Source organism: Juglans regia, chromosome 15, assembly GCF_001411555.2.
Source record: "Juglans regia cultivar Chandler chromosome 15, Walnut 2.0, whole genome shotgun sequence".
In the NCBI taxonomy this organism is placed as follows: Eukaryota; Viridiplantae; Streptophyta; class Magnoliopsida; order Fagales; family Juglandaceae; genus Juglans; species Juglans regia.
In genome coordinates, this window is record NC_049915.1 from 8,654,812 (window position 1) to 8,726,900 (window position 72,089).

At 37.4% G+C, this 72,089-nt stretch overlaps 2 protein-coding genes and 1 pseudogene across 3 annotated transcripts; all 3 read right to left on the bottom strand.

The window, feature by feature from the left end:
- Positions 1–2,251: 2,251 nt before the first annotated feature.
- LOC108986749 (protein PSK SIMULATOR 1-like) lies at positions 2,252–27,296 on the bottom strand. Of its 2 annotated transcripts, XM_018959485.2 has the most exons (14): positions 26,836–27,296; positions 25,962–26,564; positions 14,662–14,987; positions 14,442–14,534; positions 14,251–14,341; positions 13,704–13,797; positions 10,352–10,449; positions 10,000–10,069; positions 9,291–9,394; positions 3,870–3,986; positions 3,575–3,651; positions 3,169–3,213; positions 3,023–3,090; positions 2,252–2,833 (listed from the first exon to the last, which is right to left on the bottom strand). In XM_018959485.2, the coding sequence occupies exons 2-14, from the start codon at positions 26,283–26,285 to the stop codon at positions 2,577–2,579; spliced, it is 1,764 nt and encodes a 587-aa protein (XP_018815030.1). In that variant the 5' UTR covers positions 26,286–26,564; positions 26,836–27,296; the 3' UTR covers positions 2,252–2,576. The 2 variants fall into 2 exon arrangements, with proteins under 2 accessions (XP_018815030.1, XP_018815028.1); XM_018959483.2 differs by having other exon boundaries at positions 2,252–3,090; positions 26,836–27,290.
- Positions 27,297–35,051: 7,755 nt separating this feature from the next.
- LOC108986738 lies at positions 35,052–35,564 on the bottom strand. The gene has a single exon (XM_018959456.1). The coding sequence runs from the start codon at positions 35,562–35,564 to the stop codon at positions 35,052–35,054; it is 513 nt and encodes a 170-aa protein (XP_018815001.1).
- Positions 35,565–66,816: 31,252 nt separating this feature from the next.
- LOC108986729 overlaps positions 66,817–72,089 on the bottom strand; it is a 9,271-nt pseudogene continuing 3,998 nt past the window's right edge.

The following is a 72,089-nucleotide window of genomic DNA, read 5'->3' on the forward strand; positions in this document are numbered from 1 at the left end:
ATGGGCAGTGTTTCGTTCTTCTTCCTCTTTCAATTAATGGGTTCAGATTCTTTCAACAATCTTTGGAACTCGAAGATTAGATTAATACAAAATCCCTTCGAGAAGCTTACCAATATGTATATGTTTCTTGCAATAGCATATAATACTCTATTGTTGTTTTCTTCCTCGATCTCAAAGGCCTCTGTAAATGCAAAAAATTCTTCTTCATCAGTTGGTTCCTTCATGATCATGTCATAGAAAGAAGAATTTCAAGTAAGAAGCCTTGCTGCCAAACCATTTGCAAGGTTAGTCAAGACTCGTTGCAATGAATTGCCGATTAAGGACATGTTTTGGTACAATTCACTTGATTCTCCAATGCTGATCAAGCTCACCCTCATTTTGATTGATTGTTGTGGATATTATGAGCAACAAATAGATCAGATGGAGGTCATTTCCAATCTTCAACTAGGGTTCTTATCTTGCGGTTATCTAGTCTTAGCATTTGTTCCCTCATTTGGGGAAGCCTGAATATCTTCCCTTCTTCACATCCTCTATATGGATCCGTTGGGAATAAATCATCATTTCTCTTCCTCTTCCTTGTCTTTGTAGCAATCGCAAGGCTAAGATTCAAAAGCTCCTCCTCGATCAATATATTCCATTATTTCCATGCATGCATGCATGAGAGAGAGAGAGAGAGAGAGAGAGAGAGAGAGAGAGAGAACTTGTGATTTTCTAGATTTGGGAGATAGGCGACAAGTTGGTCATGTTTGACTATTTATTGGAGGAACTGAGATGGGAATATTTGAAAGATATTCCATAATTTAACCACAAAATAAAGACAAGAGCAAGGTTGGATCTTGTTGTTTATGTAATGGTTCCTTCAATAAGATGGAGAATAAAGATAATCCTCCAATTGTCTTTCCAAATTGGATGGTCCGATTCTGAAAAGACATAGATACATCTTGTGGGTTCTACAATATTTAATGTCACATTTATAAAATTTTCGTGTAATGTGGACTCTAAATTAGAATTTAATGTTGTGTCTATATCTAGATCTTTGTATTGAACTGTTTAATTCAGTCACGCAAGCAGATAGAATCAGTTTTTGGACATTGTAAGCCCACATAAGCATTTAATATTCTGTCTCTCTCTTTTTCTACATTAGACCATTCGATTCAGTCAAACTATTCAATTGTAAGATGGATGATTTGATACTTCAAAATCATTTCTTAGGTCAAGAACCTAAGTGATTTCTTCATTATCACACCTAGCTGCTTTTGAGATGATCTATGAAAGGGTTTGTCATGAGGTTCCTTAATTTGGTAGAGTTCTTAAGGCTTATAAGATGCCATCCACATTCCACAAGATATAGCAAGAAAAGGGCTGAGTCAACCTACCCTCCTTAGAAGAATTGGCCTCATTCTCTCCTTTAGATGCCACAAAAAATACTTGTTTTCACTTCTCTTTTCTTCTCAACCTTGTATGTTTTCAAAGGGTATTGTTGAGTTTTTTAACATAGAGACAAAAGTCTATTGAATGAGGACAATATTTCAAAGGTACTAATTTCTTTTGAACTCTCTTTCGGCCTCTTTTGCTGTTTGCTTTGGAATTTACATTAAGTTGGCAAGCTGCCAAACGTTGAGATTCCAGTCTTAATAGGTCAATATAGGAGCATTAATCGAGCTTCAAACCTTACATAAAAAGAATAATTCTACATACAACTCTGAAGTGTATAAACGTCGCGTAATTGTTTTGAAAAAAAATGAGATCCACTATTACATATAATTTTTTTTCATGTGAGTCCTATGTTTTATTCACTTTTTTCAAAACAATTACGCGACAGTTGCACAATTCACGATTGTAAATATATTTTCTCCACATAAAATATGTGGAGCTATGAGGAACTTGGAAAAATCAGTGCCTTGAGAAGTCAATATGTAAACACATCACTTACCATGTAATTCATTACACAGTTATAAAAAATAAAATAAAATAATACTTGCAATCGTGAATATGCAAATGCCGTGCAGTCGCTTTGAAAAAAGTGAATAAATATGAAACCCACATAAAAAAATAATAATTTTTTAATAGTAGACCTCACTCTTTTTCAAAATAACTGCACGATGCTTGCACACTCCACGACTGTACATAGTATTACTCTAAAAAAAAAGTTCAAGACAACAGTTTAGTTTGCATCTGCAGTCCATTGAAAGTCGTGGCTGCTGAAAGAATAAAGAAACATTCAAGTATAAAACAAAAGGAAAAAGAAAAGAAACAGAACCATGAAATTTCAATTATTAAAATGCCTGTCTGTACATAACTAAATATAGAACTTGTCTGTTTACTTATAAAAAAAAACTAAATATAGAACTAATACCTTCCGATCTCTACAACAATCAAATTGCCAACTCATTATCACCCTAAATTTTCACATTCAAAAAAAGTGATGACTTGTATCACTCATGATCTAATTAGCAACTCACATGAGATTTCCCTTGCCACAAACTACTAGAGCACCCTACATGGAAAATGTAGCAGATGTACCAAGTTCAAACACAATGTCTCCTTTGAGAAGCATGTTGAAACGCCATATATAATTATAGACTTCGCATTGTATCAACTCGGTCAATGACATCCAAGGCTTTGACCCGGTCAATATTGAAGTCAATGACAGGAAGAGAAAATGGCCTCCTAATGGGAAATAGGTCCTTCTTATTTCCACTTGGGGAGTGGCTGATACTCTTACTCAGCCTATGGTGCTTGCTTAACCTGGTCTTTGCAGTATCAAATTCCTGACTCTTGCTTATTCCAGGAGTCAATTTCCGCTGACTCACATCCCGAAGCATTTCTTGGTCTTCAACAGTCAACATGGGGGATTGAGAATAGGGTGTGTAAGTTGATAACTGTGTGGTTTTCTCGCTGGGCGAGCGAATTGGGGATTTGCCAGGAGACCTGAATCCACCATTGCCAGCCCTAACTTGGCAGACCAAATGGTGAAGCCACATTACTAGTTCGAGAATATAAGTTTCGGTTTTCTCCTTACCTGCATGATGTAACGTTTCGATCTTAAGCAAGTCAGTCTGGCCAGCAGGTTTTCTGTTCACCTCAGACCTAAAAGTAAAAGGGAAGGCTTAGTGAAATATGACACAAAAGATAAGTGAAGGGAAAGTAAGTGCATTAAGAACTCACCCTGTATTTGCCCATTCTCCAACCCACCCAAAGCCATGATGAGCTCTAAGTGGACCAAAATGCCAAAAAGAAAACCATACTGTTAATTATTTGGAAAAAGAGTTAAAAGAAAACAATTAGAAAGACAACATGGTGAAATATTTAAAAATTAGCAAAAATAGCATCTTCTCGGCCATTTAAACTCATGCAACTCAAACCAGCCACATTACAGTGTGGAAGAGATCTCCTTTTTTCTTTTTCTTTTTTTACATATAATTAAGAAATAAAACAACTGCTATAGTACCCCCAATGCTCATGTGTGACACATATTTCCCACTGCAAGAAAGGGAATTGCACAAATGATAGAATGGGGGTATCAGATGCACTCATAGACCAAAGCATTTACTGCAAGGGCAAGCAGAATTACTTTGTTGTGTTGGTAGCAATAGGAACAAGCCACTGTAGAGTTTTCTCCATCTCAGCTTTAATTTGTGGGATGGTTAGCTGCAAGAACACCATTTCAAGAACGTTAGGGATAAGAAGATATAAATTAAAAGTCGGGAGTTTTGTCTGAAGTAAATTTTTCCCTCAGACAAATCGATAGTGTCTACAGCCGCATGTGCACATACAGAGATATACACGAGGCATATATACGCAAAGAACACAAAAAACTGCAATGACTCAGATTATTCTCCTTTGTATTAAGTGTATAAAATACATACCTCTTCCTTAACCTGAAATGACAGTAATTTTGAACGCAAAGATGCCTTTATACTAGGCGGCAGACCCTGATATAAAGCATCCCTCGTATTTGGAGGTACAGAACTTGACCGAGACACCTGATTATAACATGATGTTAAAAAAGATAACTTAACTTAAAGCATCATTTCCCATTTGTTTAGTCTAAACATAACCTCCAGATTGTGAGAGATTATTGTGCTATTGATACAACTTTTCTGCTTATAATCTGGATAATTTCCTTAAGAGCAAACTTTACACTGACTGTTAGAATCATCAAAATAACAAAAGGTTGGTAAAATAATAAAATAGGATGCCCATATCTCATTTGTTTATCACAGCTGTGACATGTGTTTTTCCGGTATGTACAGTACATAATTTTCCTTCAAACATAAAACTAGTTTTCCATATGCGCTTCTCATGACAAATGTGTCCTACAACTACCTAAGAGTACCCAAAAATTTGATACATTCTATAATACTCGAGTACCTCAGACTTATTGCAAGTCCAACAAATTCATAAAAAAGAAATCTCATGAGGTAAACTCAAGCAGGCCATCGATGTCCAGGCAGGTTTCGGCAAGCCCAAAACTGCTCAAAAGTGGGTGCAACATGCTTTTCAGGTACCAAAGACCCAAACCACCGATTTGGGTTGCTTCAGTTAGATTCTTAACTATAACAGTTCAATTTTGGTTCCAAAAATTTTAGAACCACAGCCAGAAAATGTCAGGTTAAGGGAGTGATTTAACAAGACAAATCCAAATTGAAAATTTTTTATCAATTAATTACGATATCACATTTTGATATTACATGATACCTTATGGAATAAAAAGTCTAAAAGACAAGCAATTGGTTTGAAAATACTTTTTAAGTTTTTTTTATAAACTAGTTGAGTTGCATTACCGATCCGGATGCATATGGACATACAATAATTAAGTCGTAGATATTGAACAACCTGTGTTTAGGATATAAACAAGCTGAAATTCCTCCAAAACTCCAACACCATTATAGACTTGCCGACATATGCTGACTACAGTCAATCTTGCCTAAAAACGTCATCGCTAGTCGGATCTTGTCCAAAAAGCCCAGGGAAGTGCTTTAATTCCACCACAAAACATCAAGGCCAGATTTGGGATACAAAATTGAGCAGGTTAGATTTTGACGGAAAACATAATCTAGCCCCCCCCCAAAAAAAAAAAGATCAATTCCGGTCAGACCTCGCCGCAAAACAACAAGGGCAGTAAAGACAACAAACACCAATGGCGATCACAATTCTGGTCATCAATATGCAATCAACAAACAACTCAACCAGAATTGAATGAGAAACCACTTGAAACAACCAAGAAACTGTATGAACCAGCTGAAACTCAACAAAATCACCCAAAAAGCCACTAGAACTGGCCAAACTAAGGAAAATCAGCCAAAAAGTAATCGAAACTGGCCAAAAAAGTACAGTTCAGCCGAAAAACTGACTGAACCAGCTGAGCTCTACATCCGGCCAAATATTCTACTAAACTGACTCATAGTCATTCAAAATGTGCCAAAACCAACTAAACCAGATGGAAAATGTGAAAATGCTGAAATTTTGACCCCGGTTGAGCCATTATTTTTAGGTCCATGTTGAACCATGGAGGTAGGCTGGGATTGACCCAATAGTTATAGGCAGGAGAGAAATGGCCCAAGAATCATGAAATGTAAGAAAGACCGGCAACCAAAAATACCAACATAATATCAGCATATAAACCGTGACTGATGCCTAAATAACCTAAGTCAAGCCCAAGACTGATGAAATAAAAAACCTGACTGTAGACAATCATGATAAAGAATAGAGAGCACCCGAAACCAACCATAGGTCATCATTCAATCAACAGCAGATCTGCCGACAATTTCTGCCAATGGAGAACTTATCAACCACCACAGATGATACCAGCAAACCCAGCGAGACCACACTTTCTTGGCATCAACATGAGCAATGGCCTCAAATCAACATCAAGAGATCTTACAACACAGCTGTGCATGCTGAAAAGAACCTCACAGCCAACCACCACCACAGACATGCCTGTCAATGCTCATAAACATTGGCAACCACCATGCTGATGAAAACAAATACCTCAGATGACCAAGAGGTGGTCAATAACACACGTATTCTATTTCAAAGCACTAAGACATTAAAACCCACTGGAGACCACAGCTAACCACCATGGAACCTTAAAAAACAACGCCAAGGACTGCCATGATGACTCTATGTAACACCCTATTCCCCATATAGAATATGAATAATCTACAGAGTGAATTCCAGGCTTCTCGGATACGTAGCAGACAGCTAGTAAGTTATAAAGGTAGTCATGGGTGCTAAATCCCACATTAAGGCCATGTTTGGGAAGTGAGATGAGTTGACATGAGATAGTTCTCATAATTTCTTTCCCAAACATCACTAAAATACAAAACATTTTTCAATTTCAAATCTTCAACTTTTTCATCTAATCATTACTTAATCATTACAACTTTCCCAAACTTCCAAACAAAATACAAAAAATCAATACAACTTTTACAAATTTCAAAACAAAAATAATATTAAAAAATTATATTCAAACAATTTTTTAACTTTAAAGCCAATAAAGCATCTTAACTCAAACCATTTCATTACTATTCACAAACAATTTCATTCACAGAATTCTCATCTTATTACCCAAACATGCCCTAACTATTTATTAGGTGAATTGGGCGTATAAGTGATTCTAGGGAAGCTTTATATTGACTAACCTTTTTGTGGTTATAGCAAATGTGGCTAGAGCCTTCCTTAGACCGTTACACACGGAATCAGAGCAAGGTTGTAACCTATGTGATATTGGAGTGGGTAGGTTATAAAGGTAGCAATGGCAGCTTAGCCCACATTAGCTACTTACTAGGTGAAACTAGGTTTTATAAGTAATTCTAGAAAGTTTCAAATTGACTAGTCTTTTTGGGGTTATACCTATCAGAGCATCAAACTCAACCAACAGAAATCTAACCAACACAAAACCACCAAATGAAAAACATTTGTTTTTTTTTTTCCTCTTACACCAAATACTCTAACAGGAACCACAATTTCAAACCCTACAATCCTGCTATAAGGCTGTTTTTCCCAGCCTCCAGATCGCTCATAATTTGGATGCTTCAGTGGCAGGTGTTTTGGACTACTCAAGTGGTTGCCCTCAATGGAATGTACATTTTACTTGCACAGCAAATGATTGGGAAATGGATGCAATTTCTGATCTGTTTAGTTTGTTGTATGATACAAGTATTGGCAGGGCTGAGACAGACAGAATGGTTTGGATTCATATCGGAAATAAGAAGTTCACAGATTGCTCTACAAGGCATTGTCTGGTCAGAATGTGGTACATTCTTTTTCTTGGAAGTGTATATGGAGTAGTAAGGTGCCTTCAAAGGCTGCTTTCTTTGGTTGGACTGCTTCCCTTGGGAAAATTGTGACCTAGGACAATCTTAGAAAGTGTGGATTAATTGTTGTGGTGAATCGGTGAATCTTTTGTTACTTCATTGTGAGATGGCAAGAGTATTATGGTATGAGATCTTCAATAGGATTGGAGTGGCATGGGTGATTGCCTAGGAGGGTGGTAGATCTTTTCACCTATTGGAGAGTTCTTAGGGGTAAATCTCAAATTGCTGCTATTCGGAACATGATCCCTTTATGTCTTACATGGTGTATTTGGTTTGAGAGGAATGACTGGTGTTTTGGAGATAAGGGATACTCAGTGGACGAACTTAGATGTTTCTCTTTTAACACCTTATTTCTTTGGGCTTCGGCCAATGTTTTCAATGAAACTAGTGTTCATGAGGTGGATCCAGAAAAAAGGGGCTTCTAGTTATAATCCAGAAATTATTCGTGTATATATTTCACACAAACATGAAATCAAAGTAGGTGATAAAGTAGCTGGAAGGCATGGAAATAAGGGTATCATTTCCAAAATTTTGCCTAGACAAGATATGCCTTATTTGCAAGACGAAAGACCTGTTGATATGGTTTTCAACCCATTAGGAGTACCTTCACGAATGAATGTAGGACAGATATTTGAATGTTCGCTTGGGTTAGCGGGGGATCTGCTAGGTAGACATTATCGAATAGCACCTTTTGATGAGAGATATGAACAAGAGGCTCATAACTATACTTAACAATAAAACACTAGGAAAAGCCCACATGAGGCAAAGATTTTTTGCTGCCTTCGGAAAAAGGAGAAGTCCCACCCCTATTAACATAGGAATTATAATTGGAATGAAAGGTATGATCCATGAATATTGGTTGTATATTCCATAAAAATAAATAAAATCTTTTATTCTTAGTTAACTGTTTCTAATTCATCAGCTCTTTTTTTTTTTAAAGGAGTCAATTAATAAAAAAACTAAGATAAGATATGTAAAACTAAAATAAATATTTTTTATTCTTAATTATTCTAAATCCAAAGTTTTATAAGTTGAATTAATCAAATTCAATTTTTCTCATTCTATATCAAAGTATCCATTCACTCGAAAATGATCTGCTTCCATTTCCACAAAAATGAAACCATTCATTTTGAACAACAAAGAGCGAGTAATCAAGTCCGACAACGGGTTTTCCTACAAGCCTTACAAGGAGCTCTAGGAACTCTGAATAGTTCTTTGAACAATGAGTTACATTTACGTACCATCAATGCTAATATTGAGATGTTTGGCACGCTGAAAGAAATAACTGATTAGTCCTTCTACTCTAGGCATTATTATTTTTTTCTTTCTTTTTCTAGTTCCTGACTTGTAACTAGGCTTGCACCTTTGTATACTTCCTGTGTACTTGGGCTATGCCTATTTACATGTCTCAATAAAAATTTTCTTACTCATAAAAAAAAAAAAAAAGAATATGAAAATGTAAGAGAAATGGGGGTGAATTTCTTTAGTGCCTTCATTTCATTCTTCCATATAGCAAGGGACATAAAAGGACAAACTACAATAGACACCTCACAATTAACTAATACCTTCTAGAATAGGGAATAGGCATCTAGGGACCCTTTTTCTCTAACACATAGAAAGTCATCTAGAGAAAATGTCCTACTTTCTATCTATTCTTCCACAAAATCATGCTTCAAAATAACTTTCTTTTTTCTTTTTATCGTTAAAAGAAACTTTATTGATCATAAGAATAGGCAAGAGCCCAAGTATATGGGCTTCAAAATAACTCAAAAAAGCAAAAAGGTACTTCAAACATATTGGATAATACTGGAGTACATAGAAGAAGTTTCTTTGCTATTATTACACTTGGGATATGTTTCATAGATTCATTGGGTATTTGAACACCTCTACTCTTACAGTTATCATGTAAACAGAACAAACAATGGGAAAGATGAAGACGTGTCAAGACTGGATTAATCATAAACTTACAATGGTATCAATGTGAGCAATAATACTTGCATAATGCAATGCTAGACCAGCAGACCCCAGTTTTTTATGATTGCTATGAGAACCTTTAATTGGCTTGTCATCATCTGCAAGGTTGAAGAGGTCAAAGCATGAGAATTTCACTAAATTAACATAAGCCTAAGAATAGCCTGTCCATAAACTTCTACATCTAGTGTTGTTTAAAGAGGCCATTTCAAGAAATAAATGACATGAATGAAAGCATCCTTATAGAAGAAAATAAGCGAACGATGTTACTCAATAACTTTTTAATAAGCTTAAAAAAAAAATTGAGAGTTTTATCCTCTCAGATAGATTTGCAATCCAATGCAGAAGAAATTGGGGCTTTCCCACAAGGTTCATAAATGAACAGATGTTCTATATTTTCAGGGAAGCTTCAATATTTCCAGTGACTTAGTTTGCTTGCTTTCTATGAAGCAAAAACTCCATTACTCTAGCAACTAATCTGTTCCCCAATCAATATGATGCATCTTTCCAATTCTTTAAGGTAGACTTGGATGTTGTCTTTAATAATCTCGGTTGAATACAAATACACCTTGGAAGTTTGCAAGTAAAAAGCAGGAACTAGAAATGCCCAGGGTCTAGCATTCCCATTTGTAAAGAGAAAATACAAGGATGAGCAAGACAAGCCCTGATATGGACATAATATCATTAATGTTTTCTCAATGCATACCAGCACTACCAAAGGCATCATGAATCTCCAAATGCAGGGAATGGACAATGTCTACAAGCTTCTCCATCACCTGCAAAAGAAGAGAGAAGAATGGTCTTTTTGTAAAGGAATAACAACAATGAGAAACAATTCGAGGATAAGATGCAAAGAGGTTCATTGTGCAAGTATCTATTAAGAACCATGGAATTATAATACTGCACACTGTGCATATGGCCACCAAATGCACAATGGTGATAGTGGCTGATGAGAAGAATTTTTCTTATTAATAATATCCAGGAACCCAAAATTCTCATGTCGCACATTATCTCCTTATGCACCTAGAAAGAGTTACATAAAGCAGCACTAACGTTACCTCTTCCAAGATCTTCGACCAGAGTGATTTTTTCTTCAAACTTTTTACATGCTTCTTTTGACTCTTTAACTCTCCCCTTAAAATTGCAAGGCTGTCCCCTACTTTTCAAAAATACAGAAATAAGCCAATATAAGTCAACACTAGGAAACAAGGTTACTAATAAATAACCATAATTGTAACAACGGCGAAAAAAAGACTTTCCATTTGTTTCTTCATTTTTTTACTTTTATAAAAGTAATCCCCCATAATCTATCAGGATTTAATACAGAACACCACAACTTTGAAACTAGGGCTGAATATTTCAATAAAAAAGAGCCCATAGGCTAACCCAGGCGAGAGAAAGCTTTGAAGATGAAAAATTAAAATGTGTCTTTTATGCGTAATTGAATATTTAAATAATATACGCAAACAGCTCTGCCCAAGGGCACAAGAATTAGACACAAGAACAACCCGCCCATTAAAAATAAAGAAAACTCAGCCCCCATTAAAATCTATAGAAGCTGCCCGTAGAAACAGAGTGATAAAAATAATTTAAGCTTCCCCAATGTCTGCTTGTGGTCCTCAAAATTCCTATCATTCATTTCCCTCTAAATACACCACACTAGACAGATAGGGACCATATTCCAAAGTGATCCATAGCATGGCTAGTGACAAGGCTCCAGGCCCTAACAGTTTTACCATTGGTTTCTTCTAAGTTTGTTGGGAAGTGATCAAGGATGATTTCATGAGGGTGTTTCAAGAGTTTCATGCTAATGAAAGGTTGGAAAAAAGTCTCAATCATACATTTTTAGCTCTCATTCCTAAAAAGAGAGGGTCTTTGGACGTTAGATATTACCACCTATCAGCCTTGTGAATAGGGTGTACAAGATCATTTCTAAAGTTTTGGCAAATAGATTGAATATGATGATGGAGAAGTTAATTTCAAAGCCTCAAAATGAATTCATCAAAGGTAGGCAAATTCTTGACTCAGCATTAATTACAAATGAAATCTTGGACGGACAACTCAAATCTAAAGAACCTGGATTACTTTGCAAAGTAGACATGGAGAAAGCTTACAATCATGTCAACTAGAACTTCTTGCTTTATCTACTTGTAAAAAGTGGTTTTGGGGTGAAAATGTGTATTTGGGTAGCATATCGCATTTTTACCATCCGCTTTTCTATCTTGGTGAATTGTTTGTCGGTGGATTTTTTTGCCAACTCCAATGGTTTGAGATAGGGGGATCCGCCTGCTCCATTACTTTTCATTATCGTCATGGAAGCTCTTGGTAAGATGATTTCGGACCTTGTGGAAGGTGGCGTTCTATATGGCTTCTCGATGGGGAATGGTGATTATGGCTCTATTGATATTTCTCATTTGCTTTTCGCCAATGATACTCTCATCTTTTACGGAGCAAATCATGGGCACATTCAATCTTTGAGGGCTCTCCTCCTTTGGTTTGAAGCTGTCTCCGGTTTGAAAGTGAATCCTTCAAAGTCTAAATTGGTGCCAATGGGGGTTGTCCCCAATGCGGTGAATCTAGCTCAGCTTGCCTCCTCTCCTAGGATGTACGGTATCTTCTCTACCTATGAAGTATATTGGCCCACCATTGGGTGCTTCCTTCACATCAGAGGTGATCTGGAACGCTGTGATTGAAAATGTGGAATGTAGATTGGCTTCTTGGAAGATGTTATACTTGTCTAGAGGAGGTAGGCTTACTGTAATCAAAAGTACCATTCTAACCTACCAACCTATTTTTTGTCCTTGTTTCCCGCTTCAAATAAAGGTAGCCAATCATATTGAGAAGTTATAATGGAATTTCTTGTGGAGTGGGATGGGGGATGAGTTCAAATTCCATCTGGTGAACTGGTCCATTGTTTGCACACCAATGTCTAGGGGGATTGAGGATCCGTAATTTGATGAAATTCAATCAAACTCTTTTGGGTAAATGGTTGTGGCGGCACCAACAATAAAGGGGGGACCTATGGAAGTCAACTATAGATTCAAAGTTTGGGAAGTCTTGGGGAGGATAGTGCTTGAATGAGGTATGTGGATCATATGGGGTGGGTTTGTGGAAACACATAAGAAAAGGATGTGAGACTTTCCTAAGCCATGCATGTATTGAGGTAGGTGATGGTTCTCGAGTCAAATTTTGGCACGACAAATGGTGCGGTGAACAAAGTTTCAAAGAAACATTCCCTGACATATTTTAGCTTTTATAGGTGAAGGATGCTTCAATAGCTGACCTCTTGGTCTTCTCTCGTGGTTCCCCTCAATGGAATGTAGATCTCATTAGGGTAGCACAAGATTGGGAGTTGGAGGTTATCACTGAACTCTTTGCCTTGGCATATTCCGCCAGGGTGACTGAGGGCACCATAAATAAAATCAGTTGAAGCCCCTCCAAGAAAGGTAGATTCACAATTAGATCATTCTACCAAATTCTAACTGGTCAGGGCATGACCACTTTGCCATGGAGGAATATATGGAAGACGAAAGCTCCTCCGAAAGTAGTTTTTTTTGTTTGGACAGCCTCCCTAGACAAGATTGTTACTTCAAACAATTTGAGGCAAACATCGTGTAATGTTGTTGGACTGTTGTTGCATGTGTAAAAAGAATGAGGAATCAGTAGATCACCTGCTTTTACAATGTGAAGTGGCCAGGACCATGTGGGATGATTTTTTTGCTGGAATAGAATTATCATGGGCCATGCTTCATAGGCTGGTAGATTTTCTAGCAAGCTAGAGAGGACTCCAAGGCAATTCACAAATGGTAGCAATATGGAAGATTGCCCCTATAATGTATGTGTTAGTGCATTTTGTGGGAGAGAAATGATAGAAGTTTCAATGATAACGAGAGGACAAATGGATAAGCTTAAACTTCTCTTCTTTAAAACCTTGTTCTTATGAGCAGGGGTCATTGATTTTAACGGACTAAATGTCCATGATTTTCTACTTTCGGTTGTAAACCCTAGTTGGATACTTCTTATGTATACATCATGTGTACTTGGGCTATGCCTCATTTTCTTATGAATAAAAATTCTTGATTACCTATAAAAATATAATGTAAATTACTCACTACTGACATGTTTCAAATATCAATAAATCAAAATAAGATGCCAGTCTTTATTTTTTGGTTCATAAGTTACACATGCACCTAATTTTTAGATGGAAAATTATTATAAAACTCGGCAATGAAAGATTACTAGGCTAGATATAGCCAAGCATTGGGAATGTCCATGACCCATTCCAGAGTTGGGGAATCAACAGTACTTGACATTTAAACATCCTGGTCTTATGTACAACTGTCTATGTTGTAATAAGCATATCCATCATGTACGAACAATTAGCAAAACTAGAAATCCAAGTCGTGTTACCTTTTTGGGCAGCATTGGAGTTATCCTCTTCTTGAAGCTTCCGCTGATAATCCAGCTCAAATCTGTCCAAGGCATGCAACTCGTGATATAATTCCTGAAACCAATAGAGAGGGGTTTGTCTTCCATTCAGTCAAATTCCAAGGTATAACATCAATACAGACGGACCTTTCAACTCAAATAGTCAATGTGTAATTTCTTAATTATGTCCATCTGAAATGTGAAAATATGGGAAAAAATGCATAGAAGATCACAAAGTTACATGATTTCCTTAAATCGATTTCTAGTTCCAACTAGTGATTCTCTTGTATACGACCTATGTACGTGGGCTACGCCTATGTTTATTGTCAATAAATTATCATTTACCTATCAATAAATATATAAATATTTCCAACCGAAAGAAAATGAAAGAGGGAAACAATAGTCCTACTCTTTCCTTTTTAATTCGAACTGTGAGACAAAGGTCCATTATGACTATATTATTAATCAACATTACTGCAACTTAAAAAGTGTAGTGGTCTCTTTTCAACAGTAATGTGGAAATACTCACAGCTGTATACTGAACCAATGTCATCAATTGCTCCATCTCAGCCTCTACTTCACGCTTCAATTGCTTCTGGGGGGTAACTTCGGAACCCAACCTAAAATATCATAAAGATAAAAAGGCAGAACATGAAAACCTCAGTTGAGAGGTTTAAAGAACACATCAAACGTGTAATACACAAGATCCATATCATTTACTTTTCAAAATAGCGATCCAAGTGGTGCCATTGTGGATCTTTGCAACGATTTCCAAAACGTACCACTTCACCAGAGAAAACTTTCAATTCTTCTCTGCCAGAATTGCAATATTAAATGATTAAGTTTCTTATTCATGTAACAATTATAAGAGAATCAACCAGCAAAATAAAGGCAATAGCAAAATGTAATAAAAGCAATATAACTCTCTATGCCTATAAACCTCTTGTCAAATGCAGCAATTCTCAGGAGTTCATCCATATCTCTCGAAATTAAATTTTGCACCCCTTCTGATGGAAGTACCACGTCTTTCAAATGCTTGATGTTCTCCTTTGAAAGGGATTGCATTAGATTGGAGCCCTTAACAATTGTATTTGCAACTTCAAAAGCCAGAATTGATATTTTATTCCCTTTTGTTGCCATCCCCGAGGTAAAACCACTACTGAGGTTCAAATTTGTCATACTACTACCAAGCGTGTCCAAAACTTCTACTGCCTTCCCAAGCCCAGCAGTACCAGCTCTGCCCAGAAGCGAGCTCACCTCCGAAACCTATAAAACAAAAGAAAACTTATGCCAATTCGACACCATTGCCATACTACTTACTCCATTATTACAATATTATTTAATTACTGACTATTGTATTTCTTACTCAGTTAAAAGCCAAACAACAAATTAAAGTGTGGAGACCACCATTGGACATGTCTGAAACCATGGCAAATACTGGCGACTAACATGATGTCAACAAGCATCTAGGTTAGTGAGTACAGACTAACAATCAGGGGATGCTTGGGGAATAAGATGAGATGAGAATTTTATGAATAGTAGTAAGATGGTTTGTGAATAGTAGTGAAATAGTTTGAGTTAAGTATTTATTGAGTTTTGGGAAAGAAGGGAGAAAAAGTTGAATAAAAAATATTATAAAGTTAAAATATTGTTAGAATATAATTTGTTAATATAATTTTTGTTTTGGGATTTGAAAAAGTTGAATTGTTTTTTGTTTTTTGTTTGAAAAAGTTGTAATGATTAGTGTGTTTCATTGATGTTTGGGAAGGGATTGAGATGGAATGAGATGGGATGCGATGCGATGAGATGGAAATTATTTCCAAACATCCCCTAATTGTTTAGCTCACATAAAAGAAATGGCAGTTTCTGCAAAAAAGCCAGTAGAGAAGCAAGAAAGCACCATATCCCTGAAAGCAGAATCTTCATAACTATGAAGCATATTTGCTTCCCTTTATTTGTGATCAATTGTGAAGAACTTCAAACATCTAGAAATATACAGTCCAGTAAAATAGCTAAACTAGAAGTTAACAGCAATAAGAAGAAGCAACAGAAGCTCAAATTGAGATCAAATTGAGATTACATGCTAGATGTTATATCTTAAAATTCATTTCTGAAGGAATGATCAATTCTCAGCCATCAGAAGTTTGAAATTAACATAAGTCCCAGTTTAGCAAGGTAATATAGACAATAGTTGTTCAAGAGACCATCCCTTTTAAATAATTAGGTATTAGATACTTCATAATTTTTGTTTGAAGGTAGAATGTGTCAATGTGATGTAGCTCTTTTCATGGCCAAAGAATACTCACCTACAGTTAACTGCAACAGGCTTTGGAGATATCAATTAGAGAGGGATGCACTATGGAGAAATGTCATCGATGCTAAATACGGGAGAACCTGGGGGAGTTGGTGTTCTAATGAAGTTAGAAGTGTGTATGGTGTCGGTTTGAGGAAATATATTCGGAATGGCTGGGGGGAATTTCTTAACCATGTCTCATTTAAGGCCGGTGGAGGAGATAGGATCCGTTTTTGGCATGATCTTGGACTTGGCTCTCAAGAATGCTTTCCCTTAGGGACAAGAAGTTACTGGGGTGATTCTGTTGTTTTTTCTAATAATATCCCTCAATGGAATGTGAGATTCATTAAAGACCTTCATGATTGGGAAATGCCGGTTGTTTCCCTTTTTTTCAGTATGCTGTATGATATGAAAATTGTGCAGGGAAGGGAGGACAGATTGTTGTGGCAACATGCTGGAAATTACATTTTTACATTCAGCTCTTATTATAAAATGCTGACTTTCCAATGTGACAATCAATTCCCTTGGAAGTGTATTTGGAAAGCAAAGGTGCCTAGTAAAGTTGCTTTTTTCTGCTGGTTGGTATCTCTAGGGAAGATATTGACAACGGATAATTTGAGAAAGCGCAGTATAATCTGCTTAGACTGGTGTTATTTGTGCAAGAAAGATGGTAAATTGGTTGACCACTTGTTTCTGCATTGTGAGGTTGCAAAGACTTTTTGGGACGAGATTTTCAACAGGTTGGGTATTGCTTGGGTGATGCCCAAGAAGGTGGTGGATCTCTTGGCTTGTTGGAAAGGATTTATGGGTAGTCATTGCATTGCTGATATTTGGGTGATGCCCAAGAACATTTGTTGGGGGAATTTAGAGAGTTTTTCTTTCGAACTGTGTCTTTGGGCAAAAGTTCTTGTATTTAATGGGGATAATCTTAATGATTTTCTTTTAGCATTTTCTAGCTCCTAGTCTCTAGCTTGTATCTAGGTGTTTCCACTTGTATTCTCCCTGTGTACTTGGACTATGCCTATTTACTTGCTTTAATAAAATATCCGATTATTTATTTATTTTTTTTATAAGTAGAAATCTCCTATTACTTATCAAAAACATAATAATCCGTCAAACAGATAGATCATAGTATCAGTCTATTCTTAAGTTTCATTATAAAACAACTTTAATTGGGCTGTACTGTCAACTTAAAATATTTAATGTATAGTTACCATTGCCTACCCCTATCAACGGAAATATCCTACAGGTCTCCTTCACATTGTGGCAGGTGAACTTTAAGATTCATTGACAAGGCAACGTCGCCCCTAGAAGGTTTCCTAAATCAACTCTATCCTACCTTTAGCTTTCTAGCCCCCTGCCTCCAATCTTTTTTCAATGAGCAAGGGTATATTCAATGGTGGGTACCTAGCTTCAACCAAATCCCTTTGTCCAAGGGTCAACTCCAACACCTCTTCCTCACAAAAGGATGATAGGCACCGTTTTGCTACTAGGGCTAACGGTATACGTATACAGCCAATACTAGCCACAAACAGAAAATGTTCTAATTGCCGTCCTCAAATTCTGAAAATTTCTCCAGCAAGTCACCTAATTTCATGCCAACACAGAAAATCTCTAGACATGTCACAAACTAAATCATTTACAAAAGTATTAAATTGCATAAAAAGGGGATACATCCAAAGAAAGGTGGGCTGAGGAAGCAAGGAGTATGATCAAGTTCTTATTGATAAGTCAAAAAGGTAATAGTTCGTGAACTGATGGTCTCACCCTCCCACTGGCCATAACAAGACGAGATGTCCTTTTAGAGTTCTTGGCTGAAGTTATTATGGTACTGTCCATGTAATGAACAACAAATAGAGGTAAAAACACACTATTACTTGACAGCATATGAGGAACTGTCAAGGGAACCTGTTCGTAAAAGGTTTGGAGAAAATTTCAATGTGTCTACCTTCTTGTATTCCATATTATTTTGTAATAAAATGAAAGCACCATGATTTTTTTTTATAAGTAATAAAATTTATTATAAATTAAACTTGTCTCTATTTTCAATAGAGGTCTCGGATTTTCTCTCCGTACACTGCTATCCTTTTTGCATTTTAGCTTTGATTGAGTGTTCCTTGCAAGTATCTATGGATCTTTGATCTTTGATTGCGTATGGGAAGGGAGATGGTGCGGTGGAATACAGTGTATATTGAATTGAAGTCTTTTGAGGTTGTAAGAGAGGGTCGATGGGTGCACATCACAGAAAGGGGTAGGAAGATAGTGAAACATATGTGCATGGATATAACCACGGCATGGTGGTTCATAAAAGCACTGGAGAATTGCATGAAGTTGGGGAGAAAGGAGTTCTACACAGCCCAAAGATGTTTCAACACCCAAGGGGTGTTCACGGCGCTTATGGAGTACAATAAGGGGGGATGATGGGAGTATATTTTCATTCCTAAAGACAGAGAAGGGAGGGTGTGGAGAAACCTGGTGGGGAGTATTGAGGGTGGCTGGCAGAGAAGGATATTCCAATGGAGTTTTACCAGCAACGACAACAGTGACGAAGAAAGTTCAGGGAGGCTCCAATGGTGTTTTAGCAGGGTCGTCGGCAGCGTTGAAGGATGTGCAACCCCCTCCTTGGTCGTATATAGAGGCGTTGAAGAAACCGAGGAAAGACTGGCATGCGGGGTGGCAAAAAGCCTCTGCTGTAGCTACCTCTGGCCTACGAGGTAGTGCTTCCATTTCTGTAGGGACGCAAAGCAGTGGGGAGGGTGATAAAAGGGCTGCTGGCCTTAATAAGGAAAGACTTCTGAGGGAGTTGGCAGAAGTGTTCTCACAGGTAGAGGCTTTTACAAGAAGAAATCAAAGGGCTGAAACGGTGCATAGAGGAGGATTATGAGGGGGAGCCTAAACGGTGCGTTGAGGGTGTTTTGGAGAAGGAGATAAAACGTGGCGTTGTGGATGAAGCAGGAGTGGAAATTGGGCTGGAGCAAGGGGTTGGGCTGGCTAGAAGGCTCGTGTTGAAGCAAGGCCTGGTCTGGAAGGAAAAGGCCGGAAAAGGCCATATCGGCGTATCGGGAGTGTAGGGGGAGGCTAGCACTTCGGCGCCACCCCGTGACTCGACGGCAATATTCCTGGCATAGAAAGAGTCGCCGACCTTGGGCGAGCCTCCTGGTGGTACGTCGGATCCGACGATGTCACCGGAGATGGAAGAAGGAGAAATTTGTTCTTCACAAGAGGGGGAAGTATCGCAGAAGCAGGTAGAAGCTGAGGGGGAAATGAAAATGAGGAGGAAAAGATAATAGGTGATGACGGTGAAGATGAAATTGGTGGAGAGACTCAGTTCTAGACTCCTGTAGCCCTGGGCTGTCACAGAATAAGCCAATGGAGGGAGAGGAGAGGTTAGTAGTTGAGGATATTGCAGTTGAGGAGGGTGGGACTGAGATGGAGAAAGGGGTGAGGGAAGGGGAAGGATCGTTGATCCTGTTTAAGGCTTTTGACTCAGTGGGTGAGGACAATGTTGGGGAGGATCCCTCTCCGATAAGTATAATACCCCCTTTACCTACTAACTAGGTAATGAAAAAGGTGGAGGAACTGCAGTGTTGTGTGGGGATTTTGAGTGAAGGATATGCAGATCAGTTTAGGGCATTGTTAATAGCCATTGAGGTAGGCCATTACCAACAAGGAGCAGGACCAAAAAGAAGTAGGGAGCTGAGGAGGCTAGACTGGTTTATTAATTATGATGGTAAGGAAGGGAGTGCAAGTTGTAAGAGGAACAAAGGGAGGGCTGGAATTGTTGATAAATGAAGCCCAAAATTTTGATATGGAACGTAAGGGGGTTGAATGAAATCAACAAATGCCTTCGGATAAGATCTTTATTAAGACAATGGAAATTAGACATTATCTGTTTGTAGGAGACGAAGTTTAAGCTTATTACAAGAAAAACTATAAGGAGTATTTGGAGTTGTCAGTATGTAGGATGGTCATACTTACCTTCGAAGGGGGCTTCGGGGGGTATTTTGGTGATGTGGGACACGAAAGTAGTGGAGAACATTGATAAATTTGTGGGAGAATACTCGGTGGGGTGTTCTTTTAAAAATTCCATAGATGGTTTTGTATGGGCTTTCGCAGGGGTTTATGGCCCTACTATAGCTTGTGAGCGACGGTTGCTTTGGGATGAGGTGGCAGGCTTATGTTCTTGGTGGGAGGTCCCTTGGTGTATTGGTGGAGATTTTAATGTGACAAGATTTCCTAGTGAAAGATCAGGAGAGGGGAAACAAAACCGCGCAATGGTGGAATTCTTGGATCTAATATTTGAGTTGGACCTTATGGACTTACCTCTCATGGGTGGAGACTACACTTGGTCTAATAATCAAGTTTGGTCAAAGCTGGACAGATTTCTCATATTTCCTTCATGGGAAATGCAATTCCCAGATTCAAGTCAGAAAAAACTTCCTCGGGTATGCTCTGATCACTTTCCCATAATGCTAAACTGTGGAGGAATTCCAAGGGATAGAAGACCATTCAAATTTGAGAACATGTGGCTAAAAACGGAGGGGTTTGTGGAGTTGGTGAGACAATGGTGGAATTCATATCAACTAGAGGGCACTCCGAGCAAAGTATTGGCTGGAAAATCGAAGGCTTTGACAGTGATTTAAAGAAATGGAATGAACAGGTACTTGGTAATGTAACCTTACAAAAAGAGAATCTACTACAGGAACTACAAAGTTTGGAGGGTGTTGAAGAGGAGAATGAACGAAAAGGACAAGTTGTCTCAGAATTAGAAAGGTTGATTTTAATGGAAGAGATCTCGTGGAGGCAAAAGTCAAGAGCATTGTGGCTTAGGGAGGGGGATAAATGTACAAAATTATTTCATTGAGTCACAAACTCACATAGAAGGTTCAATGCCATAGAGTCCATGACTATAGATGGAGGTGTATCCTCAGATCAAACAGTAATTAAAGATCATGTAGTTGGACACTTCGAACAATTGTTGACAAAACCCTTTGCATGGAGGCCAAAAGTTGATGGTTTAGCCTTTGAGGTCATTGATCAAAACAATATGGCTTGGCTAGAGAGACCATTCGAAGAAGAAGAGGTAAGACTAGTGATTGGCAAAATGAATAAGGACAAAGCACTGGGTCCAGATGGCTTTACCATGGCATTTTTTCAGAATTGTTGGGAGGTGGTGGGAGGGGATGTAATGCAGGTTTTTCAGGAATTTTTCTCGTTTGGAAAATTTGAGAAAAGTTTAAATGCTACTTTTATTGCACTTGTCTCTGAAATGGTTGGTGCAATAGAGGTGCAAGATTTCAGGCCTATTAGTCTTGTGGGCAGTGTGTACATACTTTCCAAGGTACTTTGTAATACCCCATATGATATGAATAAGGGTAGGTGGTACATGGGATCCCACATTGCTTGGGAAAGAGAAGTTCTTGCTCTTTATAAGGTTTCAATGGGGCTCCACTTGTATCATTGACTAGTCCTTTTGGAGTATAGGCCATGTTGTTTGGGCCTTCCATTGGGGAGTTACAAATAATATCAGAGTCTATCCCAACCAGAAATGTGGGACTTGAGCCATGTCACCTACAATGGACAAGCCCGACGAGGATGTCGGTAATTTAAGGGGGGTAGATTGTAATACCTCATGTGATATGGATAAGGGTAGATGGTATATGGGATCCCACATTGCTTGGGAAAGAGAAGTTCTTGCTCTTTATAAGGTTCTAATGAGACTCCAATTGTATCATTGACTAGTCCTTTTGGAGTATAGGCTATGTTGTTTAGGCCTTCAATTGGGGCGTTACATACTTGCCAATAGGATGAGCACAGTGATGGACAAGATCATTTCTAAGTCTCAAAATGTGTTTGTGAAAGGTAGACAAATATTGGACTCGGTTCTTATAGCCAATGAATATTTGGACAACAGGATTAAGTAAGGAATACCGGGTGTTTTGTGTAAACTGGACATGGAGAAGGCCTATAACTACGTCAATTGGAATTTTCTGTTTTATTTGTTAACTAGATGTGGTTTCGGGGAAAGATGGAGGGGGTGGATGAAGCATTGTGTGTCAATGGTTCGTTTCTCGGTTTTGATAAATGGTGATCCAGTAGGTTTCTTTAATAGTTCGCAGGGGCTACGACAAGGCGATCCACTATCCCCCCACTCTTATTTTTCCTTGTGATGGAGGCTCTTAGTAGAATGGTGTCGTCGGGGGGTTCAGGATTTTCAGTGGGGGCTTCTAACCACGGTTCTCTATCACTATTTCTCATCTCTTGTTTGCAGATCATACGTTGTTGTTTTGTGAGGGCTAATGCAGGACATATTCAAGCTTTGAAGGCTATCTTACTTTGTTTTGAGTTTTGAAGCGGTATCCGGGCTAAAGATAAACCTTGCTAAAACAGAGATGGTTGCGGTGGGTGAGGTGCGAAATATTAGAGGGTTGGCCAGTATTTTGGGGTGTGTGGTTTCCTCGCTGCCGTTGAAGTATCTTGGTCTCCCGTTGGGTGCAACTTTCAAAACTAAGACAATTTGGGAAGAGGTGTTGGAGAAAATAGAGCGTAGACTGGCCGGGTGGAAAAGGCTATACTTATCAAAGGGGGAGAGGATCGCACTTATCAAGAGCACTCTTTCTAATCTTCCTACATATTTCTTGTCTCTATTCCCCCTTCCGGCAAGCATTGCATTAAGAATTGAAAAAATACAACGTGATTTTTTGTGGAGCGGACTAGGTGATGAGTTTAAATTTCATTTAGTTGGATGGGATAAAGTATGTACTTCATTGAGAGCTGGTGGGTTGGGGGTACGTAATGTTAGGGTCTTTGAAATGGTTGTGGCGTATAATCATGAGAGAGAAGCTTTATGGAAAGGGGTAATTGATGCAAAGTATGGGTAAGCAAGGGGGGGCTGGTGTTCTAATGAGGAGAGGGGGGTTAATGGTGTTGGGTTGTGGAAGTATATTAGACAAGGGTGGGGGGTTTTCTCGAGTAATACTAGGCTGAGTTTGGGGATGGGCAACAGAATTTGATGTGTGGGTGGCTGAGATAGCGCTCAAGGATGCTTTTCCTACTATTTTCAGAATTGCAAGAGAAAAGGAAACTATGGTGGCTGATGTGAGGGCAGTTAGACACGGCTCACAGGAGTGGAACATCAATCTTAATAGAGAGGTAGAAGATTGGGAAGTGAATGAGTTGGTGGACTTTTTCAGCATGTTGTATAACATCTCTATTGAGGTTCTAGCTGAAGATATGATGGAATGGCAACCTTCTAAGAGAAGGAAATTTTCGGTAGGCTCTTTCTATGATGTACTTACAGCTCAAGCTAGGCCAATTTACCGTGGAAGAACATATGGAGGAGTAAAGCACCTCCCAAGGATCTTTCTTTGTTTGGACAGCAGCTTTAGGAAAGATACTAACCATGGATAATCTAAAAAGGCGTGGACTCATAATTATAGACTGCTGTTGTATGTGCAGAAATAGTGGGGAAACGGTAGATCACATACTCTTACATTGTGATTTTGCAAGGGACATTTGGAATTACTTTTTCAGTAGAATGAGATTAGCATTGGTAATGCCGGGAAAGGTGGTGGAATTACTAGCTAGCTGGAGAGGGCTCACAGGGACACCACAGATTGCAGCGGTGTCGAAGATGGCTCCTATTTGTATTTTCTAGTGTATTTGGAGAAAAAGAAATGATAGGCTTTTTGAGGATCATGAAAGATCCTCCGAGGAGTTTAGGAGTTATTTTTGGAAGACTTAATTTATGTGGGCCATTGCTTTAGAGTTGAATGGTCTCATCTTCCAAGATTTTCTTGTAACAGTTTCTAGTTCTTAACTTGGTGTATTCTTACGTATACCTCCGGTGAACTTGGGCTATGCCTATCTTTATCAATACAATTACTTCTTACTTATAAAAAAAAAAAATTATTATTAATCAATTTGGCTAATGTTCAAGTTATGTCCCACACCAAGCCAATAATGGCTCAGTATTTGTGTGATGATGCAGAACGCAAGGGCAGGCTTCCCATTTACTTCCGTATTTCAATGAACATAACACACTCTAATGAACATGTGGACTGGAGAAACTAAAGTTTAATAGTCATAGTACTAGAGAACACCAAATGCTGTGTATTCCAATAATCATAACATTTAAAGTATATGGAATATGAATTAATTATAGTTCAATTGGAATGGACATGGTGAATATAGCAACCGACAATAAAAAAATAATAATAATAATAACTAAAAAAAAAAAAGACAGAAAAAAAAAAAAGGTTTTACTTCTTTAATTGACATCACTGATAACATGACCAACTGTTGAAATTATGTTAGATTGTGGTAAAATTGGGATTTCATGCCAATGAACCCTGATGCAAATAGAAAAAGGTAAAGGCCGAGGTTGTAGATTCAAGATACACAAGTCGCGCATTACTTACCAATAAAGGAAATGATTCTTTTGCATTTCGCTTAGTTTTGTTTTGACTGGTTTTGAATTTCCTCAATGTTCAACTGACACAAGTTGCAGATGAGCTCTTAATTTTTCAAAGAACTGCATCATCTAAAAGCCAAAGACTAAGGCAAGGGGTCCATGCTAACTAATGTTTTCTTGTATCTATTTCTAGTTCTTAACTAGATGTTTTCTCTTGTGTACATCCCATGTACTTGGAGCTACTCCTATATCATTATCAATAAAATTTTGTTTACCTATCAAAAAATAAGCTCATTAAGAATCAATGTATTCCAATGAAGTCAGATTTCAAATAGAATTAAATTTTTGAGAAAGTGACTTTTCTATCCCTCCTCTCTTCTCTTCTCTATTTCCCAAGCTTACCCTCTACCCTCTCTTCTTCTTTCTCTAGTCTCTTCTAAGCTTCTTCTCTTCTTCTATTTATTGCTTCTTCTTCCCTCTCCTTAAACTTTCTTCTTGATCATGCTTGTCATGCATCATATTCCTCTTCAGCGCCTTTTTCAATCTGTTCACTAGTACCTTAGAAATTATTTGATTAACACCACCCACTAGACTAATGGGATGGAAATTCTTAAGGCACCAACTTTTTTAAGGTAAGAAAAACATATGTCTCATTAAAGCTCTGCTCAAACTTCCTTCGAGTGTGAAACTCCTGGAAAACTACCATAATGTCTTCTTTTTGAGTATACTTTTATGGAACTTAATTATTATAACATAATGCAGATAGGTTTTAAAACAAAATAAATAAAACTATTTAATCTTTTCTTCCCCCTCATCACTTTCTTAAATCGCCTAATATATCTCATGCTCAGTGCAATACTGCTCAAGCTTTCACTCAAACCAAGCATATCAAAGAACAATGTTCCTAAAATTGCTTAGGTTACCCTATTAGTTTCGTATATTTAGCTCCACTTCCCCCATAACTTACTCAAATTAAAGAATTAAGTACATCTGTTCTACCCAAAAAGGGAATGGAGCAAGGTTGTGATCGGTTAAATTTCGTGATTATAAATTTATCCCATGCCAAGACAAAAAGAATAGAATTTAATACATATACTTCAAAATATAAACCTTTGAAAGTTCATGCCACTTTTACTTGTTATCTAAGGTACATTCTTGCTTGATTATTGTCTCTTTGTGTTCTTATAGCATGATTTCAAATTCTTTGTTCGACAAAAAGAAACCACACAGCACAAAGCCATGATTTGAAAAGAGCTGTAGAATGGACAGGTAACTCTTAGGAATTCATTAACTGGAATTACTGCAACATGTTACTATCCTCATTCTGATGGGTCTGATTTCTAGCAATGGATTCCTTCCAATAGAAGAGTCTGGGACTCTGGTTTCAAATGCTACTGAAGACAAGCATATATAAAACAAACTTGCATCTAGCAACCTATTATACCATACATTGTTCAATCTAAAAGATGTATTATCAATTCCAAGAAAACCATAAAGCAAAAACATGCAAAGAACAAATTGAGTTCAAAATTACCTTCGCCACTGCTGCCTGCTTAGATTTGATTGATCTAGACTTGTTTGATAACACCCTCGACAAGTGGGGAATCCCGTCATTGATATCATCTGGATGCAGTCCATATGATACTACACTCGGTTCTCTTAACTGCTTATCCACAACTTCACCAACTGGTGATGGGTCATGGCTATTTATTTTTTCTGGCAATGCACGAGACGGAAAATCCATCCCAGCCCCATCATTAGAATGACCATTAGCATGTTGAAAGTTTACGTCAGTAGCATTATCTACATTTATATCATCAACAGTGGATCTTCTCGACCTTGAGCAAATCCCACCCATGGAATTGACCACCACAAACTACAACTCACTTGTTATTCACAAGTTCCATGCAATAACCAACAGTGAACTATTTACAATCATTGAGAGCAGCCCGTGTGTCCAGAAATTCAAAACTGTAAGTATCAGAGACAGACCAGAAGCTCCTTTGACTCCCACAGCTAGGAATTTAATGATACCAGTTTGAAACTAAGAATGAAACATTACAGTTCCTCCCATACATCCACAGTACAAATACTGATCACCACTGAAACTCCAGCCTTTTAACTCCAGATCACCAAACTGTCAATCAACAAGATATCCAATCACTAATCCGAGAGTAAGAATCATAATACTTCGAAAAAAAAAAAATTATAACAGAATCGTTGGAATTGATTTTTTAATGAAAAAGAAGAGAAAAAAGAAACAGCATTTGATTAAGAAGGCGATCAAATTAAGAAACCAATAAACGCCGATTACATTAAAAAAAATTAAATTAAAAGTCAAACGCAGCTATCAAGAAACAGAATAACACAGCGTGTAGATACATAAATAGAAATAGATAAGAACTCACCAGAGTGGATGAGTTGCAGCTGGATCTGTTGGAAAACAGAGATGATGATGATGATGATGATAGGCAAAGAAGACGAGGAGCAGAGAAAGAAGACAAAAAATGACCCTCAACAAAACCCAAAAGGCAAAAGAAAGAAAAGGGATGCACAACTGAGAGAGTCGATCAGAATCACAAAACCTCTCTCTTTCTATTCTCTCTATGATCTCGAGCTTTTGCTTATGGGCAGTGAACAAGCTGCCAAACCCGCAACCCTTCAAACGGACTGACTGCTTGCTGCTGTAGTCAAAACCCCAAAATCCCCCAACCAGCCTCAATTTCCACCTCCAGCTTTAACCCCCATTCACCCTTTAACCAAAAGTCTTTCAATTTGAAATGGAGTCAAATATCTTGGTGTGTCCCACTTCCAACATTAATCAGTATTTTTGAAAGAACTTGATCATATCGAATCTTGTTTCAAAAAACAAAAAAACAAATACTACTGGTTTCAAACAATTGAGTAATGTAGTTTTTCTTGAACAGGTCAAAGTATAGTGGGTCTAAAAATCTCAAACCTCTTCACACAGTGGATGTAAAATACTGATTTAATCTTACCTAACTAATTATTAAGAAATCTTAAAGTATGGATGAAATAATACTTTCACGCTATCACAACATACTATATTATTAGAAGTTTTGGCACAATGACCAGTTTCTAATTGTATAGCATTTTTTAATGGAAAATGATTCACACATAATATTTTTCACAATACTTTACATAATTATATTATAAATGGAGATATTTTTATAAAACATCTTATAAAAGTAACATCATTTTATAAAAATACTCTCATTTTATAACATTATTATACAATGTGTTGTGCAATGTGATGTGTGTATATCATTACTCTTTTTTAATATAGCAAGAGCACCCTATATTCATAGAATTTATTTATTTATTATTATTATTATTTATGTGGGAACATCTTCAAGGTACTTCAGATCCACTCCTATAGAGTAAATTTCAATCACGTGCACCGTACCCTCTGAAGTTTTCCTACACAGAACTGGTTAAATCGCTGACTTTTCATTAGAAGTGTAGACCCAAATGATTATTTGCATCTATGAGGTGTTGAACATTGTTCCTTAAAGGGAGTGATACCACAAAACCAAGACATTCACCACTTGGACCAACCCCTTGGATTTTATTCATAGAAAAATTATATTCTTACACGTGTATAACATATCTAATAAATTGTTTACAGAACATAATTTCATTTGGAAGATAAATTTTAAAATTCAAATCTTTTAAATCGATTCCTACCATTTAAGTGATATGGATTGTATGTTTTTCAAACAGGCTTGAAAATAGAATTAACTCGTATGTATATTCTAAGGCATTATTTGGATTCGAAACTTACCTCAACTCATATCATTTTATCATTACAACTTTCCTAAATTTTTACATAAAATATAATAAAAAATCTAACATTTTCAAATCTCAAAATAATAATAATATTAAAAAATAATATTCTAACAATATGTTATATCTAAAACCATTTCAACTCATCTCATAATCCAAACGGGACCTAAGACTACCTAATAATTACTCAATATTATTTATTTCATTCTTGTCTACTTTGAAAAAGGTTTTTACACGCTATCACATTATTTTTAGAAAAACTCTAGAGTCAGTCGGCTGGTGTAAGCACCGTATAAACGCGGTTGATGTGGCAAAATAAAGAAACGCACCGTTTTGAGCAATTTCCATTTCCTTCCCTCTCTATTTTCATTTCCTCTCTCGAAGCAAAAGTTCCCACCTTCCCTCCCTCAGTGTTTTCATTTCCCTCCCTCGAAGCACCTCCCAAGAAGCCTCCCTCCCTCCTTTGTGGTCGTCGTTAACCCTAGAAGAAGGTGATCAAGGACTCTGGTAATTGATGGGTTTCTTACACTTGTAATTTAAATTTAATTTTGTTTTTGTTTTTTTGGTTAAACTATATGTTAGCACGGCCCCTAAGATCGCCTTCCTCAGTGAAACAATCATGGAAGCATGTCGAGTCATAGTCGCGCGAAATCATCAGGTACGGTTCTCTCTAGGGTTTTCCTTTTGAGTCCACTTTTCCCTCCTAAGCCATATTATTCGTGAGGCATTTCCCTTTGCCATTGGATCTGTCACTTCCTTAATTTTCTTTGGAGATTAATTGGAAGATTTTAGCTCCATTGGTATGTTTTCAATGTCTCATTCTATGGTGGGGAATAGTTATTACTATTCTTTCAATATTATCAGCTCTACTAAAGATTATCAACTAAGTTAATGTTTCTTCTTCCCGATTAAGATTTTTTTTGTTAGTAATCAACATACACTTCCTTTAAAAAAAATTAAACAGTTGATATCACATTTGTGGGTTTAATATTTGTTTGTACCCAAGCCGGGCTGCTAGAACTTCTACGCCAATATTTTAGTTTAATGATCCATCATTTTAATATTTTACCAAATTAAACAGGAATAATTAGATCTTCTTGGCCAAGTTGGGATGTTTGATGAAGTAGAGGCCATAAGAATATGGAAATGGGACCATTTGAGGTTCTTTTCTTGAAGATTGTTCTATTCATGGCATGTTGAACTGGGTGAATATGTTGTAGAGCATCTCTTTGACTTGGATACTGAAAACCCAGGAGTTTATGTGCAGTGCTGATATCAAAATATATATGAAGAAAATTCCTGGATGTACTTCAAATTGAGGTGGATGTTGTTGTTTATTATTATTTATAATCAATTATCAAAAAAGGAAAAAGAAAAAGCAATTACTCTCATTCGTTAATGTTTTGAATGGATCAATTTGAAATTAAATTTTTATTATGTAATGTATAATAAGAATTATGACAATGTTTTTGCTGGAAGAAAAAAATTGGCATGAATACATGATATAAAGTTTCAGTTCTGTATTTCATAATCTGCTTGATGTTTATTAATACAATTCAGTTCTTGATGACTGGCATCTTGTGCTTAAAAGCATAAACTTGGCAAGCCAGCATTGAGTACAAGTGTAGAAGATTAAACCTTCACTTGATTCTGAAGACATTTATAGCAGGAGCTCACATGGACATTTGTTTGCAGCTGATGATCTACAATGTATTATCTAAATTATCTCAGTTATACGTTTGCAGTGTAACTCCTATAGCACTCATTTCCAAGATTATATAGCAGCTAACATGTAATTAATGTAATTCATCTATTGAACACTCAAACTATTGAGGCAAGGTTTGCATTTTTAATAGTTTTCTGTATTTGCAAGTTTATATATATATATATATATATATATATATAAACTTCTATTTGTTTGAGGAAATGCAAGTGTCTGTGTGTGTTTTTGGGTTTAGTTCAAGCTACAACTTTTATGATTATGGAGGTGTACTGGGAGTGCACATCAATAAAGGTACATTGGTAGTGAACCTGTAATGGTGGTTGTTGGTTTTTGTAGTGGGAGAAAATGAACAATAGAAAAGACACCTGCAGATTGAAATGGGACCAATCATTTTTCTTTATATAAACACACCTGCAGATTGAAATGGGACTCGTGTCATGCAATTATCCCTATTGCAATCACCAAGCATTCAACTAAAATACCAAAACTCAAAAAATGACATTTTCATTACTTAAAATCTATATTCCAACTGAATGATAAGAGTACCACTTGAAGCTCTGATTCAAGAAAAAAACAATGGAGACAAAACCTGGGGACTAACTCCAGCATAAATAAATGTACCTATCTATTTTGACCATACAAAACCACAAGACTCTGAACATTTTATCTTAGTGCCAAACGGCACAAACTATAATAAGAGAGACTAATTAACAGTACATAAGAATAACTCATTTTCCTACTTCTATTCTGGCCAGTATGGGAATGAATCTAAATTACATATACAATTAAACATAAATGCATTTGCTCAAAGAGTGGCTACTCTCCATTGCAGCTTCAACATGTCCTAAGTAGCACAGCCTCCATAGACAATACTCCTGCAGTTAAAGAATATTTAATGAGAAGTCATATCTAATAGACGATTTTTTTGCATATACTTATTTTGGCATCATGCCATATATTGAGTCCATGATTGGGTTGGGTGTTCAAACCCCCCTCCCAAAAAAAAAAAAACAAAATAAAAAATAAAATTCATCTACATCCATAAAGTTTAAAAAAAAAATACAAAAATTAAAATTCAACCATATCATTGCACCGGGCGTGATCCAATGCCCTGTACACGTTATTCAATATCCAAGGTCAGTCTTTAAGAAGAATATAATATTAGAAACATGCTAGCCCAAAGAAATGAAGTATGAAGTATGAGTATAATATTTGAAATCTGAATTTTGAAGCTTCTAAGAGGAAGAATGAGTTCTAGGGAATATATACTTTAGCAGTTTTGAAGTGGTTGAATAACTAAAACCAGTAACATGATTGAGACCTTTTTAGAATTAGTCCCTTGAAGAGACTCCCATCAGTACTCTTAAATTCCTGCATTTTCATGATTTGTCTTTAGGTATGTATGCCCAAGTGAAACAAAATTCGTGCAAGGATACTTAAGTTTAGTTATATTACTAAAATGACATGGTAACTGCAACATTAATAAGCATTTGTAATACTTTCCTAAAGAAGTACTGCCATTTATAAGCATTAGTGGTTTCTTACCTTGAAGGGAAGGGGTACCTACAAGCATAACAAGATGGTAGCTCTCCTTGGCTTTCGAGTATTTGTTTGCAAACAACTGCACAGAGGTGTTTGAATAGTATCCATTCATTAATTGATTAATTGATCGATTAATTAATGTCACCCTCATGATTTCTCTCCTTTGTACATTGACTGTACCCTGTATGTTTCTGTTTTGTTTTCGGCTTGTGAATTTAGCTCCTACCCCACCAATTTCCAGTTGAAAGACTGGCTTATGTTCAATTGTTTAAGCATAATGACCCAATGAGGCATTTCAATTGCTTACCAAAATAGCCTCCCTCCATATATACAGCAGCTTGGACATAACATGCATGCACAAATTTCTCTTTGTTTATTTCTTTTTTAAGAAAGAAAAAAGGAAAGAACATAGCAAATTAAACCAATCCTACTATTATTAGTATAGTGTTGGAAATATCTCTCCACTATCAGACTAAAAGAGAGTGCAATTTGACGAATGATTAAAGCTATCTGATCCAAACACCCTTTTTTCCTTTGAGTTCGTATGCAGAGGTTCTTCTTTTGACTCATACAATGGACAAGATTGTTGTACTACGTAGGTCTGTGCAAAATACCCGTTGGGCCGCACAACCTATACAATCCGAATGGGTCAAACCTGTTAAAGTAGGGTTGAGTAAATGTCGGTTTCGACATCCATCCAATCTGACTAATATCGGACAGAACCCGACTCAAAATCCATTGCAGTGAAAAAGCGAAGCCTCCCTCTCATTTCTCGGTTCCATTACTCTCTGTTGGGTCTGGATTGTGAGAAAAGTTAGGCATCAAGGTGTTGATCATGAGGCTGTTCTTGAGGTTGTTCCTCCTCTCGTAGAGCTTGAATCCTTGTTGCTTCTTTTGTGCAGTATTGACGGGAGGTATGCTATGGTTCTTGGAGTTAGATCTAGCGCCTTTGAGTTGTCGTCCATGATGGCAAGACTCCTGTTCCAGCTAAGGATAAAAGCAAGCGCACGAGAATCGGAGGCCGAGTTTGGTCCCTTAGGTCCCTGACTGAGTCGTCCTCGAGTTCGACCTCCTCGACGTCTTCCTTGGCCCCTTCAAGTACTTGGCTCATATACCCCACGCCGTAACTCTCGACAGCTTTGGTAATCAGTGTCTAAGTAAAGAGCTGGGGGTGAACTTGCGCCGTGGTCTCGAGGGTTCTGATGGTTTTGGAGCACTGAATTCGCCCCTCGACCCAACCTGGAACGATATTGGAGTTGCCGAAGGATTTGGAATCTGATGAAGGGTCCGGCGATTCGGTAATGGAGAGACCGAGAGTGGTGAGAGGTCTGTTGCAGTAGGATTGTGGCCCGTCGAGTTCCTGGGCAAGCGAACGGTGGAGATCGAAGAAGAAGAAGAAGAAAAGACAAACCGTCCGGTTTTCGACCCGACCCGCAATATTTGGGTCGGGTCGGTTCATCTCCGACTTGACAGGTTGAAGGGTCGGTTTGGGTCGGGTCCAAATCAACCATCGGTGGATCGGGTTGCAGCCCTAGTACTACGGCATGCAGTATGTCATATATACAATCGAAATTTGTTTCATATATATTTACTACTAAACCAGATTCAGACTATGTTTGGAGTGAAACACAAAGTGAGCCACCAACATTGATCATTTCACAGACTGTAAATAAAACATCACTGCCCCTGATCCTTCAAGACTGCTGCATTAATTTGTCTCTTCCTCTTTCACTTTTCTCAGTAGAAATAGTGGTTCTTATATTTATACATTTCGCACAAGATATTGACATTATAGCAACTTACACCGACACCTCTGGTGCTGTTCGAGTTAGTAGCGTGAAAATGAGGGATCTATCTGAGTCCTGGGTCGGGGAAAAATCTATGGATTCTAATCATGGTTAGTTTAAGAGTTCTCAGGTATTGAACTAATTGTTTTCCTTTAAACATTGATTCCACATGAACCATAAGCTCAGATGCCATCAATGAGCCCAGTGAAGCTCATGCAATGGGTGAACTTAAGTGCTTCTGTTTTGTGTTTCCTAAATGAAAAGCACTTCGTACTTCTGGTTTGAGAAACCGAAACCCATTTGTAGACAATTTTAGACATGTTTTCAAGCTTGAAAACAGAGCTTGAAAAATATAGCTTCAAAATAGAGGAAATTCATCCAATACATTCAAAGCATAATCCAAACTGTGATTTCTTACCACACGGTGAAGAAGAAGACGAAGACCACATCGTGATTTTACCGGTTTATTTATAGATGAGGATGTCGAAGACTAAATGCAGAAGAATATTTTTGGTCCGCCAATGATTCCCAGTATTTTTCCCACTTTCTTTCAACAATCAAAGCAAGCTGAGAGTTTTTTTCATTTTTTCCGCACGGCCTTGAAGAATAAGCTAGCTTCTTTCATCTTTCCCGCATTTCTTCTTCTTCATTTTCTCTCATTTTTTTTAATTGACGTGGCAATAAAATTATTATTCTAAGCGCCGATTGTACGCCGTTTGTAACTACCGACTGCTCCTAGAAGAATTGTTATTTTTAACACATATCATAACAGAGAACTGCTAGATACAGTCCCAAATAGGGGCCTGCATGCGGACAAATGGGGCTTGATAGTAATTTACTCTTCAAATTAAGGTGAAATGTCAAAAAGGTCCCTAAAGCTCAAATTATCAGATCATCATTCCCTCCCTCCAACGATTCTACCCAAGAATGGCCTGTGTTTCATATCCTATGTTCGAAAAAGATTGTTTCTTAGCACTTGGATGGAAGGTCTCAAATTTTCTTGATTTCGGTATTCACTTACTTAACTTGATGGTAAAAAACTTATATTCGGCAAGATAAACATAGAATTCTTAAAATCCAAACCTGGGCTTTCTCCTTTAAAGCACTACTTGCTAGAATCAAAACTTGTAAAAGAACAAACACCACGGCTCTATCAAGGATCCTAAACCATTTAAAACCCAGAAAGACCACCAAAATTAACCAGAGATTAGAATGGACATGGGAAAAGTCAACTGATAAAATCCATTAAAATCGAAGATGAAAAAACTAGAAATCAAAATCCAAAATTAAAATAGACCAAAACCCATTTAATTAACTACAGATAGTCTACATTTAGCAAACTACATCTGGGTATGTTTGGCAGACGTTAGATTTGAGAGAGAGAGAGAGTTCTGGTCTGGGTTTGGCGATTAAACTCGCCTTTCAATCTTCCGAATGTGCGTTTGGCAACTTATGGTCTGGGTAAGTTGGGACGTCAGATTTGAGAGAGAGAGCTCACCTTCGAGCAATGCCTGGGCAAGGGAAAATTTGGGGGGAGGGGGGAGAGAGGGTCGGGTTATTTGAGGGAGAAGAGTCTTTGGTGCTCGATATTGAAATGAAATCGTTTTAATTGATTAAAACTCCCCGTTTCATTGAGTCGTGCATGGGGAGGCCTATTTCAGGACTACATATAGAATTATTCATCATAACAATATTGGCCCTGATATATTAAGTGTTAAAATTTTCTTTACTCTTTTTTTTTTTTGAAAATAAACTATTTCATTCATCAAAGTAGTTGCTTGATACAAGGGGGACAGTCCTCGATCATTATGCAATCCTCTTGGCAGCTAAGAGCAAATTTTGCCAAGTGATGTGCAATTACATTAACTTCCCTATGGACATATAAGACAGACCAAGAGAGGAACTTAGAAAGCAAAATCTTAATATCTCTAATAACAAGGCCAGAATCACTCCAACTATCTTCCTTGTTTTGGATTGCCTTCACCACCAAAAGGGAATCACCTTCGAGTATTATATGCTGAAGACCCAGATCTGCACAGAAGGAAGAGACTCTTCGAGCTGCTATGGCCTCACCAAGAAGTGGATTCGGGAGCAGGTCCATCGAAGAACATAAGGATGCCATAACAGCTCCTTCTGAGTTCCTAACAATTACACCAATCCCCACCCTTGAATTGACTTTATCAATGGCAGCATCCCAGTTGGCTTTGAACATATCTAATGGGGGGAGCAATCCATCTGTTAACTTTAGCAGCTTGGATTCCTTTCTATTTTGTTCCATTCTCAATCCACAACTTAATAGAACTCAGCTCTGCTTGGATAAGCTTTGACACCTGAGAAGGGGATTGTAATTGCTGTTCAAAGAGCCAATTATTCCTCCTACACCAAATGGCTTTTGCAGTAACAGCAAATTCTATGATTTCCAATGGAGAAAAGTGATCCATTAAAGATGTTAGAATATCTTTAAAAGATCCTTCATGCAGGCTTGATTTCTGAATTCTTTTTGAACTCATAGACCATACATCCATTGAAGCGCCACATGACCAAATAGCATGAGAGACTGATTCTGGGTTCAAAGAGCAGATTGGACAGAGAGATGAATCTACTATCTTTCTTTACTAACTTTATAGACGATGGATGGAAGGATCTCTGTTATGCAGTTTTTAGTTATTACTACTGGGGCCAATTTGTATTTAGAACTCACTAAAATATTTTTTTTCTTTTTTAATTATTTTTTGAGCTGATGAGCTGGTAATGAAGTCTTTTGACTTTAAAATTCGTTGACCCAAATGAAAAATTGCTACTTTCAAACCGTCTCATATTTATCACCAATCATTAAAAGTTTTATATACATATATATATATATATATATATTAGTCATCAAAAGTTGCTAATCACTCCTTTTGACCAAAGTAACACTCGTAAATTTCTAGTATTCATGGCCGTCTTTGTCAATTTTATAAATATAAATAGTTTAGTGACGGGTAATGAATTATTTTTTATATGCCTATTGGCAATTAAAAAAATATATAGACACTACTCTTGCAATTTCTAATCCAATCTAACAGTGGTGGCTTTTAAATATGTTAGACAAAAATTGTCTCTCCCCCTCTCCTTCCGAAAAAAAAATCTCTCTCCCCTCTGCTTCCCTCGCACATTTGGCAATAAATTGCCAAGGAAGTGGAAGAGTTCTAGCCCTTCCCTCCACTCTTTATCTCCTTGGTCTCGTTTAGATAGTGAAACTATTTTATTCCATCTCATCATTATAATTTTTTCAAATTTTCATGTAAAATATAATAAATAATTTAATTTTTTCAAATTTTAAAATAATAATAATATTAAAAAATAATATTCTAATAATATTTTATTCAACTTTTATCTAAAATCATCTTATCTCACTTCACTATCCAAACGAGATCTTTATCAATTAGTGGTATTCTTTCATATAGTTTATTAACATAATTAAAAAAGAGGAATGTACCCCATAATTTTTTTAATAAACTCTCTCTTATAATGGATACTTACCGTGACAACATATATGATCTCCTTACCGGCCAGTTATAGATATTAAAAAAAAAAAAAAAAAAATCGTAAAAGACCTATCTTAAATGGATGCCTCGGCGGTTACAATTATTAAATAAATCCAGAAACCAAGGCATCGTAAAAGAACCCACTCAAAGAAAATAAATAAAGGCCTTTACGGCAAAAATGCTTTAATAACGCTCAAAATATTTTTTAACGCTTCGTTTAGATAATGAGATAAGATGATTTTAGATTAGTTGAATAAAATATTATTTATTATTATTATTATTATTATTTTAAAATTTAAAAAATTAAATTATTTATTATATTTTATGTGAGAATTTAAAAAAATTGTAATGATAATATGATATGAAAAAAGATCATTTCTATATCCAAACGAGCCATGTTTCTTAGTATACTTCACATTTGAACTAAATCACTAACTAAAATGGAACCCATCACCATTTTAAATCTCGAAAATCATCTATGATTGGATCTATACTAAATCTTGTAGCAATTTCTCCTTCTATCAACCGAAAATTCAGCTTTAATTTTATTGCAAAGTCTAGTTTTGATAACATTTATACTTGAAAATGCTCATTCAATAGTTGCAGTAGAAACAAGAAGAGTAAGCACAAGTACAACAACTCGAAAAATAAGTTGGTAGATATTTGATCTTCTAGTACTTACGGCACAATTTAGAAATATTTGGCAATCCCTCCAAGTTTGAATGTTGACTAAATATGCTCATAATGATGAAATTCTATGTTCAATTCTTCCATTTCAAGGTCAGCAAAATCTTGTAAATTATTATATATACAAAAATTCTAGGTGCAGTCACTTTTACATATTCTTTATGCACTACACTAATATAATTGACTACGTTATTTTTTTAATATAAAATAATTATTTTGGTCAATCACATCAGTAGAGTGTGCAAGAAGTACCTAAAAGTGAATATATGTAGAATAACTCAAAATTGTTTCTAATTAATCTAAAGAATGTGCTTTGTAAGCCTTTAGGTTTTCTTTTACTCTTTTTTCTTTGAGTAATACTAAGTACAAGTCTCAAATAGACAGAGCATGCAACAAGTATGTGCAATTTAAGGATATGTTATAGCAGTGAGAGAAACCATAATTTTTTTGATGGAAATCAGAGAGAATGATTAAATGATATTTGCATTCATAAAGTGCAAGCACTATGCACTCTTTTTGTAAAAAGTTACGTAAATATTAGAGCCACATAAAAAAATTAATTTTTTAATAGTGGATTTTACTCTTTTTCAAAAGTAGTGCATAAAGCTTGCACAATTCATGACTGTATATAGCATTACTGATCAGAAAAAGAGAAAAGAACATCTTTATAGAAAATATGTCTCATCTCAAGAAGTAAGTCTTATGATGCGATGTTCCGCACACTCCATTAAAAAAAAGTGGAGTCTACTATTAAAAAAATAATTTTTTTTTCAAGCGGGTCCTAAACTTATCTACTTTTTTCAAAAGGAATGCGTGAGACTTGTATATCTTAAGATTGCAAATATCATATCTTTACCTTGCACTCATTTTCTCTAAAGTTAAGTAAATAAGTAACTAAAATTTCAAATATTTACTTTTTTAGATACTTGCTATATTCAAATTGCACCTTCTGTTTCAATGGGTTTGCAGTTGCATCATTTTGTTTCCTCTATCTCCCATTTTACTTCTTCGAACATGCATGGTATTAGCATACAACACTTACTATTTAACTAAAATGCAACAGGCATGGGATGTAGTAGCTGAATGAATGAAGGGATATTGGCTAATGAGAAATTCTATATGGAAGCTGGAATGGAATTTCCCTCTCAACAGGGTCAGCAAAAGCCCCTAGGCCATCTCAGAATGTGCACGCCCCAACTCCACATAGATAATGGAAGCAGACCCGGGTACTAACCCGCGGGGTACGTACAAGGGAGAGAAGGATCGGCAAAGCGATCACGCACTTCATTGCCCTTTGCTCCACACACCTTGCACTAGATCGTGCCATGTTGGTAGTACAGGGATAGCCACAAACGACAACAATGCCAAGCACCACCTCTAGGCTTGGGAGTTAGGATAGTGGGCGCACTCCCTCCGCCTAACATTAAGTGCAGAAGTGAAGAAGGACCCTGTTAGGGACCTCGGTCAAGTCCCTAAACATTAAGATCCGCTAGCTCGCTTTGCCTTCTGATGACCGTATGTCTCTTTCACCCTTGCTTGCCTTGAATGAATTATGGCAATAGAGGGTCCCTAGGTTAATGGATGTATGGTGTTTAGTGGTGGAATTGAGCTTGATGAGATCCTTGGTGTTGGCGTCACTTGGGTGATGATTAGGGTTGGTATGGTGAAGTGAGGCTAGGGTTTGGATGGTGGCTAAGGGAAATTTCAAAATTGGAGGGGATGGTCTAGGGCTAGAGTGTTTCAGCTAGGGCAAGAAAGGGATGAAAATTAGGGTTTGAATTGGTCTAGGTTAATTCCTAAAATTTAGGGATTTGGAGATGGAAGATAGGGTTTAGATGTTGGATAAGGTGGCTAGGGTTTGACTCTAAATGATAAGATGGGGATTTGGCTAAGGCTTGGAAAGGAAGGTCTTTTGCGTGGCTGAGTGATTCTAGGTTGTTCCTAGAATTTATGGATTGGAAGGTGTAAGATGAAATTCTAAATGGTAGGAGATGATTTTGGGATTGGTAGGATTTTGGCTAAGGCAAGAAAGGAAGGTCTTTTAGGGTTTGAATGAGTCTTGGGTTATTCCTAAAATGTAGGGATTTTGGATATGGAAGATGTGGTGAGGATTCCTAAAATTTAGGAAACCCTTATGAGACTCTAGGGATTTCGGCTAGGGCTAATGTGATGGAGGGAGGCTATGTTTTACGAATTTAGAAAATATAGGAGATATGAAATTGGATTATGTATAATTTTTTTAATTATTAATTTATTTTATTTTATCACATTTTACCATTCTATCTATTATATATTAATTAGTAATCATATTCTAATTAAATTATGTTAATTAGTAATCATATTATAAACAAAAAAGAGAAGGTCTGGTACCATATGAGGCCCCCCTAACACATGAGCTGTGCATTAATGGTTTTTTTTTTTATGAGTAAACTGAAGCCATGCATTAATAGTTATTTAGAAAATATAGACATTTACTTGAAAGTAGTTAATTTACTTGAAACCGACCTCCCAAATATCAACTGGTAATATTATTTATTCAACTTGAAAGTAGACACGAAAGCAGAAAGAGAAATAAATGATAAAATATACATTTGGTGTATCTACAGTAACTAGCAAATTTGGAAATGATTTTGGTGTTCACTGTAACTAAAGTCCAAATATTTGGATTTTAGCTAATCCATTGTGATGATATTTTGGGGTCTAATAGCTAAATATGCGATGGATTTAGCGTTTAGCTAATCCATTGAGGATGCTCTGGCTAGGGTTTGATCCTAAATGATAAGATGGATGAGAGTTGTTAGGATTTGAGGTTTGAATAAGGGTAAGGGGTGTATTTCAAATTTTGAGGGATTGGAAGATGGATTAGGATTTTGACTAGGTCAAGAGATGATCCTAAAATATAGGAATTGCAAAGGGAGGCTAGGGTTAGTATTCCTAAAATTTAGGAAATCCTTATGGATGGCTAGGGTTTCGGCAAAGGCACTTTGGATAGACAAAGGCTGTTTTAGGAATGTAGAAAATATAGGAGATATGGAATTGGATTGATGGAAGCTTAGTATGTGTTTGCTAGGTGAGAAAGTTCAAGAAAATATAAGAACAAGCTAGAAAATATATGAACAATCAATGGATAATTGGATAGTGAATGGAAAATACTCATAAGATTGATAAAAGGAATCAATACCTATTCACGAATTGAAAGGTGATGAAACATAAGAAAGATAAATGGAACAACATCTATTCATAAATTGTAAGGTGATGATCCTTTTCTTGGGATTCATGAATTGCACTCAAGTAACCCAAGTGCAAAGGCATTGAAAATGATCTCAAGAACAAACAAACCATCCACAAAAGGAATTTGCCAAAAGACACAAATGAAATGTCCAAAGGTCCTATTTAAAGCAATAACATAAGTGAGAAACCCTAAAAGGCCCCTTTGTAAATTAAGTCTTGGATGAGCCCCATGATGGCCCGTGGCATATGGTGGCCTAGGCGAGCCTATGGCATGGGCCATGGGCATGGCTGTTGGCGTGGGGCTGGCATGGCCTAGGCATGGGCCTGGGTGCTGGGCTATGCTGCTGTTGTGGCATGGCCCAGGCAAGGGGCCTTGGCGTTGATCTTGCGTTGGGCTGTCATTGTTGCTAGGTGTGTGTGCGTTGGGCTGTGTGCTGGGCAGGGTTGGGCAGCCACTAACCTCTTTGTCTGCCCAGGTAGGGCTATTGTGTGTTGTGTCGAGTTGTCACTAACCTCGTTGGGCATCCTAGGTGTGCCAAGGCCTGGCCTGTGGGTTTGTCAGGGCATGTCAGTGGTAGTGTCGAGGAATGGGCCTTGGGGCTATCAAGGCTTGCCATTGACAGTGTCAAGGCATCAGCCTTGGGCCCGTCAAGACTTGTTATGGCATGGTTGGCAACTTGACCGTGAGCCACTAAAGTTGGGGTTTTGAAAGACCCTCCAGCCTTTAATGCGGTAATAAAGGAGGGGCCACTTTGGCGTAGTACATTATTACAATTTTCTCAAACTTCTAAATAAAACACAACAAATAATCAAATCTTTTCAAATCTAAAAAAAATATTTTAACTACTTTGGCTTAGTACATAAACCTATTCCTAAGCTTGGGTAAGAGAGGTTTTTTCCTTCACCTTCTGCTCCCTCATTCTTTTCCCTTTTCATAAACACACTCAACACTAACTTAGGCATTGGAAATGCTACACACTCCCCCCGAGCACTCACAACTACTGTTTTGTAGGGTATCATCGTGTGAGGCGAGGAATGCGGCGAATACAAAACACGTTATCAACAGAAGCCTTACACCACACACATCCACCTAATTAACATATGATTTGTCATTTTTTTCCCTTCTATATTAATGCTTAAATATGTGTGTGTTTAAATCGAGAAACAAAATTACAAATCACATATTGGTTAGGTAGAGCTAAGTGGTATAAGGATTCCTTGTAGTATTTGTCATTGGCTAATAGCAGTGTACTTTGCCTTGATTGAGATTAGGCCTTTGTGAAGTTTTTTTGTTTTTTTGTTTTTGTTTTAGATAATACCATGTCCTATAACAAACATTAAATTTGGCTCTTCCATTTTATATTTCGGCAACCTTGTTTAACTAAGAACATGTTGCAGTCTTAAATATTGTCACATGGGATTTAAAAGGTTTTATTTTAAAATTAAAAGAATAAATTTATTTTTGACATAAAAATTGATATTAAGTTGTTTTTAATAAAAGAAAAAATATAAAATTAGAATTTACGTTATTTCTTAGATAAAATTAAAATTAGGTTTTTCTAAGATTTTATAAATTGAAGTTATTTTTAAGTTATATCTTTTCTGAAATTTTATATGAAAAAGTAGTTATTTTTAATTTTAGAATTCTTTATTTCCACGTGCAAAGGTGCCGCAAGTTTTGAAACATTTGAGAGCTGTATGATTTTTCTTGTTGCAGATTTGATAGGTTGGAATGTCATCCTTCTCGATGGAGTAGTGTGTGTGCCCATTAGGCTGGCTGCTACCTGAAAATTGGCGAGAAGAAGAGGAAGTCATGTTGGCAGATTGGTTCCCTTGAACAAAACCTCTCCCCTTGGAATTAAAAGAACCAGACTGTCCTTGACCCTTCTTGTTTTTGTAAGTTTTCTGGCTATAGAACACCATGGTAGGGGTTAGAGGGCTATTGATTTGGTGCCTTCCAGCATTGCTTTCAAGGAGTGTTACGACTTAGAAGGCATCCTTGGGGTGATCTCGTAGTTCCTACGGGGTGGAGACGATGGGGTCGGTCTATGGATTTTCCTTCCTTTTGCTGCATTTCGATCAAAGGGTTGAAGGGAGATAGTGCATCAAGCTGTTCGCAAGGGCCAACTTGATCCTCTTCCCCAGGGATCCCAGATGAGGGATCCCTAGGAGAGCCGCCGACTCCAACTACCGTCCATGTACGATCCATATTAGATCTGACCAACTGCCCATCCTACCTCCTCTACGTTCTTGACAGCCCATCTTTGTCTCAGTAGAGTCTTTCAGTAGAATATGATGGAAAAGGAGGACGTAACATGTTAGCAGTAAAGATTTCAAAATCTTTGCCAAGACCATTGAGCAACCACCAAGATTTCTTGTGGTCATGAACAGGTTTGCCAATGGCAACCAGTTCATCACATATATTTTTTAAACAACGAAGATGTGTACTCAAGCTATCGGTGCCATGAGTAATACATGTGAGCCTTTGCTTTAGTGCAAGGTTTTGATCTGAGGACACTAGAGCAAAAGCATGAACGAGTGCTTGCCAAACTTCAACAGCAGTGCCTAAGCCAGCAACAATGCCTAGCACTTCCTCTGAAAGGGTAGCAGTAAGCCAACCCTTGACCAATCTATATGTCCTATGCCATTTATGGTACGCAGGATTTTATTGCACCTCAGAATCAGAGATGACAATGGTCTCTGGTGGAGTATAAATTTCACCAATAAGGAAGCCTTGAAGATCATAACTTTCAAGGATGTTGGTCATTTGGGTTTTCCATAAAAGGAAGTTGGTGGACGAAAGCTTAATGGACACAAAGTTTGAAATGTTTTGTGTCACAGGGTAGGAGTATTCCTTAGAAGAACTGAATGAAATAGAAGAGTTGCTTGACACGTCTATCTTTTCCCGTAGTCTCTAGATACCATGAAGAAGTTTGAGAAAAGTCTATTTCACGAGAGTGAAGATAGAGAGTATTGTATTGCTTATATACGAGTTACAAGGACTCAAGGAGCTCATCAATAGCTCTGTACAATAGGCAAGAAATGTGAATGTACAGCTAGACTTTCCTAACATATACAATAGTCTTAAACATACACAATTGACTTTCCAACTATGGTGAAACCATTCTGTCAAGGAGGATCCGTAGGAGGATATGCTGCTGATTTCCTCTCATCATGTGGATGATTTTGTGCAGATATGTTATCAAATAGATGTAATATATAACTAAAGGGCCAAATTTAAAGTTGATCAGAAGCATAAGGAGTTGTTCCAAAAGAAAATGCATAGGATGCACTGGACTCAATCTCAATTGAGGCAAAGCAGAGTGAGCTATTGGCCAATTCTTTTAAATGAAAGCCCATTGTTGCATTTTCATTCTTAACATTCTTCCGCAAGGTGTTGTCCCACTAATCAACAAACTCTTTTAAAGTTATCACTACAAGAGATTATATTTTTTGGAACAAAAAGTTTTGTCTCAAAAAATGCAAATGAAAATCTTTTGGGATGAAAATCTTAATCTCGTCTCAAAAAATACTTTTAGGGATGAAATGGGACTGACCCGTTCGAACGGGTTCAAATGAAATTCTTTTTTGGGGATGAAATAGTTTCATTCCAAAATCCTGTTCGAACTGAATATATTTTGTTTGAACATACGATTAACTGTTCGGACTGGTTGGTAATTTAATTTGAATGACATGAATTTGATTGCTTCTGTTCGAATGCAATAAGTTTTCGAACACTTTCTTGTTGTTCGAAGGTTTAAGTTTGTGTTCGAACATAGATAATCAGATTGAATGTCCATGAAAATAGTTCAAATGGAACTATGTTTGAACGTTCAGATCGACGAACTATGTTCGAACGGTTGAGTTACTTGATGGGTTTAGTTAGAACGAATTGTATACGTTTGAATGCTCAAACATGCAAAATGTTTGAACTTAGTAGCAATCCATTCAAACTAGATTGACGATTTCATTTTCATTCGAATGGTTTTTATGTTGATTGTTTGAATGGCGATGGTAAATGTGTTTGAATGTTAATAAATAATTATTACTGTTCGTACTAAATATTTTCCATTTGAACATAAATCAATGGTACAATAAATTATAAATTTAAAACAACAAAACTACATTTAAAAGTTATAATTAAAACAACACAATTGTTTAAATGTTGCATTAAAACATCTTATAAACTTAGTATAATAATTCTAAAAGACATAAAAATTAAGAGAATAAGTTCTAAGTTGGTGGTGGCATAAAGTTTTGGAACATCATTAACTACATCTGTTCGAACAGGTTTTGGGTTTGAGTTTCTATCTCCATCCTCAAGTCTTGTTGTTGTTGTTCTCTTAATCACACCTTTGTATTTGATGTCTGACGTAATTGATCTTCCAACTCTCGTTGCTTTGACTTCAACTGTTTGAATTCGCTCCTTGCTTCCTGTAAGTCTCGAGAGTTGTTATCCAATCTGCTCTAAGAAGAGGGTGAGGCTGAGGAGGAATGCTTCATGCAACATTCTAAACCCTTTAAATATCCAGAATGGGGTCCAAAATTTGAGAAAAAAATCTTAACATCATTAACAGAGGATTCATCATATGCAACATTTTGCCGAAGTGCAACCATCTTGTCCTACAAAAAAAAAAAAATATTATAAGTAGTATAAATAACATAAATATTATTAGACAATAAAAATGGATTAAACTTACATAATTTGTTTCTTCTTCAAGACTAGTCCAAACACCATCGCGATTTGTATGCAATTTAACATACAATTAGGTCAGATTATAGTCAGTAGGACTATCTTGTTCCTGCAAAAGGGGAATATATGTTATAACTTCAATCACAAATATTGATATACGTTACCAATTTCTTTCATAGTCGATGAAAAGATCTAGAATCTGCATGATGGTATATATTTAAATTTGATCTATTTGCTTTGTTGACAATATTCCAATGCTGCAAGAAAAGAAATAACTTTATTACTATATTTGTTTCATGCATTTAACATAACATAATGAAATATACTAGCAAAATTACTTGATATGCTGGATCTTCGAATATATTACAAAGCTTCTCCCATTCGTCTCAATGCATGTCTTGGAATGTGTTTTGACGCACCTCTATTGCACTATTAAACTTTTGATAGGTTGCATAGTATTTACCTTTGTACCTGTAGAATGCATCATTCATCAAAGCATCAACCATTACTCGCTCATCTCACTGGCCAAAATTAAGTTCAAGCCCATCCTTGAAATAATTATGAACGATAAGAACAAAAAGAATTACTTATGAATTAAGTAATAATTAAATAAAATTATTTTCTAAGTAAATTATTACTAGACAATGAGTTTTTATTTGGTCTTTCACATCTTGGAGAACCTTGGCCCAGGAGGATGTAGCCATGGGTGCATATGTCCAGCTAAGGGTACCAACATAGGAAGCAAGCCAAGCTGCCGGATATGCTTGGCCACCAATGTGACCCTTAGGGGTGTAAAAAAAATATCTCATTTGAGATACTATCATCTATCGCATACATACTCAGTTCTTTACTCTCATGTTAGTTGAGATTTCGACTTCATTTCCCCCAATTCTCTAAGTATGCTAGTCGCGGAAAATGTTCGAACCTATCTGCGAACGAGATACTTACAGACCAGACACTCGAAATATGAAAGGAAACACTGAACCAAAATCTCAATACTAACATTAGAGTTCAAACTAAATATATATACTATATAGAAGATAGAATCTCAAACTGTCTATTTTGGACAATTCAATAGTTGTATCCAAACATTCTTCACGAACAATAGGGTATAACTCTAGAATGGGTCTAAGGTTAAATTGGATAGAAACACAATTATGCAAACATTCTAAATAATTTATCCATGTAAACGACAATAACTGGATATCGGCATGTTAGGGCATAATAACTTATTGGGTCATTTTTTAAAATTGGATATAAGTTATTAGTGATTAATGTAAGGTGTTCGTATGGGATATAAGTTATTAGTGTTTTTTTTTTTCTTGATAAGTAAAAGTAAAAGTTATTAATGATTTATTTAATTATTTCATTTATTTTGGGTTCAAAATTATTTGGTCATTTTCTTAAATGGGTTATTTTGTTCATTTTGATTTATGCAGGGACTAGTATTAGGGAGATGCGATCCCTATTCGAGGAGCATCGCACACTTTTAGTCTAGGACATGGAGAGGATCACTATGCCTATCATTTCTCGATTGAATGATGTTGAGGGACGCATGGCTGTGAAGCAGGAGGACCTCGATAATCCAACAACGTAGTTTTATTTTGTGTCGAATATTTATTTTATCTCGAACATTGTCACTTTTGGATAATTTTTATTTTACATATATAATTTTTTTGTTCATTAAAAATGGTGTTTTTTTCTTATCATTTAGCGATATCAAAAATGAGTTTCGTTGGAGGAAATAAAATTATTTGCAAATTTTTATTTACTATAAAAAACTATTAACTTATATTTCCAACTAATTATATTAATTTTCTGGGACAACATATATGATCTATTTTGATTTACCATAAATAATAAACCCGTATAGGTATATTTTTCATCTTTTAGAAATGAAAATTAATAAACTCAAATAATGATTATTTTTAAAACTTTTGAACGCCTTCAATAAATTTCTATAACTCCAGGTCATGTTCTGTAGACTTGTTCATCTGCACAGGATGCATGGATGTGAGGAAGCAAAAAATTGCAGAAAACGACAATCACTCATGAAGAGTTTGGAGATATTTTTATGCATATGCTTCCGAGATTAGGTACAACTGAAATTTGTTTGTTTGGAGAAATTTCCAGAATGTTGTGGACAAGAAGAAACAAGATGATATTTGAAGACAATTTTCTAACCCCTTCAATTCTGATGAAGAGAGCAACACAGGCGTACAATGACTTTCAATAGATGCAAAATAAACAACTCAACTAGAGAAATCATGGCAGATTGGATCAAATAGGCTCTACTCATTGGAATCCTTCTGAGACAGATTAGATTAAGATAAATTAGGATGTAGCAGTAAGAGAAAGAGATCATAGAATTGGAGTTGGGATTGTAGTTAAAGACTCTGAGGGTGATCTAATGGCTTCGTGTATGCAACCATTACAATTCTGCTCACAAGCTACCATGGCAGAAGCTAGAGGTTTAATATCAGCTGCAAAGTTGTGTAAAGAGCTCAGTTTGCAGAAGGTAGTATTTGAAGGAGATTCACTTCAAGTTGTAAAGGCAGTAAAACAACATGATCAGGAAAATGGTATGCTTCAATGCCTTGTGAAGGATGTTCATTCGATCTTGGTAGATATAAGATGGGAGATGAAACATGTAAAGAGGAGTACAAATCAGGTGACTCACTAGCTAGCACAGCAAGCACTTTACCAGAGTTGTGAGATTATTGATATTGATTTTATCAACCCAGGTATAAGTGCTCAAGTTATGGTTGAAGGATATAGACCAGTTTTTGGTTCAAATGTAATAGTTGTAGAACAAACTAATGTAAATGTTGTAGGACATAGTGATGTAGTGTTTGTACTTGACCTTAACAATGTAATGGTTCAAGGCCTTAGTGATGTTTGATGAAATGAAGTTTGAAGTTTAAAAAAAAAAAAAAAAAATCTATAACAACTGTTATTTCAATTTTGTTCATCACCATTTGAACAAATCTTTGGAGCTTTGGAATGGTTTATAAATCTGTTTGAATGTAAAATTAAAGTTCGAATGAGATATCAAACATCCGCTCTAGAATTGCATATAACTTCCCACCAAAAATATCATTCGAATTATTATCTCAACATTCGAATGGAAAATACCATACCTTCGAATGGTCTCAAACTCAGTTCAAACGAGAAACTTATCTTTGAACTATGTGTAACCCTCCCAAGCCACAATTGTATAAAACTTCCCGCCACAAATATTGTTTGAATTCTTATCGCAACATTCGAATGTAAAATACATTACCGTTCGAACCAATTACATTATGCTCAAACGATTTTCTCTTTTGGGATGCTATGTTTCGTCCCAGAAACTATAGTTCGAGCATATACTTATCTGTTCGAATGGATAAAAAATCGCTTCCATGTTTGGAATGAAACTTAAATTTCGTCTCAAATAAGTACTATTTTGGGACTAGAGTTTTAAATATTGTGTCGTATCGGCCGGTACGACCAATATTTATCGTGTCAGGGTAGTGACCGGTACAAAGAAGGTATGTGTTTCATATCGTGTCAAATACTAGTCGAACAGGTGCGTTTCGGTCAATGCTGACCAGTTCAGTGTGCCGATCGAAATTTTAAATTTTTAGTGTATTTTCACAATTTTCACTATAATTCTCATATCTGAAGACTATTTTCTTAACTTTTTTAATCCTCTTTGCTCGAGGACTGACAATCAAATTCCTACACCAATTTTCGTGATAAAGATGAGTGATTATTTTTTTAATAATTAGATTGAGAACTTAGAAGTATTATTGAATTTTATAAATATGTGTTTTAACTTTTTAAGATTTGCATTGATGTTATTTTGGAATATAATTTATATATATAATTAATTTATCTATATATAGACTATCTCGAAAAGGTACCGGTACCAAAATATTTCGTTTCAGTGCCTTAACTGAAATGGTCACCAAAACGGTATTCAAAACTTTGTTTGGGACAAAATTTATTTCATCCCTAAAGGTTAGATTTCTTGTAGTGTGTCCTCGAATGCACAAACTCGTCAAAGAAGGCGTTCAAGCTCTTAGTCCATTGTGTATCATTGATTTGAGCCCAAAAAGCATCATTCAAATATATCAGTGTCCAAAACGTTCTCTCACTATATAAACTTGCTAGCCATCATAATGAAAAATGTATGTATTAATCAATAGATTTCAGGGCATCTCAAACTCTTCCAAGTTTGATAATCATAAACACATTGTTGTAACACACTTTTTAGGCCACAATTGTATTGAGCATGAAAAGTTAGCTTTTTCAACTATTTTCTCATGATGTGCCATAGACAATTGTCTTGTGTCTCGAAAAGCAATGACAACCATGCTTTTTACGTTCCTAACTCGGCCATGTATAATAGTATTTTTCAACCGTACATTTTAACTCGGTTTGAAACAAGCACACAAAAGCTTTTGTATATTTACTTGATATCAATCAAGCTTAAAAAATGATTCATTGAGTATGATGGTTTGCACTCACGAAAGGTACGAGCAACATGCCGTATCTATTTATCTGATATCCCATATTGAATGTAACAACATCCCAAAAGTATTGATATGTTGTCCTATTTTGCACATTGGTCCAGAAAACATTTCATAATCTCGAATATTACTACAACATATATGCCCGTTTGCCGCAAGTTCTTTTTCTACAAATTAAATTTTTGGAAACTACTACTTTTACAACAAAATACTGGCGCCCAAAAAAAAAAAAAAAACTTTACAATTTGCGGCCAAATTACTTGAGACAAGGGAAAAACCGTGGGTAAATGTGTTTTTTAAGATGAGAAAACACATGTGACTAAATGTGAATGAAAATATTACACTTTGAGACAAATCTATTTCTTTTTTAGGAGAAATTACATGGTGACACTGATAAAATCCTTTTCACGAATGAGATTTGCAAGTCGGAAATATTGCATTTAATCAACAAACACTAATATTTCATTCTTTAGTTTGGTGTTGCACCCTAAATTGTTATGGGTGAAATCTTTGCCGATTACTCCTCTGTTTGGATACTAATATTTTTTATGATCTGTGAATAATAGTGAAACAGTTTGTGAATAGTAGTGAAGTAGTTTGAGAATATTTGAGAATAATTGTAATCCCAAACAGGTCCTAAGAGTATCTCAGATGATATGTGAATAGCAGTGAGAATAGTTGTAACACCAAGGCCCCAACACCAAGCCCAAGCTAATCGCAGGTTCTCTAAAATTTTTCTTTTGGGATATGTATTAAAAGCCCAGTTAGTCTTTAATGAGTAAATTTTGGTGTAGGTTACGAGAGCAAAATTTATTTGGGCAGAGTATGGATTTTATTGGACTTGATAATTGAGTTAAAATCGTTTAATGGACCAAGTGGGAATTGGCTCAAAGATTTATAAGACAAGTTGTATTATTTTTAGAGGCTAAGACGAAGCCCATAACTCCTAAAAAAAGCCCAAACCGCCCAAAACCTAAGCTTGTGATAACCCAGGGATCGGTTTCCACCCCACACACGTTGCCACAGCATGCTCCTCTCCATCCCACTAAGGTTCATGACAAGGCATATATTTGTACTCACATATTCAATCAAACCTCAATTTTTCTTCCTCAATCTAGGGTTGTCGTCGACCCTCTTGTGCTACCAAGCTTCATGCCACTACCAAGATCTCCAGTCTATGTTAGAAAGACACCATCACCACCTAGTCGTTGCATCGAAGGAGTATATGCACAGAGGTTCATGTTGGAAATCCGTGTGGTTGTGCCTAGTTCCACCACCACACATCCTCCCATCATGGCCAAAGAAGCCCACATGTCTCACGACATTGCACCCTCATGGTCTCCCCACAGCCCGCAACCACAACCCTTTATCACGACCCGTAGCGTCGCTACACCAGTGCACCACCACCATAACACTCCTCTGCTCAGCCACTGTGAAACCCACTGCATGAACAATCCCATTTCACATCAGTAATCATGCAGTAGCACCCTGAAGCCAAGCCAACCCCGTCACACATCCTCTTCCTTCACGCCAACAACCTCCACACATCTAACCCCACACGACATGCTCTGTTTTTGCTCCTCAAAACAGAGCACTTGCTCCCCAACCGTGACACACAAAAATTGCAAGTCTCCACATCTCAGTCGACGGCGAAAGCTGCCATGTTTGGTCACTGCTACACAATGAGTCTCCATCGCCAAGCACCCTATGCGTAGCCCTAAACTCTCTCGGTAATCTCTCTTCCCCTCACGTCGTGCTCTCTCTCTGTCATGCCTCCTTGAACTCAATTCTGTCTAGCCATCAAGTTGCCGTCGCACCAACTCCATCGCACGGTTTTTGGTTTTCTCTCGGTGAGTTATCTCGCACGATCACTCCCTCACTAGATGTACTTCCTCTTAAGCTTGTTTTTCTTCAAGTTCTAGCCTTTGAGTTCTACCCACTTATTATATATAATTACATAAAAGCCCTTAAGATCATGTGTATAGCTTCGAATGAAAGATTCTAAGCCTTTTTAATATTAATTACATCTTTGCCCTTTAGTTGGAAGTCATGGCAGCTTGCTTTATTTTATTTCAAGTGGGAGTTGGTCAGATGTTGAGTCCAAATGTATTAGATACAAAACACCTATAATATCTTGTGTGGGTCTGGGCTTGATTTTAAATCAATTGGTGATCGAGTTGTTAAGTGAATATTAAGTGGAGAAGTTAGAGTTCAATGTAGAGTTCAATGTATTAGCCAGAGAAGTTAAGTGGATATTGATAAAATTGGGAAGTGATGACATTTTGTGGTTACAAGAATTTTAGATTTTTAGGAAAAATAAGTTATTTTAGTATTTTAGGCTTAAATATCAAAATGCGTGTTTAATTAAAAGATTTAAATAAATTAAGTGTCTTTTTTATAGGTGATAACTGATATTTGTTTAGCATGGTTGTGGAAAAATTCAGAAAAGTTAAAAAGTCCAAGTAAGTAGGGTTTTGTAACGCCCGTCCTTGTGGTGGGACTTTATCCAAAATATTTTTATAAAAGGACGACGGTAATTACCGTCTAATTTAAAACTTTTCACTTGCATACCCAGGGTGCGAGACTCCACGTTTATAATTTAAAATGTGCTTCGACAATAAAAGAGGTTTACAGCGGAAAACATAAATCTTATAATAAAAAGGCCTCTCGTGCGTTTAAAACTTGTGCCTAGACATCCGTACTCTTCCCCATGGGCAGTGTCCGTCCCGATCATGCAATTCCTATAAGGGGAGGGACATGCATAAAAACTAAAATGAGTCGAAGACTCGTAAGCATTACTTCGTACAGTTAAAATATAGCAACATAGGTTTTCATTCATGCATTCATCACTCGTACATACTATTACATGCATGCATACGTGTCATATGTGCGCTCGTTTGAAAACTTCACTGGACGGGATTTTTCTCTTTAAAACATGGGCATCCTTTTCGTAAAACGTTTCTCCCGTCAGTGCCTTCATTTCTTCAAGAGTTCGTGCATGTTTACTTGCATACGTGCGTTCTTTTGAAAACGTCACTGGACAGGATTTTCTTTTTAAAAGACTTTCCTTTCTTTAAAACGTGTCCCCCATCAGTGCCTTCATTTCTTAAAGGTTCGTGCATTCGTGCGTTCATACATACATGCATACATCCATTCATTCTTATTACTTTCATAGGCCAGTACACACTGTTACGCCCCATGTGTTTGGAGTTAGTGGTCTTCCTTTGGACCCGGATTCCGCCCGTGGCCACGGGTTAGGAATCCCTTTCATAGGGGGCAGCATTGGGTGCACTTCCAGTACTACTTACCCAGCATTGCAATCTGCCCATTCATTGGTACCCTTTTCATTCATTCGTGTGGCCGTTACGTATCTTCATACATTCATGCTTTCATTTCTTTCTTTCTTTGCTTTTCATTCATGCATTCATTCGTTCATGTTAGCTCGAAAGAGTTGGAGCTTTCATTCAGTTCATTCTTTCATTTAACAGTCCTTTCTTTTCGTGAGAAAACATTTCTTTTCATGAGAAAAATATCGTTTGGGGCGTAAGCCCGAAAATGGTCTTTTCGTCTTTCAGTTCATTTCAATCCTATCCTTTCTTTAACTGTTCGTTCGTGGAAAACTTCATTTAAGAACATAAATGGGCTTAAACGTCAGCTTTCGTGGCAACCTTAAGCGTCACCTTGAACGTCGTCAATCATGGCATCCACGAGCGTCACCTCGTGGCGCACATGAGAGCGTCGGTTCGTAGGATCCACAAAAACATCCGTTGTCATGCCTTTCATGCATCTTCATCAGTTTATGGATTTTCTCAGAAAATACATACAATAGATACAGTGTATAGTCATACATTCACATGCGTACAATTAATACTTTGGTTGCATAAAAAAGGGCCGCCAAGGAGGGGCCGTACATACTTATAGCTTTGAACACTTAGCATTTTCTTTCGTAAAACGTCTTTAGTCTTTTCTTAAAGAATCATAAAGGAAAAGCTTTCGTTTTCATTTTATTTTATCTTATAAAGACTTTAGAAAAGTATGAACGTAACACTTACCCGGACTTCATGCTACTTGCATGTCATTCAGTCCATTCATGTGCTTGTCAGATGGCAACCTACATGCATACACATACCTTAGCGTCATTCTCTATCTAATGTATAAGCAACTTGAACTATAAATAGAACTACGCTATACTTGGAACACTCTCTTTCTATCCCATGCACTTACGTGCCTTTCACTATGTTAAACCCTTCGGGGACCACTTGCAGTCACCACATATTCCAACTCAAGGTCTTGTCTCGAGTGCTCATCCACTAAAGTGAACCCATTATTCACTTTGGGATTAAGACACTAAGACATTGGTCCTACTCTTCTTACAATCACATTCCGACGCATGATTCCGACCGATGGAATCACGCATCCCAATCCTAGATAATATGCCCGTCACTACCTTCATGCACCTTAGCCCATACTAAATCCTTATTCCCATCCATACAAGCCACACAGCTCTAAGCCAACTCTAAGGCTCAAGCACTGTGTAATTGTACTTAGGACAGATTACCCATTACATATGGTGAATCCGTCCGACACATGTGTCTCACCATGTTACACATGTGCCTTACCCCTTTATCACCTAAGATCAACATATAACATGTTGATCATCTGCTCGTAGGGACAAGAGCCATACTCCTATACCAATCTTCTCTTAACCCGGCCATCATGACTCTTCATGCTACCATCCCTTTTGACAGTTCATCCCGACACTTAACACGACAAGACTCTATTCACAACTACGCCTTATGTCACGTCACATAGCCCGAGATTGCTCCAGAGATACATTGTGACTTTGTCACATTACCCAACATTCTGCTACATCAACTCCTGACTCATCACGAGTACGGTTCCTCACGTACTCCTGTGACATCGTGACATCTCATCACGTTCCCTTTACGCCATTCCTACACTTTAACACTTCACCCATCATAAGCATGACTTCCAATAACCACGTCACTTCGTGACGTTGCCCAGTCATTCTTCCGCTGCATACTCTTACAATTGTTCCACTACTTCGCCCATCACAAGCACGACTGTCAGTAGTCATGTCACTTCGTGACATTCCTCAGTCATGCTTCCGCTGTGCACTCTTATACTTGTTCTGATACTTCACGCATACTCCTAGCCATAAGTCCATCACAGTGACACTTGTCACTTCAGACTACAGGTTATGCCATAGCTACTTTGGGACACTGTTCCACAGTTCCCGACATTATCCATCATGTTCCACGCCTATCGATCACTTAACCATCCTTATCTCTATGACACGCCACACGGAGTGTCACTGCCACATGGAGTACACTCCATATATACTCCCTTCACATGCGCCACATCACCATTTTGGCATACCTGCCATATGGTACATCACTCCATCACATGGAGTACACTCCACGTGTACTCCCTTCACACTCATCACATCACACAGAGTACCCTCAGCGTGTACTCTTCCTGTTTCACATACACCACACCACATCACCATTTTGGCATATCCACCACATGGTGCATTACCCCGCCATATGGAGTACATTCATCGTGTACTCTCTTCATACACACTACGCCACATCACCATTATGGCATACCTGCCATATGATGCGTCACTCCACTACATGGAATACACTCTGCGTATACTCAATGCACGTTACGCCATACCACCACTATGGCATATACGCCATATGGTACATCGTCGCCACATAGAGTACATTCCACATGTACTCCCTACATATACAACAAGCCACATCACCATTATGGCATACCCGCCATATGGTGTGTCACTCTACTACATGGAATACACTCTGCATATACTCCATGCACGTTATGCCACATCACCACTATGGCATACACGCCATATGGTGCATCGTCGCCACATAGAGTACATTCCACATGTACTCCCCACATATACAACACGCCACATCACCACTATGGCGTACCCGTCATATGGTGCATCACTCCATCATACGGAGTACATTCCACATAAACCCCCTTCATATACCATACCCCACACAGAGTACACTCAGCGTGTACTCTTCCCGTTCCACATACGCCAGGAGGGTATATTTTACATACACTCTCCTTGTCTCACATTACGCCACACATAAAGTACACACAGCGTGTACTATTCCCATTCCATCTGCCACGTCACCATTACAACACAATCCACAACACAACACAACACAGTACACTTCCCAATATGCCCAACACTTCACAGCAGACTACACGGCACAATACACCTCCATCCAACACATATATGCCCAACACTTCACTACACAGAATGTCCAACACTTCATCACATAGCACCGCATCACAATACCACAACTCCATTAATACTAATAGCACAGTCCACAACCTAGTCAACTAATCAATATCTAACATAATTAACAAGAGATAAAGGGTTATACCATCGACGGGATAACCCGTGCGTTGCTCATTGACCGTCATAGTCGATGATGTCGAAAAGGACATATGGGGTGGCTATGCCACGTACGGGGACCATTTGGGCGTTTGGATAGCTAGGTGTGGTCTTGGAAGGGCTCGTGATGGCCTTGTGATGGCGGTGAAGGGCATAACACGACGGCTCTAGCCGTGTGCAGTGGCGGTCAATCACGTGCAGTGACTGTCCATCACGTGCAGTGGTTACCCACCACATAAAGTGGTGGTTTGGACTTAGGGCTTGGCTAAGGGAGGTGCGGTGGATCTCGTGGTGGCGTCGAGGTGGCGCCACTGTGGCTCACGGTGGCGGATCTGGCCATACAGTGGAGGAGAAGCCGTGGGAGAGTGAGAGAGAGTGTGCTTTCGTGGGTGGCAGATCGGGGCCGTGGGAGGTTGGGTTGGCTTGGTGGCGGCCTGAGGAGGCTGGAGGTGGTGGTTACCAGCCGTGGGTGGCGGTGCATGGTGGTGCACGGTGTGCAACCCGTGCATGCATGAGGGGGAGACCCGTGTAGTGGAGAGAGGCTATGGGCCTCGGGTCACATGGAGGAGGAAGGGGGAGGAAGAGGGAGGTCCATGGTGGTGCTGGGTGGCCGCATATGGCAGCACACGGTGGGGAAATGGGTCAAAGACCCATTTTGGGTACTTGTCATGGAAGGAGAGGGAGGACTGCGTAACAGGGGCTGGCTTCGGTGGAGGATGATGGCCTGTGGGAGGGGAGGTCACCGTGGGAGTGGTGGAGCCATTGGGCGGCGCACGGCAGCGTAGTGGCCTTGAGCCCGTTTGGGCTTTGCACTTCCAAGGGAGAGAGCGTGGGAGACAGAGGCTAGCATGGATGGACTCGCTAGAGGGAGAGGAGGGCAATGGTTCCGATGGTGAGAACTGGCGACGCACGGCGGCGCTGGGCTGGGGCATGGAGGCTTCGGCGTGGAAGAGGCAGTCCGCGTACTGCGTACGCCGAATGAGAGAGGGAGGAGAGAGAGAGGGCTAGGGAAAAAGTGAGGGAGAAAGAGAGAGGGTATGGGTTTATAATCCAGTCCCTTCGTCTTGGGGTCTATGCAACGATCTAACGATGAGGAATTAAAATACTAATTTGAAAATGCGTAAACGTTAACTTAATTAAAAGCACTTAGAAGAATTAAGATAAATATTATTTTAAACTAACTTTAGTTTATAAAATAATATTTCTTCATCATTAATAAAATGATGAAGTCTCACTTAACATATTTAAAAGGATAAAATCATTTGATTAATAAAAGCTTTCAACATAATTTAAATCTCATAATATCTTAAATCATTGAAATTATTTTAATAATAATATTAAAATGATTTCCGGCAATTATAATATTTTTGGAGCTCTTCAAGAATATTATGATTTTCGTATTTAAGATCAAATCTTAATTCAATAACAATGTAAATACTCCTTATAAATATTTACAGTATATTTAAAACACTGGGCGTGCCCTAGAAGTCACACGATATCTTTCGAGAAATGCCATAATGGTTTGACACGCATAACGTGGCTCGCAGTTCCTAGTGAGAAAGGCAGATGATCACATAATCTCTACCTTCGGGATTTACTTACATCATAAAGACGAAACATACGTCAGAAAGAAGAAGCGTACGTAAGAAGAATGAGCAGGGTATTACAGGTTCCTATGCTAGACTTTGCATAAAATGAATGGACCAAGGTTGGTTTTATGAAAAATGTGCACGATAAGTTTCGAAAAGAAATGTGAAAACAATCCCAATCATGTGTTCTAAATTACTCATAAAACTTTGTATCAGGAGAAAGTATTTTCTATCATGACTAGTGTAGAAATGAGCTATGTTTGGCATTCTATTTCTTAAATGTGCAAAAAAAGCGAATATGTGATTTGAAAATTTTTTTCATCGATTAAGTGACAATGATTTAAATCTATTTTTTATATTGTTAAGATGATATGAATTTTTTCTGTACTATGTTTTAATATGATGTGGCATCTGAAAATCTTTGGCATGACTTGCTCATTCTATATCTGATTTTGTTTTGGTTCTGACGTTCTGTTTCTGATCAGTTTCGTTAAGGCCCCACCACGGATAATAATAGTGGCATGTGGCCATATCACGAGTAATAATAGGGGTATACGACCCTGCCACGGGTAATAATAATTGTATACGACCATTCCACGCGTAATAATAGTGGTATACGACCCTGTCACGGGTAATAATAGTGGTATACGACCCTGCCACGGGTGATAGTAGTGGTCTATGTATGAGTGCACACAATTTTGGTGACAGGGTGATTTATATTTTGCTAGGCCATCTGCAGATGCAGAACTAGGGGTGGGCAACGGGGCCCCGCCAGCCCGCCCCGCCCCGCCGCCCCGCTCCCCACATGGCGGGGCAGGCAACCCCCTCTACCCCGCATCTAGGGACCTTAGTGGGAGCAGGTGGCGGGGAGGGTCCAATCCCGTCCCGCATTTCCCCCGCTTACATTAATATATATATATATATATATTATATACATATATATAAACATAAATATATATTTATATTTTAAAAATTGTGTATATATAAATATATATTACAATTTGTTAGACTTGTTCACAAAATATGCATTGGCAAATTTAAAAACTACATAGTTTAAAAATTAATACACTACCATTTACACAAAATATGCACTAGCAAATATAAAAATTACATAGTTTTTAAATTATATTCATATTTACAAAATTTAAATTTATAATTTGGGTCTAAAAATGTATTTTTAATTACTTTGCACTTAGAAATAATTTTTAAATCAAATAAAATGTAGAATTTTTTTTTAAGTAGAAGGAGGCGGGGCGGATTGAGAATTCGGCCTGCACTCCACCCATCGGGACAGGGGACGGGGGTGAAAACCTCACCCCCCGCCCCATGCGGGGCAGGGTGGGGGGAAGGTGTTCCCGAGGAGGAACATATATATTTGTGTTGAACAAATAAATTTATATTTTATGGAATCTTTAGAGTATATATAAATATGTTATGAGAGATGATTTTAGATAACATGAGCTAACTCCCTGTACCTCTGGGATCGGGATGTTACAATAGTAATAAAATAGTACTGAATAGTTTGTGAATAGCAGTGAAATCGTCTGAGAACATATGAAAACAATTGTGTTCCCAAACATCCCTCTTGAACGCCACTCTCTAATTTTTCCTCTCTTAAAAACCTAAATTCTATCCCTAGTTCTCGTAGCTCAATCAAGTCATTATTCTTCAACTTCCGATCACTGTTGTCATGCACCTTCAACCTTAGCACACTACCTATTAACTCCAAAATCAATTTAGATAAATCCCTCTCTCAAATTTTTTCTCTCCCTCCTTTTAGAATATATCTCTCTTCCTCTCTCTCCCCCCTTGGCTTTGAAATGAGGGGGATGGCCTTCAAATTCTGCTTCAAGTTCTAGTTTTTTCACAAACTTTGCATTAGAGGCAATTTCAGAAAGCAGATGATCTGGATTTTTAAAGGGATCGAAATCCATGTCTTAAGGATTAGCAATATTACATGTTGTTGGACTTCACTTCTATTATTATAATCAGGTTTTCCCAATTTATAAAAAAGAATTAATTAGAAAGGTTTTTTTGCATACAATTTTCCTATCTCCCTAGCAAAATTGAAGGTCTACATCGTGAGCTATATATAAGAAGGCTTTTAGTATTGATGGTGTCTAATTTTATGAATATGCACATGGTCTAGCACGTTGTATTAATAAAGTCAAAGCTTGGGCAATGAGATTAAAAATTCATATATAAAGTAATTTTACAATCTAACATACTACATCAAGTCACATAAATTTGTAGGTTTACTTTTACGGCTAAAACATTTCTCAATTCAAATTTAAACTCAAGACAAAATTAATAATATAGAAATATCTTATCAACGCAAGCCAAACAAAACCTCTCATACATAAAGCTGTAATATATATATATATATATACACACACACATACTAGTAAAAGATGTTACGTGCCTTAGGCACATATGCCCAATTGAATGTTTTCTATGTTTTTATCTCATTAATAAGACACTTCTTTAATTCACAAAATTTTCACAAGTAAATAAAAAAGTTACAAACTGCTAAAGGATACTTAGCCACGGGTGATAGTATTGGTCTCTGTATGGAATTCCTAGTTCCAATTAATTAGCCACAGCCCTCTGTCATGGCCCGTAGCGCCGCTGCACCAGTGCACCACCACTGTAACACTCCTTTGCTCAGCCACTGCGAAACCCACTGCACGAACAGCTCCATTTCACACCACTAATCATGCACTAGCACCCTGAAGCCAAGCGAACCCCGTCGCACATCCTCTTCCTTCACACCAACAACCTCCAAGCATCCAACCCCACACGGCATGTTCTGTTTTTGCTCCCCAGAACAGAGCACTTGCTCCCCCACTGTGACACACAAAAATTGCAAGTCTCCACATCTCAGTCGACGGCAAAAGCTGCCATGTTTGGTCACTGCTACACAATGAGTCTCCATCTCCGAGCACCCCGTGCATAGCCCTCAACTCTCTCAATAATCTCTCTTCCCCTTACGTCATGCTCTCTCTCTCTCTCTCTCTCAGTGTTGTGCCTCCTTGAACTCGGTTCCGTCTAGCCACAAGGTCTGCAGTCGCACCAACTTCATCACACGGTTTTTGGTTTTCTCTCAGTGAGTTATCTCACACGATCCCTCCCTCACTAGATGTATTTCCTCTTAAGCTTGTTTTTCTTCAAGTTCTAGCTTTTGAGTTTTACCCATGTATTGTATATAATTACATATAAAGCCCTTAAGATCACGGGCATAGCTCCGAATGAAAGATTCTAAGCCTTTTTAATATTAATTACATCTCTGCCCTTTAGTTGGAAGTCATGGCAGATTGTTTTATTTTATTTCAAGTGGGTCTTGGTCGGATGTTGAGTCTGATTGTATTAGTTACAAAACACCTATAATATCTTGTGTAGGTCTGGGCTTGATTTTAAATAGATTGGTGATCGAGTTGGAATTTTGTTAAGTGAATATTAAGTGGAGATGTATTTTACATGGGGATAGTTTAATTAAGTAAATATATTAGCCATACTCTTTATCTTATAGAAGTAATTTAGTGTTCAATATATTAGCTGGAGAAGTTAAGTGGATATTGATAAAATTAGGAAGTGATGGCATTTTGTGGTTACGAGAATTTTAGATTTTAGAAAAAAATAAGTTATTTTAGTATTTTAAGCTTCAATATCAAAATGCGTGTTTAATTAGAAGATTTAAATAAATTAAGTGTCTTTTTTTTAGGTGAAGGCTGATACTCGTTCAGCACTGTTGTAGAAAAATTTAGAAAAGTTAAAAAGTCTAAGTAAGCAGGGCTCCTATACTAGACTTTGCATAAAATGAATGGACTAAGGTTGATTTTATGAAAAATGTGCATGATAAGTTTAAAAAAGAAATATGAAAATAACCCCATTCATGTGTTCTGAATTACTCATAAAACTTTGTATACGGAGAAAGTATTTTCTATCATGATTAGTGTAGACATGAACTATGTTTGGTATTCTATTTTTGAAATGTGCAAAAAGAGCAAATATGAGATTTGAAATTTTTTGTCATCGATTTAGTGACGATGATTTAAATCTATTTTTGATATTGCTAAGATGATATAAATTTTTTCAATACTCTGTTTTGATATCAAGTGGTATCTGAAAACCTTTGGCATGACTTGTTGATTCTATATCTGATTTTGTTCTGGTTCTGACATTCTGTTTCTGATCAGTTTCGTTAAGGCCCCACCACAGATAATAATAGTGGTATACATCCCTATCACGAGTAATAATAGGGGTATGCGGCCCTGCCAAGAGTAATAATAATGGTATATGACCCTTTCACGCCTAATAATAGTAGTATATGGCCCTGCCATAAGTAATAATAGTTGTATACAGCCCTGTCACCGGTAATAATAGTGGTATATGACCCTGCCACGGGTGATAGTAGTGGTCTTTGTACTAGTGCACACGATTTTGGTGACAGAGTGATTATGTTTTGCTAGGCTATCCGCAGCAATAGAACCCTACCACGGGGGATAAATATGGTCTTTGTTATGATATGATGCTTTGATATGATGATGATGATACTCAGTTATGCAATGCCAAATGATACTTTTTAATAAGAATATTTATGAACTTTTATTTTGATATTTTTGATAACATGTTATGATTCTACATTTTGAAACTAAAAATGTTTTGTTCTGCATTCTAAACTTGGTAAATGCTCATGTTTACGTACTAGTATATGTTCTTGGCTTACTGAGTTATTGATAACTCACCCCTTATCTCCTCAATATTTTTAAGATAATTATGATGGTTCAGCTAGGAAATCAAGAGTATGAAGTATTAACAAGATTTGATGATAGTAGAGTAATAAGTGTCAAAGGGTACAAGAAATTGTTGGAGATTCCTATTTAGTAGATTTATTATTTTATGTTATTTTGGATATTTTGAGACATGGATGTTTCCGAGTCTTTGTGGAGATTTGAATTTGTTACGTTGAGGTATTTCTTTTGTAACGCCCGATCCAGAGGTCCGGAGAGTTAGCTCTTAATACTTAATATCAATTTTAATACCACAACTATAAAATCCAAAAAACTCAATAAAATAAATTAGAGACTCCTCAAAGACTCAAAAACATCCTTAACCCAACACATCAAAATATTCAAAAATAATCAATTTACTAACTATGACTCTCAAATAAGTATTTGTACCCCCGAGCACTTATTCCTCTACGATCATCACATCTTGCTAAAACTTCCTACTCTTGTTCTCTTGCTAAACCATCAAAATCATCTAAAAAATATTTGGAGATAAGAGGTGAGTTATCAACAACTCAGTAAGCAGAGAACATATACTAGCGTGTAAACATGAGCATTTATAGAGTTCAGAATGGAGAATAAAATACTTTCTTTAAGAATGTAGAATCAGAACAATTTATCAAAATATCAGAGTGAAAGTTCGAAAATATTCATAATCAAAATTCCTTTGGCATGGCATAAACTGAAATATCATATATTATCTTATCATATCAAAATATAGATCATGTTTAACCCCTGTGATAAGGTTGTACAAACCCCGTCGACCATCAGAGTAGAAATAGAATGTGAATCTTCTAAAGTACTTTGACATAACATATATGATTCATCATCATCATCATCATCATATCAGGGCATCATATCAGAACAGAGGCCATATTTAACCCTCATGATAGAGTTGTGCATTTGTGGATAACTAAGCAGATGCATATCAGAACTGAAACAAAATACCACTATTATTTCTCATGGAAAGACTATATCATATCGGAACAGAAGCCACGTGAAACCCCCGTGGTAGGGTCTCTAACTAAACAAAGCAGAAACATAATCAGATGCAGAACCAGATAGTCATGCCAAAGGTTTTTCAGATGTCACATGTTATCAAAACAGAGTACTGAATAGAATCAGAACACAACATAATCAGTTCACAAAAACATAGTTTATGCACAAAATTTCATATTCACTCTATTTTGCACAGTTCAGAAACAAAATGTTAAAAATAGGCTCATGTCTATACCAGTCATACCAGAAAATACTTTATTCTTATACAGAATTTCATGAGTAATGCAAAACAAATAACTGAGACTGTTTCAAATTTCTTTTCATAACAAAACATGCATATTTTTCTAAATTGATCTCAGTCCATTTTATTTTTATATAAAGTCTAGCATAGGAACCCCGCTTACTTGAACTTCTTAGCTTATCAGAAATTCTCCAATGCAATACTGAACAAAAATCAATCGTCACCTATAAAATTGTCATGTAACTCCCATAAATTTCAATTGAACAAGTATTTCGATTCTTAAAGCTGAAATAATAAAATAACTTGTTTTTTTCCTAAATGTCTAAAATTCTCTTAATTCTAAAAATACCATCACTTTCCAAATTCATCAATATTCACTTAATTTCTCCGACTAAAATATTAAAACCCATTGAAAATAAACTATAAAGTTTAATACTAGATAATATAATTATCCCAAAATATTTTAAAATAAACCATAACTATTTTTTGGAAAACTAAATCATATCTAAAGTGTAAAAATAACAATACACCATTATCGTTTACTCTTAAAATAAATCTTTACTTAATAACATGTTAAAATACTTAAATGATTTTTGTAATCATAATTAAATTAGAGTTTATTAACACATATTAAAATTTTAAAACACATTAACATAACTTGCAATTCAAATGGTAAAAAAAATAATTAATGATATTAGCGTAAAATGTGGCTTAGAAGCATGCAATTACACTCATGTAAAAACCAAATTCTTTGAATGAAAACAGAGGCTACGTGCGCGATGGAGGTTCACCATGAAGAGTGGAGCTGGGACGGAGTTGGGTGTGGTGGGCGGCGGTGGTTACTATGGCGGTGCACTGGAAGAGAGAGAGTGATGAGCCAGAAAGAGAGAACGAAGAGTGAGAGATGTGCGAGAGAGAAACAGAGAGGGAGATTACTGTGAGGTAGCAAGACTGAGGTGGCGTGAGGCGAAAGGAGCTCTTGGTGGAGGACGATTGAAGCCGCTCAAGGTGGGAGCAGTGGCTTTCTGCTACGCTGTGGTGGTGAGGAGTACAACTGAGCGAACTGGGCTACGCTCACGTGAAGACCTGTGGTATTACGCGCTACCGACACCTTGCATCCGGTGGCTTGCGATGGGATGCTCTCGGAATGGCCCAAAGAGGTGGCCTGTACTGCTAGTGGGGACGTCGGGAAGGGTCTACAGTGGCTATTTGCCATCCTTGGAGGAGTAATCGTTTGCTCTATTTTTGGGTTGTAAAAACAGAGGAGGACTTGCGGTTTTACAAGGGCTGGGCAATGGCCAGTGACGACAGGGAGAGGGAGAGATGGAGCTTCCGTGGTGGTCAAGAGGAGGTGGCGCACGGTGCAACGCTGAACGAAGGCTGAGCTGAGAACGTGGAGAGGCAGCGGTGCACGGTTAAATTTTCCTAGTGGGCGATCATGCAAGGGCTGTGTGCATGGAAGGGATGGCTTCAAAGGGGTGCGGCTTAGGGTTTTTGTTTCATGCAGGGGGTGCGCTTATTATAAAAAGGCGATTGAGAACCCAAAATAAACCCTAGATAAAAAGAGACGTGCATGAGAGTGGAATCGTGGGTGGTGGCGAAATTGATCATAAAACTGATAGTTGGTTTTCATGGTTTGAAACAAACGGGTGTGGGCTTGGGTCTTGGGCTTTTCTTGAGTCATGGGTCTCGACTCAATTTCTAACAATAATCCAACTTGTTCTAAAAAGTTCTCGGCTCAATTCTCACCTTGGCCCTTTAGAAAAATAACCTACTTATCAAGCCCAATAAAATCATAATATGCCAAAACAAATATTTTAGGCCCGTAGTCTAATAAAAAAATACTTAAAAAAATTAACAAGTCTCTTCATATGTATAAATCCAAAAACAAAACTTTTATAGAACGGCTTGTTGCTGGACCTGGATGTTACATCTTTGATGTCCTTGAGGAGGAACATATATATTTGTGTTCAACAAATAAATTTATATTTTATGGAGTCTTCAGAGTATCTATAAATGTGTTATGAGAGATGATTTTAGGCAACATGAGCTAACTCCCTGTACATCTGGGATCAGGACGTTACAATAGAAATAAAATAGTAGTGAATAATTTGTGAATAGTAGTGAAATAGTATGAGGACATATGAAAAAAATTATGTTCCCAAACATCCTGCTTGAACGCCACTCTCTAATTTTTTCTCTCTTAAAAACCTAAATTCTATCCCTAGTTCTCACAGCTCAGTCAAGTCATCGTCCTTCAACTTCCAATCACTATCGTCATGCACCTTCAACCTTAGCACACTGCCTATTAAATCCAAAATCAATTTAGATAAATCCCTCTCTCAAATTTTCTCTCTCCCTCCTTTAAGAATATATCTCTCTTCCTCTCTCTCCCCCACTTGGCTTTGAAATGAGGGGGATGGCCTTCAAATTCAGCTTCAAGTTCTAAGTTTTTCACAATCTTTGCATTAGAGGCAATTTCAGATTAAAATCCAAGTCTTAAGGATTAGCAATATTAAGTGTTGTTGGACTTCACCTCTATAATTATAATCAGTTTTTTCCAATTTATAAAAAAGAATTAATTAGAAAGGTTTTTTGGCATACAATTTAGCAAAATTGAAGGTCTACATCGTGAGCTATATATAAGAAGGCATCAAGTATTGATGGTGTCTAATTTTATGAAGAAGTACAAGGTCTAGCACATTGTATTAATAAAGTCTAAGCTTGGGCAATGAAATTAAAAATTCGTATATAAAGTAATTTTACAATCTGACATACCACATCAAGTCATATAAATTTGTAGGTTTACTTTTACGGCTAAAACATTTCTCAATTCAAATTTAAACTCAAGCCAAACAAAACCTCCCATACATAAAGCTGCAATATATATATATATATATATTTATATATTAGCTAGTTCAAATACATACATGAATAAGTAGTCTGAATCATGGGAAGATAGATGCAAGGAACTCCTCGTCCTCCATGAAAATCTGCATGTTCTTGGACTTCATTACAAACCCTACTGCTTCCTCATTATATTCAAGAACGAAACACCACTTTATCAGCTCAAAGAGTGCACCAATATGATCACTATTTTCCCATAACAAACCCTCGGATATTGCTTCAGAGAAATATGTAGCATACTCAATCATATTCTTATATCCACTGGATCTGTCCAACTTTTGTGCAAACAACTTTGAGGCCTCTCTATCCCAACGTATCATCCGGCTTGCTTTCAATTCCAAATTTTCCCCTGAAGAAAGTGATAAGGTATAGTTTACAATGATGGGTTCAACTGTCTCAAGGAAAGTCATATTCAGAAGCCCTTTGATAGCTTCATGTCGCCTCTCTACTTCCATCTTCAACACAGGATCTGCTAAAAAACCGAGGATGAGCCTAATCAACCCTTTCTTAATCAAAATATCCTTTGTATTCACCTGATTGAGTTGATCAACATCCACCATCGATGCTTCTTCCTTCTTTACCGATTCAGATATAGTCCGGACTCCGATTTTCCTGTACATTTCAAGCAACTTTGTCCGAGGTAATGAAGGCGAGCTTCGCTCAGGGTACCAGACAAATATGGGTCGAGGAGAAACCTGTTTCACAAGATCCTTCAGCTGAAGATCATCGGCAATGAAAACATCATGCTTGTTGGACAGCAAAATTCCATCTGAATCTGAAGCAACCGGTAATTTCTCCAACCTATCAGTGAGAGTTCTCTCAGTCTTTCCACTCCAGTGCTTAGAAACATAGACCCAGAACTTGAAACAGTCTTCATGTGGCAGTTGGGGTCTTGAACTTTCCCAAACCTTCCAAAGCTGGCAGTAATCATCAACAGAGGGATTGTTTTTAACATTGAAAGCCCTTGAGAAAAAAAAAGAGTAGCTTCTGATCATAGTATTTTTCCAAAACTTGCAGCCGAAAACTAAAGAGATCATCCTTGTCATGCAAAACACACTCTCCGGGGCTGACCCACCTTCCATTCTCAGTTCCATATGGGATCCAAATCCTTTTGGCTGCTTCAGTGTCTGGCTCCCAATTAAATTCACTCAAGTATTTATAAATTCGAACTATAGTGAAATATTCATTATGGAAATCAAGGTGCCTGGCAATCAAGGGGCATCCTTTCTTTACATCCACGGTAACACAAATAGCATTAAGCTCTTTTTTGTATGATCTAATGTTAGAACCATAAAAACCTTCATCAAGAAAAGGTCCATCTGTATGCTTCAAATGAGAGCCCCACGTAGAATCGAACAAGCAGCACTGATCTGGAGGCCAATAACCATCATTTGTCTTCAACCATTTTTGAGAGATTTTTTTGCTGGAAGTGTCTGGAAATTTGTAACTCCCTACATGATCATGCAATAAAATGCGGATGCATTCCAGCATGGCAACCACATTTGCAGGAGTTATGATGGAAGGGTCCTGGGGGAAAAAAAGACCATCAGCAATAAACTTTACACCATCTTTGAATTCAGTGACAACCCCTATACTTTTCAGCTCATTCTTGTATTCGTGAATGTCATTGCCATAATAATTGTCACTATCGTCTATGAAAGGGAGCAGAGTAATTGGTGCAATTGATTGCCAATCTGGACCATAGAGAATGCAATTGCTTGGAGATCTAAGATCACCAAGCCTAGTTCGCAGCCACTTCACTTCACGGACGTATTTCCTAAGATCTGGAGGAAACTTATATGGAGTATCCTTTAGCAGTCTATAACATGAAAAAAAGGACAAAACATTTTCTTTTGTCATGGAAGTCGCTTGCTGCTTGAAACTCTGGGCAAGTACTTTGGCTGCCTCCTCAAAATCCACCTTTACGCCTTGTTGCTGCAACTCATTTCTGTACGAGAAGATGCTGCCTCCATAGAAATCATGATCAATGGGTGGGAAACTGTTGAAAACGTGTAGAATGCAAGCCCACCGAGATTCAAACAAGAAGCATTCTCCTGGAGACTTGTAACCAATATTTGTCTTGAAGCATTTCACACCACTCAATGTCCTGATGAGTTTGTTGGATTCTCCTGAACAACGCATACATTCCAGTATGAATATAACAGCCTCTGCTGTCAGAGAAAACAAGGATGAAGGTGATTTTAAGTTGTCTACAACAAGCTTGTAACTTCCACTAAAGCCAATTAACACACCAAGGGACCTGAGTTCCTCTTTAAAAGAAAGGATTTCATCCCCAAAGTAACCTGTATCGATGAAAGGGAGGTTACTGATTTGAGATGCAACTTTCCATTCACTATCAAACAAAACAGATCCAACTGGAGACATGTCACCTCTGGTTGTCCTCAACCATCTTCTTTCTATGATAGTACTGATGAATTTTTCTGGTGCAAGATAATTGGCCCTCAAAAACCTGATGAAATTCAAAATAGAGAACACCTGGCTCTTAGTTAAAGTGGAGGAATTAGCAAGAGATATGAGATGCTTCCCAATAAATTCACATACTTCTCCATACTCAAACATGACGCCCATTGTCTTTAGCTCCTCCTTATATTTATTTATTTGATCACCATAGAAACTTTGATCAATCAATGGAATATCAGCAAGCACTAATCCGTTCTGCAAAATGTTTCCTAGTGAAGAAGGAAGCATGAATGACCGAGATGGCGGCCTGTAACCCGAGCAGCCATTGGTAGTAATCTTCAGCCAGCTACCTTCCTTTATGCTCGCCAAGAATTTATTTGGAATTTGAGTTCTACATTTCAGGTTTTGAATCCAATCCAAAAGCAAGAATGCATTTTGTTTGGTGAGAGGTGCAGAAACAGCAGGAATTGCAACATTGGGAGGAGCTATATGAGGGATATCAGAAGCAGCAACATGAGTTTTAAGGAACTCCAAGAGCTGTTCTCCAGAACAAGATTTACCTGCAAAAGAACCTGGGCACAAGTATTCTTCTCCTAACTCAACATAACTTTCACCTCTCCATGGATTTGAACCAATCAAACCCGCCCATTTGCTTCGGTTGGCAGGGACTAGAACCCCTTTCCTCTGCCTGATTAGATTCCCATAGTTATTTACGAGGGGCATAATACCACATAAATCATCTACTTGAACTTTTGACAGATAACTCTTTGAGAAAGAGTGATATAAGAAGTGAACAAAGGCAATGGCGTGCTTACGGTCATTATTGATACAGTCATTAAGGTGAATTGCATAGTGATATACATCCACAGCACCAACCTTGACATGTTCTTGAAGCCATTGTTGTAAAGTCATATTCTTCGGAAAGAATAGAATAGCTGCTTGTGTGCTTTGTGGCATAAAAAAACGACTCCCAACACAATGGAATTTCCAGTTCCAATTAATTAGCCATGAAGAATGATTATAATAGCTGGATGTGGACACCACCTTATAAGAGTTTCTGCATTCATCTATGCTGCACAAAGATACATCCCTATCAACACCCAAATATTTTATGAGTGGTATATTTTTCATCTTGGTGCTGTCAAATTTTGACTTCCAATTCTCGGCAACAAATAGTAAAATCTCCAAATACACGTCCTCAGCGACTCCTGCAACAAGGTTAGAACTTTGGATGCACTTGGCATACCATTCATTGTTGACTGGTTCTACTCCTAAGAAACTCAATATTTGATCATACTCCCCTTTATCAAATGAAGAACACAGTATATACTTTCCATGGGATGAGAGATTAAACAAGTTCACCCCTTGCTTCCCTGCCTTTTCCAAAATGTTCCAAAAATCAGGCATAAGCCTACCGACTTCGCATGGTTTATGAAAGAACTTCTGTTGCGTGTGTGACTCACTCGGGACAATATTTTCTTTAACAAGCTTTTCCTCAATTGAATTCCTCACTTTGTTCAACTGTTCATAAGAAGAGTTGTTGACAGGAATGAACTTGAATATGGGAGCCAAACTTGATTGTGGAGCATTCTGATCAGAAGTTCAAACTAGGGAGACAAAAGCATCAATAAAAGCGGAGGAAACACAGTCAAGAATCCCTTGGTTCCACTTACTGTCCAAGAGAATTGTTTCCCTCGATGATGCAAGAAGAAAATCTGCCTGAATTATAAAGGGAAAGTTAGTAACCATTTCTGTGGGAAGAAATGCATAGATCCCAGGTGAACTAGTCCCTCTGTTGAGACGCTCTCCAAAGGGAAAAGCCAACGTGATCACTAACTCTTCTACTTCCATTTTTCTTTCCACTCTGTTTTCATATCTTACAGGAAACTTTTGCTTCCACATATAGTAGCTACATTCAGCATCAGAACAATTATTCTTTCTCTTAGCAGAGAGATGGAGTGTGGAGGACTCAGCATCAATGTTCTTCCTCATCACAAAGTTAGTCTCGCTAGTAATAGCAATTGCACTAACGGTATTGAGCTTAGGATTCTTATTATGTTCCCTGACTGAGAGCCGCTTCAACTTTGTCAGGAATAAAAGAACTTCAGGATGAACGCTTGAGAGTTGATGCTTCACAGGTTTGACCTTATCAAGCTTCAAAGGTAAGACAATTGTTGTTGTAGGAAGAGATTTTTTGGAACCATATATTTCTTGTATATCAGAAAGTCTTGGGTTATGCTCCACCCATTCTGGAACTATGTACCCAAGGTTGCAATGTGGGCAAGGCTCTTCGTTGAATCGTATCTGATACCCATTGCTGAATATGTAGGGCTGAGCAGTAATGAGAAATACACTTTTGAATCCAATTCCTGCATTTTTAACCATATGGTAATTTAATTAGAGAGAAAAGAACATGCATATCCTTCCCATTCTCATAGATCAACCAAAAAAGAAAAGACATGATGCATTACAGTATATGAAGAATATAACTCATAATTAATTCATAGTAATCGAGCTTTATATCTTATATATGATGGCACATATCAAGTAATTTCTTGAGCATTGAGAGAGAGAGAGAGGGAGAGAGAGAGAGAGAGAGAGAGAGAGAGAGAGAGAGAGAGAACTGTTAAGGAATAAGCTTGTAATTTCTAGAAGTTACACTTTGAACACTTTTCAAAGGAATTAATAAGCTAATCTCAAGCAACTATTGTAATCATCTTTCATGTGACAGCTTTCAAGGAGATGTTACT

Bases quoted from the DNA above. Each gene is read 5' to 3' on its own strand.
- LOC108986749 (XM_018959483.2), bottom strand. From the start codon at position 26,285: ATGGGTGGGATTTGCTCAAGGTCGAGAAGATCCACTGTTGATGATATA. The intron at 14,535-14,661 runs GTTTATAGGCAT...CAATTCTGGCAG, and splicing joins ATTGCTGCATTTGACAAGAG to AGAAGAATTGAAAGTTTTCT. The intron at 3,652-3,869 runs GTATGTATTTTA...GTGTTCTTGCAG, and splicing joins CATTTCAGGTTAAGGAAGAG to CTAACCATCCCACAAATTAA.
- LOC108986738 (XM_018959456.1), bottom strand. From the start codon at position 35,564: ATGGAACAAAATAGAAAGGAATCCAAGCTGCTAAAGTTAACAGATGGA.